Source organism: Oryctolagus cuniculus, chromosome Y, assembly GCF_051225735.1.
Source record: "Oryctolagus cuniculus isolate XC-2025 breed Fujian yellow rabbit chromosome Y, ASM5122573v1, whole genome shotgun sequence".
NCBI classification, from domain to species: domain Eukaryota; kingdom Metazoa; phylum Chordata; class Mammalia; order Lagomorpha; family Leporidae; genus Oryctolagus; species Oryctolagus cuniculus.
The window spans coordinates 25,189,463-25,261,551 of NC_142889.1; the positions used below are offsets into that span (position 1 = coordinate 25,189,463).

Genomic DNA, 72,089 nt, shown 5'->3' on the forward strand with positions numbered 1-72,089 from the left:
CATCTTCTGCTTTTCCCAGGCCATTGGTAAGGAATGGATCAGGAGTAATGCATCCAGGATATAAACCAGTACCTACATGGGATGCCCACATCACAGGCAACGACTTTATCCTTTGTGCCACAATGTCAGCTCCCCAGCAACATCTCTTGATACCATGTTGAGTACAGCAGAAAATATATTCAACCTATTGTTCCTTACAGGTAGGTCATTTCACATCCAAAAATTCTTTAAGGATTTATTTGTTTATGTGAAAGTCAGAGTTACACAGAGAGAAGGAGAGACAGAAAGAGATTTTTGATACATTGGTTCACTCTCTAGATGGCCACAATAGCCAGAGCTGGGCTAAGCTGAAGCCAGACATCTGGAGTTTCTTCTGGGTATCCCATAAGTGTGACACAGGCCCATACACTTGGGTCATCTTTTGCTGCTTTTCCCAAGCTATTATCACAGAGTTGGATCAAAAGTGGGGCATCTTGAACTTGAACTGACACCCATACATGATGCTGGTATCACAGGCAGTGACTTAACCTGGCAGCCCCAGAGACAGCAATTCTAAGTGATGTTATTATGTTTAGTGGTTCTATAAAGGTACTCCCATCACCTTATTTTTATGTAAATTGCCTTTACTGACATATCTCTTTTTTAAAAAAGATTTATTTATTGGAAAAGCAGAGTTACAGAGAGGCAGAGGCAGAGTGGGAGAGAATATCTCCCATCTGCTGGTTCACTTCCCAAATGGCCGAAATGGCTGGAGCTGGGCTGATCCATAGCCCAGAGCCAAGAGCTTCTTCCAGGCTTCCCATGTGGATGCAGGGGCTCAAGGAACTGCGCCATCTTTCACTGTTTTCCTAGGCACATTATCAGAGAGTTGGGTCAGAAGTGGAGCAGCCAGGACTCAAACCAGTGCTCATACTGGATGCTGGCACTGTAGGAAGTGGTTTTACCAACTGTGTGACAGTGGCAGGCCCTGAGCCATCACTTTTAAAATATATCTGTTGGAAGATGAATGTAAGCCTTTGCTTTTCTCTTCTACTCTAATATGCAACATTATTTCTTAGCTCCCATGCATGGTAAGGTTAAAATGTGGCAAACCTCTTTACATAGATTTGTCAAGCAAGTGTGGAAGGTAATTTAGGTAATAAGTAGAAATTATTACAACCAATTTTTATCAATAACTTTTTCTTTTTTACTGGCATCAAACTCAAAAGCTACTGTCTGGTTTCTGATCTGTGAACTTCTCTAAAGTAGTTTCATCCCAGTGTAAGGGAAATTATGATCAGCCCACACATCAAAAATGGTAGTATACCCATTAGCCTCTTCAGTACTAGCATATACAGCTTCATGGTAGCATGTAGTGAAATGTTCAGCAGTACCAACTGCCAAACCAGTGTCAGTGGATAGCACAGTCAGTCTTAAAAAGAGACAGCACCCCCATTAAAAGAAAGTTGCAAAAATTTTGCTCAGTTCTTGCCAAGTGAACCCCCTCTATCAAATTATAATTGAATTGTATTTAAACTTGTATCAGACAAATGAATTCCTAATATCAAAAAATAATATTTGATGTTTGCCTCCACTTGGAGGCTTAATTTTGGTGCTGAGTTATCATGCTAAAATTGAAAATTTTAGTCTACTTAACAATTTTTACATACCCAATTAGAGATGTAAGGTATACGCTGATATTCAATATAAACCAGTGGAACAATATGGTAATCATTCGACTTTTTAGTCCAAAACCAAGTAATTCCCAACTCCATCAACTTTTTTTTTTATTTTTTGACAGGCAGAGTGGACAGTGAGAGAGAGAGAGACAGAAAGGTCTTCCTTTGCCGTTGGTTCACCCTCCAATAGCTGCCGTGGCTGGCGCACCACGCTGATCTGATGGCAGGAGCCAGGTACTTATCCTGGTCTCCCATGGGGTGCAGGGCCCAAGCACTTGGGCCATCCTCCACTGCACTCCCTGGCCACAGCAGAGAGCTGGCCTGGAAAAGGGGCAACTGGGATAGAATCTGGCACCCCAACTGGGACTAGAACCCGGTGTGCTGGCACCGCAAGGTGGAGGATTAGCCTAATGAGCCATGGCACTGGCCCTCCATCAACTTTTGTCATCCCCTTGGGGCCATTCCTCAAAGGTTTTCCAAGTAGATTCAACTTCTTAGTGCAATGAAAGAAGGGACGTCTAAAGTCAACCACTCTGTCACTCACCTGGAAAAAGTATCCAAATTATAAAACCCTGAAATAATTTATTACCAAATTTAGAATTTAAATGAAAACAAAAGTTTGCTTGTAAAAGCCTGAAAGAAAAAGACAACATGCATTCAAAAGCTAAGATGAAGACACACATTTTTATCTACACAGGCACTGGCAGACACAACTTAATTAACTTTACTCGTAAGACATACCCCATTCTACACTTTCTCATTCACTAATCAATGAGGTACCAATATTCAAGACTGGGAAATTTAATATTGAAAAATAATAATAAAACCTAAAATTGAAGCTGTTCTCTCACCCCCTTCAGAAAATTATGGTAGGTATTGTGTGAAATGTTAATATATTTAGAGACTTTACCATCTATGGTGGTTATTTATTTATTTATTTGACAGGCAGAGTGGACAGTGAGAGAGACAGAAAGGTCTTCCTTTTCCATTGGTTCACCCCCCAATGGCTGCTGTGGCTGGCGCACTGCACTGATCCAAAGCCAGGAGCCAGGTGCTTCTCCTGGTTTCCCATGCGGGTGCAGGGCCCAAGCACTTGGGCCATCCTCCACTGCACTTCCAGGTCACAGCAGAGAGATGGACTGGAAGAGGAGCAACTGGGACAGAATCCAGTGCCCAACTGGGACTAGAACCCAGGGTGCCAGCACCACAGGCAGAGGTTTAGCCTATTGAGCCATGGCACCAGCCTATGGTGGCTTTTTTAAGAACAAAAACCGTGTTCCACTTACTGGTTCTGTGATAAAATTATCACTATGTAAATAGCATTGTCAGCAGACTTTGCAAATTAACAAACAAATCTTGGCTATCAACTGACACATCTTCTTCATACCAAAAGACTCCTGAAGTTTAAAACAATCTCTTTTATTTCAGAACAAATGCTCCAGGCCAAAGTACAAATATTGTGTGACACTCAACGCAACACCGACAGAGAAGAGCTCCATGGAAATTATGAAATCCACCAGCAAAGCAATTCTGTACAAAGTGCATTGCATGCAAAGGTCGACTCTGCATGATTAGCCCTTCCTCCTTGATGTCAGTTTCTCAATGCAGCCACAGTTTAAGTTGTAGTGCATTGACTCCATTTAAATAATATCTGAATAGCCTCTTATCTGGAACAAAACCAAGATTTTCATAAAGTTTCAAAGCAGACTTATTTGTTATTTCTGTTTCCAAAGCAACTTCATCACAGTCTCCTTCAACCATGGCATAAATAGCTTTCTTAAGCAAGTTAGTACCCATGCCATTACTCCTGGGTTTGGAATCCACAGCTAACATGGCTATATAACCTCTGCAGAACATCTTTTTGTGCATATCCAACTTGCAAACGATGACACCTACACACTCCTCCCCTACGATGGCCAAGAAGCACAGCTGTGGCCAGCTGTGGATAAAATCTCTATAAGTATAAATGGAGTAGGGTTCAGACAGATCTTTGGTGCTCAGTCTTATCACATCAAGCATCTGGAGCTCAGATTCCTATTGGAACTACCCTATCCTATCATCGGATCCTCCCCTGGCTCAACCTCCCTGCCTGAGGGGCTTCTTAAACTGCAGCCTGAGGTCAGGGACAAAGATAGCAGCCGCACCTCCTCCTGCTCCTCCTCGCCCTTGGCCAGTCCAGTCCCTTGTGGGCCACCATGGGATTGCTCGATGCCATTTCTGCTGGGCTGGGGGGTGCAGTTCTTGCATCCCTGGAGCGGGAGTGAGGGGGCCTCTTGCCTGAGGGTACCCAGCTCCTTTTGTTGCAGTCACTTTGGAGCTCCTGCCAGGGTGGCCGTGCACACCCTGGACCTTGCTGTTGAGGGTGGTGTCCGCCCTGAGGGGTTGCAGTTCGGGGCTGATCAATCCATGGAGCTGCGGCTGCTGTGGCAGTGGCTGAGGGCAGCGGAGGCACAGATGCCCCTTGGCAGCCCGCTGGGTTCCTGCAACCACTTTCAGGCTCACAGCAGGCAAGTGTAGTTGGGAAGGGGCAGCAAGGCTGGGCTGCAGCCAGGGCTGGAGGTGCTGGAGGTGGGAGGAGGCCGCTAGGCCCAGGCAGGACCTCTGCCCTCCCCTCACTGGTCCCTCCTGCCGCCACCTCCCTCACCACCAAAGCTCTCACTCATGAACCCATTTTCAATTGAAAATGCTGTTAGTCGGGGCAGCGCCTTGGCTCACTTGGTTAATCCTCTGCCTGCAGTGCTGGCATCCCATGTGGGTGCAGGTTCTTGTCCTGGCTGCCCTTCTTCCAGTCTAGCTCTCTGCTATGGCCTGGGAAAGCAGTAGAAGATGGCCCAGCTTCTTGGGCCCCTGCACTTGCATGGGAGACCAGGAAGAAGCTCCTGGCTCCTGGCTTCAGATTGGCAATGGGAGCTGATCTGATACACTGCCATCTATCAGGGAAGGTGTGTATGTGTGTTATACTGCCATGTATCAGTGAAGGAAGGGTGTGTGTGTGTGTGTGTGTTACATTGTCATCTCTCAGTGAAGGAAGGGTGTGTGTGTGTGTGTTACACTGCCATCTATCAGTGAAGAAAGGGTGTGTGTGTGTACACTGCCATGTGTCAGTGAAGTAAGGGTGTGTGTGTGTGTGTGTGTGTGTGTGTGTGTTACATTGTCATCTATCAGTGAAGGAAGGGTGTGTGTGTGTGTGTGTTACACTGTCATCTATCAGTGAAGGAAGGGTGTGTGTGTTACACTGTCATCTATCAGTGAAGGAAGAGTGTGTGTGTGTGTGTTACACTGCCATCTATCAGTGTAGGAAGGGTGTGTGTATATGTTACACTGTTATGTATCAGTGAAGGAAGGTTTGTGTGTGTGTGTGTGTGTGTGTGTGTGGTTGGGTGAGTGAGAGAGAGAGAGATACCAGTGAAGGAACAGAGAGGCTAGGTGGTTCCTGACTCAGCCTATAACCTCCTGGACATGAATATGCATGGGAAACCAACCTCAGCGCCCAGCTGGAATCAGAAGGCAGAGGAAGATGTGCCACTACAAGACAATACTTATGTGTCAGACACCATTAGCAGTTCTGAGAGTTTGGAAGAAGAGGAAACAGAAGCCCAAATCAACAAAGCCATTCCAGGATCAGGGTCTAACTTTGGGAGTGGATTTGCCATCAAGCAGTAAAGAACAGGCTGACAAAGACCAAGAACGCTGGCAAGGCTGTGAATGCTGTGCCATGCCATGTCTCTGAGAAGTGAACAGCTCCACTCCTCTCTGGGATATAAGCCAAGAAGTCAGAAGTTATCAACTTCCTATTCTACTAGTAATTCCTAACCACTTTATCTAACTTTACTCCTCTTTATGTTTTACCTTATTCAGGCAAATCAAAACCACCTTCCAGCCCAATATAAAAACCTAGGAGTCATATTTAAGTATGACTACTCTGTAACATAAAATCACTCACTAATCTTATGATTGAGGTTTTTTTTAATATATTGTGAATACAGTGAGGATCTCAGTTTCTCCACTGTTCCTCCCTGGTTCAAGATACCACCAGCTCTCCCTGGAAAAACTTCTACTATCTCTTAACTGGTATTACCATTTACACTTACCCTCTGCTGTCTAGTCTCAACAATCTATGTGATCTTTTAAAAATCTGACATAAAAATCTCCATGCTTAAAACCTACCAATAGCCCTAATTATATTTCTTAAATTTGTTTTATTTAATTGAAAAAATAAAGTTTAATTAAAATATAATCTGCATTTACACACTTTTATGTGTATCATGTATACATACACTTCTATTAAATTTTGTGGAGAATGAAATTCAAAGGTATATTTATTTTTAGAGTTACTATTTAAGAATAAATGATACATGGATTGGCAGAAAGTATGATCTTATTAACCTTGTATTTCAAGTGTAACCTTACATAATGATTAAAGAGATATGTAAATTAATAAATTTTATTCCCCACATCACTACTCTTTACTTCCTTTGCTCCCAAAAAGCAAATGAAAAGTCCTTCATTATTCAAAAGCAAGAAGACAGGGCTTAATAACAATTTAGCTAGAAAAGAAATGCCGGTGGGTAAGTGTCACAGTGGAGCTGAGAGTTTGTATGAAAGCACTTTTGAGAGCATCTACAACAGCTTCAAAAGTGTGGTTTTATTGTTTTACTAACATTATCTAAAACAATGTCTACCAGTGATGGGGAAAGGGAAAAGTTACCATTGGTTTGACTTACAGAGACCTTTCTTTGAAGACTTCCAAGGAGAAGTCACAAATATTTTATCCTCATGCTCCCCTCAGACAACATGGTGATTGGCCCAGCAAGAAGCAGCGGGGCAAGGAGCCAGCAAGTGCTAGAAGAGGGACTACAGAACAGCCTATGAGGACAGAAAAAGCAAGAGTAGAAAGTGGAGAAGCCGGAGAGGAACCTGGCCCAGCTACAACCATTTCCATAGAGATAAAAAATGTCAGCGCTGACAGGGGCGGGAAAAGGTGGCAACTGGTAGGCGGGATGTGGCCATTACCTCCAGCAGAGCTCGTCAGGGTGCGCCCTCCTGCTTGGCCAGGCCATGGGCAGGGAGGAGAGTGGCCTCTATGCACTGAGGGCGCTGCCACTGCCTCTTAGCAAAAGAAGGTGCCGGGTTCAGCCTTCGCAGCCGCTTCCCTGTCTGTGCTCCAGGCCCGCTACACCCTCTTACACATTACCTCCGAATTTGGCGCCAATGCGGCCTTCAAACAGGGTCCGTGTCTGCCATGGGCAGCATGCAGGAGTCTGGGCTCTTGCAGTGAGCGGGAGAAGGGATGGCCTGTGTTGGATGCGGAGTACACCTGGGGTCACGGGGAAGGAAGCTGGTTTTGTCCGCGAAAGGTCGATTCATGGCCCCAGTGCCAGGTGCAGTCAGGGCCTCTACACTGGGAGAAGCCTACATGGTGCTCTTCCCAGACCCTGGGGCTGGGCAGCTGAGCATGCGATTGGCTGAAGCGCATGCATTGGTTCATGTGGGAGTTTAGGGTGAACTACAAACGCTCAAACTAGACAGGGTCAACAAATGCAACAGTCAAATTTTCCTCTGGTAGCACTGTTTTCCCTATTTTATATGTGAGGTGCCTAAGGTAACACAATATCTGTATGACAAATCCTTATACTCTCCTTTCTGGTTGTGTACTCTGAAAAAATTGCTTTTAATATTAAATATTTCTTCCAGGTGTAGTGTTAAAATTATATATTAATGGGGATTTTTTTGAGACATTACACTTGTGCTAGCTTTTATAATAATAATGCCTTTGTGAGGCTTAGTTTTCTGATTTTTTTATGTAATAGTAGCTACAGCAATGCAGCACTATTACTTTCATTTTACTGAGGTTCTGCAACTGGCCCAGATGTGAAATCTGTCACATGTTATAGGTGCAATAAATGAAAACATGGCTATGAGCTAACCTTGGACAATCATCCATTCAGAGAACCAGCTGTGTCAGTTTACCACATTTGTAACCGTATTCAGTGGACTTTACTTTAGAGGTTAGTTTAATATTGAAAATATTGTTAGGGATTAATAACCTTGATTGGCTTGCCCCACTTTTGTTCCCCTGAAAAGGATGCACACATACAGATTATGTTCAGTATCAGCACCTAAAGGCCTCTGCCAGCTGAGGTCAGCAATGCTGTGGACCATTTGCTGTTGCTCTCCTGTTTTGACTGGAAGTCTTTTTAATGAGAACTTTAAATGGGTTTGTGACACATGATGAGTTTTGTGGTAAGAAATACAAGTTGAATGGACATATGTGTACTCCTATTAATAAGCATGTGCATTTCTGTTAGCAGCCTTTAAAATGAAAGAGCTCTTGACTAGGAAGATGCCTCAGAACTGCCAGGCTCCTAGAGGATTCTGAAGCACTAAACTTTGAGTGAGGCCTGGCTTGGGCACTTCTAAGCATTACAGGTAATTCTGATGCACAATGATCCCATTCTGAACATACATGACAAAACATAAGACTTGGTTTAGACAGTTTTTAAATCTTTGAACTTGCCAGGAAATTAAAGGGCTAGGGATAGTGAACTCACTGGAAGTGATGATTTGTCCAGCGATCCTCAGCCTTTTCACCCCCTAACCACATTGGAGCCCTGTGGGATGTGCTTTGTCTTTCTGAGCCCTTAACAGTGCCTTGTGCAGAGTGAGTGTGAATGGACATGAATTCTTCTCCCAAGAACAGTAAATGATGAACTATATATCATTGTCCCTGTGTATACAGATGAACTCAGTTGAAAAATGTTTGGTGACTTCTTTGAATTGGTTTATAACCAGGGAGTCCTCATACAATATTCTGTGGTGAGATCTCTTTGTTTTCTCTTCTGTCTCAGTAGTTCCCTGGGAAGATAGTTTTGACAACACTTACCAGGCTGATGTGTGGTCAGTCTGACTGATTTGTCTGTAAACTTGTGAGACAGAAGTGTATTGTAAGATTTTATTTTGTACCTAGCATAGAATAAACATTTACCTTCAGAAAGTTATTTTAAATGTGCATTTAAATAACAAGGTTGAGTCAATGATAATCAAATTTTGATTGAACAGTAGTTCTCAAATTACTGTTTTCAATCCTAGATTTTTACATGTAAAGGTTCTGTTTTGTGAGCATAAATTTTTTTTCTTTTTATAATGTAAGTTAATTACTGATAACTTTTGTAATATTACAGATGGGAAAATTATTACCTTCATATGTATCTGTCTACAACTTTATATCAATTGTTCTGTAACAGTTTATGTTTGATTACTATATATAATAATCTCATCAGACTTATGCAATTTGTGAAATTGCATCTGGCTGTAAAATAACTTTAAACCTCAAATATAGGTGATGGTAATTCCATGGTATGCTTTCTTAACTTAGGTAGATTTCATCCTGCTTGAAGTTGTAAGGTCAAGACTATTGAATATATGCACATAATGTGGCTTGCATTAGAATATGTTATTTTCAAATAAAAATTCTTATGATGTTAAAAACTTAAAAATATTTTTGTGAGTCTGATGTTGTGGTATAGTGGGTAAAGCTGCTGCTGCCTGTGACACCAACATCCCATATGAGAATGATTCATGCCCCATCTACTACACTTCCCATCCAGCTTTCAGCTACTGTCCTGAGAAAAGCAGTAGAAAATGTCCCAAGTGTTTGGGTCCAAGACACCTATATGGGAGACCTGGATGAAGCTCCTGGGTCCTGGTTTCATCCTGGGCTAGTGCTGGCCATTGTGGCCATTTGGGGAGTTAACCAGGGAATGGAAAATCTCCCTGTTTGTCTCCCCCTCACTCTCTGTAACTATGACTTTCAAAATAAATCATACACAATCCTCACCCCCAGAAACCTCTTAACATAATCCCAATTGTCTATTTTTATTTTGATTGCCTTTGCTTCTGGAGTGGTTCCTAAGAAGTCTTTGCTTATGCTTAAACGGTGGCTTGATCAGCATAGCCCTGACTGTTAATGAACAACTTAATACATTATCCCTCTTAGTAGTTTTTTTTTTATCTGTTCTACTTAATATGACTGGTTTAGATCTGTAATTGATGCACAGTTATTCTTAAGTGTTGAAAATTAACTGAAATGTGATCCCTGTTGAACATGGTGGTGGGAATGGGAGAGGGAAGAGATGTATAATTTGGGACATGCTCAGGCTGCCTTGCCCCAATTGGTGGAGTTGGAAGCATACCAGGGGATTCCAATTCAATCCCATCGAGGTGGCATGTACCAATGCCATCTCACTGTTCCAGGTGATCAGTTTCAGTTCACAGTTGGTCATGGTGGAGGGACTGGGAGTCAAAGGGAGCACATAGACAAGTCTAGTACCTGCTAACGCTAACTGATGGAGTAAATAAAGGGGAGAGTGATCCAACATGGGAAGTGAGATACTCAGCAGACTCATAGAATGGCAGATGTCCTAAATAGCACTCTGGCCTCAGAATCAGCCCTAAAGGCATTCGGAGCTGGCTGAAAAGCTCATGAGAGTATTTCAGGCATGGAAAGCCAAGACACTCTGGCAAAAGATCTCTGTGAGTGAGATCCCAGTGGAAAGAACAGGTCATCAAAGAAGGAGGTACCTTTCTCTGAAGGGAGGAGAGAACTTCCACTTTGACTATGACCTTGTCTAAACAAGATAAGAGTCGGAGAACTCAGAGGGCTTCCATAGCCTTGGAAACTCGTGACTGGAGCATGGGGAGATTACTGATGCCATAGACAGGAGTGTCAATTGGTAAAGTCAACAACAGGAGTCACTGTGCACTTACTCCTCATGTAGGATCTCTATCCTTAATGTGCTGTACATTGAGATTTAATGCTATAATGAGTACTCAAACAATATATTTCACTTTGTGTTTCTATGGGGGTGCAAACTGTTGAAATCCTTACTTAATGCATACTAAACTGATCCTCTGTAAAAAAAAAAAAAAAAAAAAAAAAAAGAAATTATCAACTCCCAACTTGACTCTCACTGGGATTAAACATGACAATAGGTCTGATCTGATTTCATCATCATTTAAAAAAAATCATCTATTATTTTTCACTTTATGTTTCTGTGTGGGAGCAAACTGTTGAAATCCATACTTAATGTATACTAAGCTGATCTTCTGTATATTAAGATAATCAAAAATGAATCTTGATGTGAATGGAAGGGGAGAGGGAGTGGGAAAGGGGAGGGTTGTGGGTGGGAGGGATGGTATGGGGGGGAAGCCATTGTAATCCATAAGTCGTACTTTGGAAATTTATATGCATTAAATAAAAGTTTAAAAAAAAAGAAATACTGTGAATAACACTAAAAAAAAAGAAAGAAGTCTTTGCTTATGCCAATGTCTTGTAGCATTTCCCCAGATATTGTCCTCCATTAATTTGATGGTATCCAACTTTTGCCCATTCAATACGATGCTGACTGTGGGCTTGTCATCTGATGGTGTTGAGGAATGTTCCTTCTATACCCAATTTGCTTAAGGTACAAAATTAATGGGGGGCTTTGACACCCCACTTTCATCAATGGATAGATCAACTAGACAAAAAAATCAACAAACAGAGCTTACTACGCTATGGACCAAATGTATCTGATATCTATACAGAACATTTCATCCTAGAGTTGAATAATATGCATTCTTTTCATCAGCACATGTAACTTTCTCTAGATAGACCATATGCTAGGCCATAAAGCAAGTTTCATCAAATTAAAAAAAATTGAAATCATACCATGTATGTTATCTAACCACAATGGAGCAAGACAGGAAATTAACAACTTAAGAATCTCTTGAAAATATTCAAATATATGGAGACTGAACAACATGCTCCTGAATGAAGAGTGGGTCATAATATAAATCAAAAGGAAGAATCAAGGGCCAGTGCCGCAGCTCACTAGGCTAATCCTCCACCTTGCGGCGCTGGCACACTGGGTTCTAGTCCCGGTAGGGGTGCTGGATTCTGTCCCGGTTGCCCCTCTTCCAGGACAGCTCTCTGCTGTGGCCCAGGAGTGCAGTGGAGGATGGCCCAAGTACTTGGGCCCTGCACCCCATGGGAGACCAGGATGAGTACCTGGCTCCTACCATCAGATCAGTGTGGTGTGCCGGCCACAGCGCGCTGGCCACGGCGGCCATTGGAGGGTGAACCAACGGCAAAGGAAGACCTTTCTCTCTGTCTCTCTCTCTCACTGTCCACTCTGCCTGTCAAAAAAAAGGAGGAATCAAAATATTCATAAGAAAAATGAATATGCAATATAAAACTTAAGAGATACATCAAAAGTAGTGTTACCAGGGAACTTAGTTACTTTATGAAGTGGGGTCCTGTGGATGGATACACTTGGAAGGTTGTTTCCATGTGACCTTTTCAGTCTTCATGAGAAGCTTGTTGTAAAAGCCTGATCTGTTCCAATTCTTTTTCCTCCTCACCCTGTGATCTTTCTTCCATATAGGCTTAGCTATTAGCATCAGACTCTTATCAGAGGGGTCTGTGTTATGTCATTTGGACATTGGGTATCCAAAATTGAGTTAAACCTTTTCTTTTCATAAGGTAGCTGCTTTATGTATTTCATTGTAATGAAAGTGCAGTGGGCCTGCACCAGAGCTCAATAGGCTAATACTCCACCTGCAGTGCCAGCACACTGGGTTTTAGTCCCGTTCGGGCACCGGATTCTGTCCCGGTTGCCCCTCTTCCAGGCCAGCTCTCTGCTCTGGCCAGGGAGTGTAGTGGAGGATGGCCCAAGTGCTTGGGCCCTGAACCCGCATGGGAGACCAGGAAAAGCACCTGGCTCCTGCTTTTGGATCAGTGCGGTGCACCAGCAGTAGCGCCATGGCCGCGGCGGCCATTGGAGGGTGAACCAATGGCAAAGGAAGACCTCTCTGTCTCTCTCTCTCACTGTCCACTCTGCCTGTCAAAAAAATTTAAAAAAAAAGTGCAGTGCATTTATACTTTTGAAAAATTGAGACATTCACTTATTTCTTTAGTATTTCCTTTCCTTTTTTTTTTAGATTTTTATTTTATTGGACAGAATTATAAATAGTGAGAGAGAGAGACAGGGAGAAAGGTCTTCCTTCCATTGGTTCACTCCCCAAATGGCTGTAATGGACAGAGCTGCACTGATCCAAAGCCAGGAACCAGATGCTTCCTCCTGGTCTCCCATGCAGGTACAGGGGCCCAAGCACCTGGGCCATCCTCCACTGCTTTCCCAGGCCACAGAAGAGAGCTGAACTGGAAGAGGAGCAACTAGGACTAGAACTAGCACCCATATGGGATGTTAGTGCCACAGACAGAGGAATAGATAGTCTAATGCAACACTCCAATGTTTTATTCTCAAGAAAAGTGTGATATAGCAAGTAGCTCTGAGATTCCAGCTTCCCAAATTTTCACCAAGACTGTCAGTGCAAATTTGCTATTTCATGGATGTATTAATTGATCCTTACAAATTAAACATAATATTTTCTTTCAAATAATTTCCTGCTTAATCCACAAAACGTATGTATACTCTTTTCTAACATTTTTTTTTGCCTAATTTTCTTTTTTTAAACTTTTATTTAATGAATATAAATTTCCAAAGTACAGCTTATGGATTACAATGGCTTTCACCCCTTACCTTCCCTCCCACCCACAACCCTCCCCTTTCCCTCTCCCTCTCCCCTTCCATTCACATCAAGATTCATTTTCAATTCTCTTTATATACAGAAGATCAGTTTAGTATATATTAAGAAAATATTTCAACAGTTTGCACCCACATAGAAACACAAAGTGAAAAATGCTATTTGACTACTAGTTATAACATTAAATCACAATGTACAGCACATTAAGGACAGAGATCCTACATGAGGAGTAAGTGCACAGTGACTCCTGTTGTTGACTTAACAAATTGACACTCTTGTTTATGCTCTAGTCATGAGTTGCCAAGGCTATGGAGGTCTTTTGAGTTCACCAACTGTGATCATATTTAGACAAGGTTATAGTCAAAGTGGCAGTTCTCTCCTCCCTTCAGAGAAAGGTACCTCCTTCTTTGATGACCTGTTCTTTCCACTGGGATCTCACTTGCAAAGATCTTTCATTTAGGTCATTTTTTTTTCCAGAGTGTCTTGGCTTTCCATGCCTAAAATACTCTCATGGGCTCTTCAGCCAGATCCAAATGCCTTAAGGGCTGATTCTGAGGCCAGAGTGCTGTTTAGGACATCTGCCATTCTATGAGTCTGCTGTGTATCCTGCTTCCCATGTTGGATCATTCTCTCCCTTTTTTATTCTATCGGTTAGTATTTTCAGACACTAGTCTTGTTTATGTGATCCCTTTGACTCTTAGTCCTATCATTATGATCAATTGTGAACAGAAATTGATCAAATGGACTAGTGAGATGGCATTGGTACATGCCACCTTGATGGGATTGAATTGGAGTCCCCTGGTATGTTTCTAAGTCTACCATTTGGGGCAAGTCAGCTTGAGCATGTCCCAAATTGTACATCTCTTCCCTCTCTTATTCCCACTCTTATATTTAACAGGGATCACTTTTCAGTTAAATTTCAACACTTAAGAATAACTGTGTATTAATTACAGAATTCAACCAATATTATTAAGTAGAACAAACAAAAAATTCTTAATGTGAATATACGGGATGACAACCATTCAAAGTTATCTTTGTCACTGATTTTGTAGATGAGATATCAAACACATATATCTTTTGGTGGCTTAAAGTGTTTCTGAAGTGAAGGTCCCACACAATGTAACAGGAAAGGAATTTGAAAAGGTGTGAGTAAAGAGAAACTAAGGGGTATCCTTATTCATTATCAAGTCAAAAATAAAATCTACTTTTTAAAGTTGTTCAAAGCATTTCTATGTCATACAGAGTTAGAAATTAGGCCTTGATCATATCATTTGCATATTTCATGTCAATGGTACCACTTCTCTGGGCCTTAGTTTCATCATGTAAAAATAAATTATACCTAAAGTTTCTATCTTTATAATTTAATTGTTTATTACTTGCTTGTTGTCCTCTGCTAAGCAAGATGTTGCCACTCTACCTTGGATACAAAAAAAGTTATCTTTAAAACTAATATTTGTTACTATGCACAATATTGTGAAAGGTTATTAAATAATATTTAAGGATGAATAGAGCCAAGTAAAGAGTACTCTGAGAAGTAGAAAACTAAATTGGAAATAGAAAAGTGGAAAAAAGATGTTGAAATCATCTCCTGGTAGAGAAATTTTTGAAAATGTATTAATTATGTGGCAAATATTTTTGTTCACAATAGTGAGTCTGCATATTTGATACATGTGGAACAACTCAACCCAGAAAGCCTTCAAATTCTGCCCTCAAGTATTCCATATAATTTACCACCTTGGTGTATCTTAAGGAAACAGTGAAAGATAATTCTACCAGGTCCATTGAATGTTATGTAATAAATCAAAAGCAGCCATCCTGTGTGTTAATGGAGAATTCATGGATAATTTACCCCATATGGCTTTGACCAGGTAACCATACCAAAATTTACCCTTATATAAAATGAAGTAATAGTAGTCCCTGATACTCTGAAAATTCCAGGAGACAACACACAATAAAAGAGAGCCAATACTAGTGTTCTATATTTTGTATATAATTTACAATATGTGCATTGCAAGCATTGATGAATCCACTAACCAAATTACAAATTTAAATGTTACTATACTTTGGAAACCTTTTCCTACCTCTCTGTTACAATTCTTCCCCAGTGGAAGTCACTCTCTTTGATTTTATGATAATCATTCTTTAAGTGGGTTGTTCTCTCCTGCACAGGGAGGCAGCCTGTCAGGTTTCCTCCACCCAACTATAAACATTCTTTAAGTGATATTGTTTAATATTTTCTGATTTTGCATTTTGTTTATGAAAAAAATCACATGGTGCCAAATCCAACTTGCTTCCATAATATACTTTTTAGGATTCATCAGAGTAGACATACGTCTTGTTGATTCATTTTCACTGTGCTGATTAGTTTGTTCACTCTAACAATGGTGACATTTTGGGCTATTTCCATGATTTTTTGATATCATAAAAAACACTGTTATGCATATCCTTATCCATGCCTTCTCTGTACCTAACCCAGATTATTGCTAGATTTCTAACTAGAAGTGGAATTGCTCTGATTCATGTAAAGCATTTGTTCACTAACTGATCTCCACCTCTTTGATTTTGACCTCAGTCATCCCATTGACTTTAATATCAACTCTGGATATCCCAGAGAACCATCACTAGACTGATCAGTCCTTGTTACCATTTCTCATCCCAAACACACACACACACACACACACACACACACACACACACACACACACATTGAAATAAAAGGCACAATAATATTAGAGAACATATTTTAAAGCTGATTGTGTGAGGGTGAGGAAATCTCACTGCAATGCCTAGTGCTTCAAAGTAACACACCTCTGTGAAAAATGGTGTCTTCTAACTCTACTTTTGTAGGACCCTAGTGTCCTCTTTACCTGACACATTTCATTTTAAGTTACTGAAGCAAAAATGTTCTCTACACTTTAGGAATTCTTTTTGTCATCTATATCTAGATTGTGGGCCTAAAGTAAAAGACAATAATTTTTTAAATGGCAAAATTTTGGATAAGCTCTTTTCTTTGAGCCTAACAGCATCCATATGCATAGTTCTTGATGATACACACCCTTTTTAGCTCATAAAACCCAACAAACTCTCAGTACCTAAGCCAGCATCAACATTTCCTTTACTAATTTATTGTAAATATTACATGGGTTGTGCCTGAATTCCTGGTTTTTTTTGAAAAATTATATTGATAAATGTTCTTGGACTTTTAAATAATTACAGAAATGCACTGGGAAAATTACAGCAATTTTACTCTATACAAAGGTAAACAAATCATGTCAAACACTGCTTTCAGCTTTAATTTCTGCACAAAAATATAAAATAGAAGTATTTCTATGGCTATATTGGATATTCTATTATAAAGGTATTTATTTTTGGATGGATAGGATGTTAGAAACGGAGAAACAGAAAGATACAGAGGGAGAGGTAGAGAGAGAAAGAGAGGGAAGAACAGAGAGAGGAGAGAGGAGAGAGGAGAGGGGAGAGGGGAGAGGGGAGAGGAGAGAGAGAGAGAGAGAGAGAGAGAGAGAGAGAGAGAGAGAAGCTTTTCAGTTTCATTCTCCAAATGCCCTGAAGAGCTGCAGCTGGAGCTGGGCCAGGCCAAAGCCAAGAAGAAGCAACTTCATCCAGGTCTCCTATGTAGATGGCAGCAACCCATGTACTTGGGCCAGTATCTGCTTCTCACAATAAATTATCAGGAACCTGGATTGATGTGTGCATTCTAAGTGTCAGCTTAACCTACTGTGCTATAACACTTACCTTAAGATAACAACTATTTTGCAGATAACAATACATAATAAGGAACAAAATGAGCCAGGTATTACTAGCTGGAATTGTGCATGCACAATTAACAGCCAAGTGTTATTATGCCCTCTCACAGTTATTTATTTAAATTATATTATCTTTCCTTATTTTCTCTAGTTTTCAGACTACTATCTCTTAAGCTAAAGGAAATTTGTTTTAGGAAACATCTTGAAAACTACTTTCTCTAGACATGTGTTTATTGCAAAAAAGAAGATTACAAAAGTGAATTCATGAACAAGTGAACATAACTGCTATTTTTATTTAGATTAATTTTAATTAAGTGCCTTTTAATACAACTGATAGAAGGAACAGCAAACATCATTTTAGAAACTTTAAAATAGTATTATTATAGTCTACAAGCTATCTATATTACTTGATAAATCTTTCTCATAGTTATATTCCTGAAGTAATATTAGGATTGTGTTGAAGCTAAAGGGGTACACACACTGGGAAGTCTTTTCCTTAATATCAGAGAGACTTCATGCCTCATTTGTGGGAGACTAAAGTACCATAAGGGACAACCTGGGTAGGAGATGAGGGGCTTGACTGATGACAATTGTGCTTACTAAACAAAATAAAAAGGATATATTGTTTCTCTTCAGTTAAGAATAAACCTACATATATGGAAAATTGATCCAATGGGCTTATCGAAATCATTGGTATTTTTCCTATGTAATAAAGCTCCCTAAATTGCTTGATCTGTGGCTAATATGGTAATCTTAGAGTATAAAAGTGACATGATCTTGATAATGTGACTTACATTCCCTGTATTCTTAGCTCATGGCTACACATTAGCTGCTGTATGACCAACACACTGTGTTTCAGGAAGGAATAAGGAAAATGATTTTGCAGCATAAGCTTCCTCCATTATAATGAACATTCCAAGGAAATTATCTCAATGACTTCCATTTTCACCTTAGTTTTTCAAGAGAATACATCACAACAGAGATTTTTGTTCAAATACTTTGAACTACAGTAATAGTTAAACAGGATGTGCTAACAGATACCATGCAAGTCATGTTGACACACAGAAACAAATATAACAAAATTATCATAATTAAATCTGTGTGCTGTATTTAAAAATAAAAAATACAAAAATGAGTTAAAAATAAAAGTCAAATATTAACACATTTGAAGGTATTACAATGGAAATTAACATAAAGTCATAGGGCTAAGATCTGATTATAAATGGAAAATAAATGTGTTTGAAAACATACAAACTGAAACAAAGCAAAAAATCAAAATAGATAATGAAAATAAAAATCATTATACTATAGTGTGCATAGTTTTAAGCAAAAATAATTTTCCCATATACAGAGGTGGTGAATTTGGGAGGTTGACAAAGGAATGTGGTGTGATGGGGTTAAGATGCATTAACTTTAATATTCTAATGATTGAAACATTTTTATTTATTTTTAAGCTGTTAATATAGTGAAAAATATCTTCCTTACTGTTCAATTATGTAAGTATTCACCCTTAAAGGCAGTGCATGATATAACTTCAGTCTCCACTTTCAGAGATATTCCACCCATTTAACCTATACTTTATTGCCTTTTTTCAGAACCAACAATAGAAGAATAAAGTTACTGGTCTGAATTTTGTTATGGTGTCCAACTGATAAATCTTGAATATAATACTATAAAAGTGCTTTTGTAACTTTGTAAAATCACATGCTGTTACATTTTATATACCATTCTTATTGTTTGAAACATACATTTCCTCTTTTGCCAATTTTATCTTTCTATTTTTCCTTACTACAAGGGAGAGGTCCCTGCCTGGCCCCTTCCCAGATTGGCAGGAAGAAAAATGGCATCATGGCAGTAGGGAGTGTAGTAACTGTGGGTATGGAAGGAAACACAGGTCTAACATTAGCTGTGAGGAAACAGCATGGAACACATTCCATGACAAATGTGTATGTTTCTGTGTCTACCCCATGTGGTCCACGGTGTCCTTCCCTGCTGGCCACCTGTTCCAGATCTTGTGGGATGGAAGAGGGAGATGCAGGGATTCTGAGACAGAGGGGCAGCATGAGGCAGGGGCTAATGGAGGCCTTCAGACAGCTGGGGTGGGCCATACACTCAAATGTGAGGAAACTAGGAGAGAGTTCCCTTAGGGCTTTGCCCCAATGTTCCCTGAATATTCAACAAGACTGCTCCTCACCACTGAGCCTCTGAGTCTGAGGAGAGAGAGGGTTGCTGGCTGGGTCTCTCAGAGAGTCTGGCATTTGACAGTGTTTCATGTCAAAAATAAATAATTTACTAAAAAGCAGCTTGCCACACCCATGGTGAGCAAAGCCTCGTGGTGGAAAGGGGATGTCCGGCCAGCTGGGATGGTTAATACCTGTTCTATCTCCTCCCAGCCCACCAGGTGCAGCTGTCAGACCCAACAGGCCTGTGACAACAGCTGTCAGATGAGCATCAGGTAGCAGAGAGCAGGGTGGAATGTTGATGATGAGGGAATCTCCTGATGTGATTTTATGTAAAGGATGACAGTGGCATGTGCTGAGTTTCAGAACATGGGCAGCAACAGCAATATGGTATAAATAGTTCCAAGTCCCCAAAGCAGAGACATGGCTGGATGTCTGGGCTCCTCCAGTTAAACGTGGACAGCTGCTGTGCAGCAGGCAGGTCAGGGCCTTCATCTGGTTTACAGGGCTGTCAGTCTGTTGAGGGCAGAGGCACTTAGCTCCATAGTGCATTGTGTCACGATGGACAGGAGTAGGCTCTGTAGATGGCAGGACTGCTCATAGTAAATTGGATAGTGATTGCCTAGTGGGTACTGGATCCACCACCACCACTGTTTGAGGAGACTAGGACAATCACTGTGCTCCTTATTCAGCCTGTTTAAGAGGCAGTGTCACTGACAATCCCTACATTGGCAAAAAGAATCAGGTCCTTGTGGCCTATGAATGGAGCTGCCACCAGTGGCACCAGTCAGGTAGTGGGTAGAGCACATCCCAGCCATGGCGATCCCATTACTGAGGTTGCAGGAGCTGTCCAAGTTCCATATGGTCTCACATGTGATTCATAACGGGAACCAGGTAGTGTTAAAGGCCTCTATGCCTGTGTATCAAAAAAATGGGTTTTTCAAATCCAGGAAGTTCAGGGATTTAGAGCCCATCTTGTCCTGACCATAATATTGATGTCTGTATTTGGGGTCCTGTTGGCAATAAACAGATATGTTGCTGAAAGCATATCTCCAGCCTTGGCAAATTGTGATAACTGTTGCAGGTACCAGAAATGGTAGCAGTGTGTTAAGGGACCTGTCACAGCCATGCAGAGCCACATGGTCGTAATGGAGCCAATAAAAGCAACATCAAACAAGAAGGTCAGATCTCTGAATGAAGCATGTGGAGTTGTATGAGTTCTCCCTGTGAGAATCTCTCTTTGGCTTCTTTTTTTTTTAAGATTACTTTACTTATTTGAAAGGCAGAGTTGAGGGAGAGAGAGGGAGAGAAAGAGAGAGAGAGAGAGAGAGAGAGAGAGATAGAGAGAGAGAGAATCTTCAACCCATTGCTTCACTCCCCAAATGAACTCAATGCCTGTAGCTGGGCCTATCTGAAGCCGGGAGCCAGGAGCTTTTTCCATGTCTCTCATGTAGGTGCAGGAGTCCAAGCATCTAGACCAATGTCTTATGCTTTCCTAGGCCATTTGCAGGGAGCTGGATCAGAAGTGGAGCAACCAGGACTCCAGCCAGCACCCATATGGGATGCAGGCACTGCAGATGGTGGCTTTACCCACTATGCAAAGGCACTAGCCCATCTCTTTGGATTTTGAGAGATGCCTCTGCCAGCATCTAACTTCCTGCCACAGCCCCTGAAACACACACCAGCCACTGACTGACATCCCACTGCACATGCCACCACCCCAACTGCCATCTTAAATCCCAGCATAGGCCTCGTGGCCACATGAGTAATGCAGCAGCTTGGATGTTCTGTATTTATTGAATGGTGCCCTAATAAAATTAGGACATTGCAGGTAATCACTTTGATATGGATCTCAGAAACTGCAGTACACTTGGGTTAGACAGATACAAACTACATTTCTTGGGGAGACAGTTGTGTCAGAGAGGGCCTTCATGGTGGACCTCAATAATTTATATTCTCCTCCACAATATCTAAGAGTTTCTGATTCCTGTATCATTTCTAATCTGTCATGCTGTGGTATTTGGTATCCCAGTTCACTTTTTTCTCCTTTTTTCATCCTTCTATTGTTTCTATCATCCAAATATTCTATAGTAAGAAGGTACTGCTTTTATTTTCATGAAACATATATCAATATGTTTATAATGTGAATATAAATTCTGTTTGTTTTAAGTTTTATTAATATAATGGGAGCAGATCTTACGCATTCCATAGGTACAGTTCCACGAAGACAACCACACTTCCCCTTACTCCTCTGCTCCCCCAACCCTCTCTCATCCTCCCCCAAACTCCTCCCACCCTGCTCCCTTCATCAATTCTTGCAGACATAATTTTAATCCAGTGTATATTCAAAGACATAATTTGCCACTAATTAATTATAACATTCAACAAGTAAATTATTATTATTAATTATAATATCCCGCCGGCGCCGCGGCTCACTAGGCTAATCCTCCGCCTTGCGGCGCTGGCACACCGGGTTCTAGTCCCGGTCGGGGCGCCGGATTCTGTCCCGGTTGCCCCTCTTCCAGGCCAGCCCTCTGCTGTGGCCAGGGAGTGCAGTGGAGGATGGCCCAGGTGCTTGGGCCCTGCACCCCATGGGAGACCAGGAAAAGCACCTGGCTCCTGGCTCCTGCCATCGGATCAGCGCGGTGCGCCGGCCGCAGCGCGCCGGCCGCGGCGGCCATTGGAGGGTGAACCAACGGCAAAGGAAGACCTTTCTCTCTGTCTCTCTCTCTCACTGTCCACTCTGCCTGTCAAAAAAAAAAAATTATAATATCCAACAAGAAATATAAACACTAGCTAAAATGACAATCTCAGTTTTCTTTCATGTGTGTTTATTTTCTTGTGGGTAAAATTAGACCTGCTCCCATTAAGATACATTTATATTTATTTACTTTGATTTGTTGTCTATATTCTTCCTTGACTTTTCTATCTGATCATTCAGTAGTAACTTTCTGTTTAAATGTCTGTGTCTTCAAATTATTGTCTAAATCTAGAAAGAACTGTCACCTTTCATTGTGTTTTATTTTTAGAAATTCTTCATGCTTATTTTACCCATGAACTTTAAAATCACCTTATAGAAAATACACATCACATATGACAATCACCCTCTTCTCATTAGTGATTGAGCATGCAAAAAGCAGAAAAGATTAATTCATTAAATGTCCCTCAGTGTCCTAATCATCTCCATTTTTCTTTAAAATCATCAGAAGCAATTCCAGCGTTACTAGCCAACTCCTTCAGACCAGCTCTGTACCCTTTGCTTTCAATGATTTCCCACCTGGCAGAAGCTGTGGCAGATTTTCACCTTGCAGCCTTACAGTCACACAAACCAGTTCCTTACTGTCAGCATCCTTCTATGCACCACACACACACACATACACACACACACACAGTGGTTCTGTTCCTCTGTTCCTCTCTCCCTTCAAACTTTTCCATTTCCCTTTTTTATTTTGCCTGGCATTAATATTTTACCTTTGCTCCCATAGATTTTCTGCTGCTGCTTTGTTTTATTCTAAGCATTTATATCTTTCTTTCCATCATAGTTTCTCATTATTGTTTCTACTTATGAAGAGTAGTGTTTGAAAAATATTTATATTCAACCAGCAAAATTATCTTTTTGTGCTATTTGTTTATATATAGTTCTTTTAGAATTTCAAGTTTATCAGCATACTATCTAAAATTAATGTAATTTTGTCTCATTTTCACTGTTACATAACTTTCTACTTGTCATATTACCTACTACCTTCATCACAATATAACCATGTGTTCTCTTGATATTAAATGGATACTTTCCAGGGGCCACTTCCTACAGTGCCAGCATCCAACATGGGTGCCAGTTAGTGAGTCAGCTGTTCCATCTCTGATCCACCTCCCTGCTAGTGGCCTGGGAAAATCAGCAGGATATGGCCTAAGTGACTTGGTCCCTGCTACCCACATGAGAATGGAAAGAAGCTCCTGACTCCTGGTTTTGGCCTTGCACAGCACTGGCTGCTGTGGCCACCTGGGTAGTGACCAGCACATGGAAGATCCTTCTCTCTGTGTCTTCCTCTCTCTCCTTCTCTCTCTATAACTGACTTCTAAATAAATAACTCTTTTTAAAATGGCAGTTTCCGTAGAGATTTTATTCACATATTCATTTTTCATTTGAGAAGCGGAATCTTGCATTCACTGGCTCACTGCCAATGATGGGCCAGGACAGAGCCAAGAGTCAGGGAATTGATCTGGGTCTCTGAGTTGTCAGGGACATGAGTGCCAGAGTCATCTGCTGCTTCCCATGTTGTGCATTAGCAGAAAACTGGAGTGAGATGCAGAATCGTGACTCAAAGCCACGCACTCTGATGTGGGATGCAGAGTTCCCAAAGCAGTTCCCCACTGCACTCTGAAAGGAATAGTTTCCAATTTTTCATATAACATAAAGTAACAATTTTCATCATGTTTTGCATCATTTTTCTATATTTCCCAAATCATCATTGTCCCGGAAAATTTCATTGATCTATAAGGGGTTTCAAAATATGTCTCAAGAGTGGTTGTTTTGAAGTAGCTGTTTAAGCCTCCACATCAGAGACCAAAATCCCATATCAGAGGACCTGGTGTAAGTCCCAGTGATTGTGGCCTTCTGACCCAGCTTCCCTCTAATGTCCCTAGGAAGCAGAAGGTGTAGCATGTATGTTTAGGTTCCTACCACCTCCCTGGGAAACTGGGATGCAGTTCTTGGCTCCTGGCTTTGTTCTGGCTTAATCCTAACTGTTGTGGGAATTTGGAGTGAGAAATTCATTCTCTCTCTCTCAAATAATTAAAACATTTGGAAATACAATGGATGTAAAATACTTACAGAAATTTGACATAGAAACAAAAGCCATAGGATTTTGACATAGAAAAAATACAAAATAATACATTTATCTGATTTTGTCCCTATACCATATTCTCTCCTTCAGGTGAGTAACTATGTTAATTCAAAAAAAAGGCCTTAAAAGTTGTAAAATGTAAGTGCATTGGAGTAAGAGGGTGGGTAGAAAGTAGAGACCTGCAAGAACATGGGGCCTTGTATAGCGGGGCCTTGTATAGACAGAGAGCAGTGCATACCTGGTCACATGAAATACCTGTCCCAGATCTTTTCACCTGTGCCTTAGGGAGGCCTCAAGACCCCCACCTCTTGAGATTTTTACTATTCAGTGGGTTGAGGAGGCTGGCCCTCCTGTACATAAAGTGCACCATTGTGACAGAGCTGGTTCTATGATGTCACTGTTGTCCAACACCCCTCCACATTCCACTGCAATTAGAGACCACTAATTTTTAGATAAGTCACTATTGACTTGGAGTTGGGACCTTCTCTCTTCATTTCCTTCTGAGTTGGGGACATTCACTTTGAGGTGGGTGGCCCCGATTTCTCCTGGCTGCTGCAGAAAGTGATGTTGGCTGTGCCCTTAGTGGTGCCCAATAGATGCTGAGTATGTATATAGTTGTTTCTCTCCCTGTAGGGTGGGATCAAATTTCCCCTTGATATGGGTCTGTGGAGGGATATAATGACTATGGTGCAATTATTCAGGTTTCCAAAGCCTGCTCTGTTTCCTTGGTGTAGTGTGAAGGAATCATTACAATATAAGATGGAGGTGTCTTCTAACTTGATGCAAGCTTCCAAAACATCTTTATGTTGGTTTAAAAGGTGGATGTGCAGGTGTCTGACTGTGTTATGTTCCTGTTTGTCTTGAAATCTTAAGGAAGTTCTTGGTAATTTTAAAACCTGCTGCAAGGTGTTTTGTGGGAAGTCAGAAGATGAACTACAATTATTTAGGTGACTGGGAGAGCATTGGAACTTCCTATCTCAGACAAGCTGTGGTTACCCTGAAAATGATCTAGGAAAGTTTGAGGGATGACCATATACCCATGGGAGAAACTGAGCACTAATGTAGCAGTGTCAGGATTTTGTGTCCCAAGTCAGTGTTGTAAAGGGGAAAAGACAGGAATCAGAAGGTCTCCTGGGAAACTTATATACATCAACAGTGGTTAAATACCAGTAATTACGTTGGATGATATTGACAAGTAGTGGTTCAAAAATAGTTAAAAAAAGAAGAAAATCAATAGCTTAACAGCTATTAAGCCATATACACATAATTCATGTGTACATAGCCAAAAATGTTAAGTTTCCCACTAGCCCAACTCAACCTCAGGCTTGTCACATGAGGCAATGAGCTGGTAGACCAAGGGACATCAGGATAAACAGGTAATTCCTTCCCTAACCATCACTATTCAAAACAAGAAGGCATTTGTTCTGCCTAGCTACTTCTTTAGAGGAACATTTCATTTTATGAGCTTGTGCTCTGCATGCTGCCCTTGTAAGTGAGATAGTAAGTATGTTGCATTCAGAAAAGATCCAATAAAGAGGGAGGATTGTTCTAAGTGTCTTGCAGACTGAACCATTTGTTAAAGTGAGACCCCTATTAACAGAAAAAAAGCCTCATATACCACAATAAGATTCTATGGCAGAATCTGGAAATGCAATGTGAAGGTTGTCCTAATCCGACTTGACTTCCATTAATGGAATTATTAAGTAAACTTTTGTTAAAAATGATAAATTCAGAAAATTTTAAGTAGTGCTTGACACCAGATTGGTGTAAAATGGGACTGAACAAAGGCAGCTGAGACATGTGGTCTCACTGACATAGTTGACAGTGAAACCTACAGGGAACCCACATATTTGAACTGAAGAGAAGGAAAGAAGGACAACAAGCTAAATGATCTTTTATTTAATTGAGAAATTGAACTCAAAACCACATATTCATAATTGTTAAATCCATTTATCCAATAAACTGGAAAATCTAGAAGAAATGGATGTATTTCAAGACACACACAGTCTACCATATTGTAGTCATGAAGACAAAAACCTAAACAGACCAATAATCAAGATAGCAATGGAATCAGTAATAAAGATCCTCACAGCAAAGAAAAGCCCAGGACTGGATGGCTTCACTGCTGAACTCTACCAGTCATTTTTTTTTATTTTTATTTATTTATTTTTTTGACAGGCAGAGTTAGACAGTGAGAGATAGAGACAGAGAGAAAGGTCTTCCTTTTTCCATTGGTTCACCCCCCAAGTGGCCCCTATGGCTGGCACATTGTGGCTGGTGCACTGTGCTGATCCAAAGCCAGGATCCAGGTGCTTCCTCCTGGTCTCTCACATGGGTTCAGTGCCCAAGGACATGAGCCATCCTCCACTGCACTCCCGGGCCAAAGCAGAGAGCTGGACTGGAAGAGGAGCAACTGGGACAGGACCAGTGCTTCAAGCAGGACTAGAGCCCGGAGTGCTGGTGCCACAGACAGAGGATTAGCCTAGTGAGCTGTGGCACTGGCCCACCAGTCCTTTAAAAAAGGACAAATTCTAATTATTCTCCAATTATTTAAAATAATTGAAAGGAGTGAATTCTTCCCAAACTCCTTCTATGAGGCCAGCATCACTTTAATTCAATAACCTGAAAAAATATAGAAAGAGAACTACAGACCAATGTCCCTTATGAACATAGACACAAAAACTCTCAACAAAATGCTAGCTAATTGAATCCTACAACACGTCAGAAAGATGATTCACCAGGACCATATAGGAGTTATCCCTGGTATGTAAGGATGGTGCAACATAGGCAAATCAGTAAATGTGACACATCATATCAACAAATTGAAGCATAAAAGCCATATTATTATCTCAAAAGATGCAGAGAAAGCATTGATAAATACAACATCCTTTCATGATATAAATATTAAGCAAATTGGGTATGTAAGGAGCATTACTCAGCACAATCAAGGCAATATATAACAAACACACAACCAGTATCATATTCAATGGATGAAAGTTGGAAGCATGGGGCAACTAGATAAAGATGCCTGCCCACTTTCACCATTGCTATTCAATATAGTCCTGGAAGTTTTTGGCAGAACCATTAGGCAAGAAAAATAAACCCACAGCTTCAATATATCAAAGGAAGAGAAACCCAGTGCTCCAGAATGCCTGGGGGAAGGGGAGAGGGATAACATGAGGTGGAAGGAGCTGGCCAGTGCCCCAGGAGAAGCCCTGGGAAACAGCTCTAATTAAGAAGGCACACTGAGGTGTAATCTCATCCAGAGCTTAAACATGGCCCTGACTGATCTTAAGTGTGTGGGGACCTGCAAGGAAGGGCCAGATGGACTACCTAGCCCAGATCAATCTTCAGGGGCTGGACTTGTGAGGAAAATGAGTGGAGGAGGAGAGCAGGTTCCCAGTTTGCAGGCTATGGCCAAAGTCCCCAGTAACACCGAGTCAGTGGCAGGAATGTGGAGGGGGCCCCTCTTGAAATATTGGTGGCTACAGTCTCTTATGATCTCTGACACTGGGGGGCTCAGTCTTTTCCTTGGAAGCCTTCTTCTTCCTTCTCTTCCTCCTGAGGCATCTCAAGCTGGAGCCTGGAGCCTGAGGCATACCGGGGGCCTGTGTTGGAGCAGGTGCTGTTCTCTACTTCTGTGGGGACAGGCCACTCCCCTGTATGGTGGCTGTGGCCTTTTCCACTTTGAGGTCTTCTACCTCTTTGGAACTTTAGGGAGTCCTCCAGCAGGTCCCCTGCTCTCCTCTTCAGTGTCCCTTTCTCTTTTTCTAGGCATGGTGGGTGTGTGTTTGCATAACTGCTTGTGTGTGAAATGCAACCCCTCCCTACTCTGTAGGAGCCTCTTCCTCCACCCAGGCCTGCTCCCACTCCTCCTCTCCTGGAGATGATTGATATGAATAGTCTGCCTAATTTTGTTCTCTGGAACAAAAACCACTTTTTAATTTTTGAGACCATTTTTACTATGGGCAAAGCATAATCCTGTAATTTACTGTGGTAATCTCACACAGAGATGAGATAAGGAGAAAATTCTAAGGTTTCTGTCTAGTTATCACTTTTACTGATTATTCATGACATCAGGACAATGCTTTTAGATTCTCAGGCTTGCTCAGTTACACTCAGCATTTTTACCTCATTTTAACATCTCTTGTTCCTTACCTTTTCTTTATTATAAGGGATAGAAACTATAGAATACAAAAAATATGGAATACACACAATGATAATAGAAGAGTTTCAAGTCAAAATTCATTAATTTCTTCACCATTGTTCTTCTGAGACTATTTTTTCCAGTCAGAATGTTTGCTTCAATATTTGCTTGAGTCAATTTTTATTTGAAATTGCATATATATAAATACACTTTCACATATGATGTCTATAGGTGTTAATGAATACTGATTATACACATATACTGACAGCAGTACAAAATTCAGATTCCTCAACTAATACAGTGAAGCCAGACACAGATAAGTCAGCTATTCTCTCACTTTAGATCCTTTGGAGATTATATATTTTGTTGTCTTCTGCTTGTCTTTAGTTTCAAAAAGTGAAACTACGGCTAAGTATGGTTTACCTTGAAAATGGTTTGCAGCTTTTAATGGATCTATGAGTTGATGATTGTTGAGTTTTGAAAGTTTTGGAAAATTTTCAATGATTTTCTGCTTCAACATTGTTTCTGTTTCTTGTTTCTCCTTTTAAATCCTTTCCACTTGGGCCTACAATTTAAAAATGTCAGCAGTTTCTCTGTGACTTATTTAATTCATACATCATTGTCATTTTTCATCTTTTATTTTCTCCCCATTTTAAGACTGAATATTTTATTCTCTCTTGGATTTGGCTTTCTATAAACAGTTTATGCGTTCATGTGTTCAGCAAAAAAAATCGACAGAAAATACATTTTTAAATTTACATGTAGAGCTTCCTCCTCTGCCTTCTCCTCCTGTGGCTGCAGCCTCCGCTGGGCTGAGGAGCCAGACGTCCACAAAGGTGGCGGCAGTGGCCACAGCACAACCAGCCCCCACCCCCAGTCCTGTCCTGCTGGGGAGCGCCGGGCATGGCCATCCCACCCCAAGGCCAGAGCTGGGCAAGTGGATGTCACTGGAAGATGGCGCCCTCAGGCCCACGCAGCGTCAGGCGATGGTACCGGCATGTGTTGTGGTGGGTGCTGTCCTGGATCCCAGCAGTGTTCATCAGCCTCCTCCAGGGCTGGTCCTACTATGCCTCCACCATCCAGCTCTGCCTAGTTTCCATGGAAAACACTGGCGAACAAGTTGTGTGCTTGTTGGCTTATCATCTACTTTTTGCGATGTTTGTCAGGTCGTACTGCAAAACTATATATTACCAATGTATCCTTCCAAAGAATTCCATCTCTCTTATGCAGAGAAAGAATTGTTGGAGAGGGAGCCAAGAGGACAACCCCATCAGGAGGCTCTTAGGCGAGCAGCCAGGGTCTTCCCATTTATACCAGGACCATGACTGGAGCCATCCGCTACTGTGACAGATGCCAACTTATAAAACCAGGTCACTGCCATCACTGTTCCGTCTGTGATAAATGTATTTTGAAGATGGATCATCATTGCCCATGGGTGAACAATTGTGTGGGAATTTCAGATTATAAATTCTTCCTCCTTTTCGTGGCTTATTATCTGCTGTACTGCCTTTTTATCACTGCTACAGACTTACAGTATGTTGTCAAATTTTGGACAAGTGGTCTACCAGATACTCCAGCCAAGTTCCATATGATGTTTCTATTCTTTGCTGCAGCTAGTTTTCTGTCAGCTTATCTTCTCTATTTGGCTATCATTGTTGGCTAGTCAGCAAAAATAAATCTACATTAGAGGCATTCAGGAGTCCAGTATCTCGACGTGGAACCAATAAGAATGGATTCAGCTTAGGTCTCAGTAAAAATAATGAGACAAGTTTTTGGTGATGAGAAGAAGTACTGGTTGTTACCCATTTTTTCACATCTTTCTGATGGCTGCTCCTTCCCAACTTGCCTTGTTAACCAGGATCCTGAACAACCATCTACTCCTGCAGGGCTGAATTCAACAGCTAAAAATCCTGAAAACCATCAGTTCCTGCAAATCCATAGAGAGAATTCCAGAGCCACCATCTCACTGACTCTCAGTCTTGGACAGAAAGCAACATAAGCCCTGGAAGAGGCAAAGCTCCTATGAGCAATCCTGCATTAACCATGGAGAATGAGACTTAATCCTCAAGCAAAGTAAATTCATGCTTTATTAAAGTATCGATGCTGTACGTGGATGAAAGGCTCCCATATGAAGGCACCGTTTGGATATCCAGAATATGAGTTAATTGTCTGCAAGTTGTTACTTAAAACATAACACACTTTGGATCCAATATACAGAAACAGATTCTTATTAAATATTAAAATGTTTTATTGTATATGAATCAAAGAAGAAATATCTTCTATTGAAAACTCAGCCTAAATTCATGAGCCAGTTTTCACCTAAATAATGTGGGTAGCACAGTTTATTACTTAAAAACTTCATTGATTATTTGATTTTTATTTCAAAAATTGAGACTGTTAAGATATTGTTTCAGATTTAAAGGATTTCATGTCACATTATAAGGTGCTTGATTTGTAAAATCTATTAGTTACTGTTAAGAAGGTAGGGGAAATAAACCAGACTTCTTTTACTTTTCCTTCTGATAGGAAATGAACCTCAGACATAGTGACCTGTCATAACTATGACTTCACTACAAAGTCCAAATGGCCTGTACTTGAAGATCACCATCCATTTTTATCAGACTTTAATTACTTCTAGACTTTGCTCCCCATTAGAAAATAAGTATGAACATTGAAGCTGGAGCTTTCTGAGCAAGCAAATGGCTAGAACACATTTCTGAGAATGAATCCAATGCTCTTAGAAAATAATTCTAAATCAGAAACACCTTTAATCTTTCCTGATTTTTGTAATTGAAGGAAAATCTGAAATATTACTAAGATTGAATTCTGATACACTTTTGTGGGCTTAGGTTTTTACAAACATCTTTTTTGGTCATTTCTCCTATTGAACTTAGTAAAAGTATTAAACTTCTGTTAAGAATTCCTTTTGGTTCTGTGGGGAGCAACGGGGAGCAACTCGGACTAGACTAAGTTACTCGAATTAAGACTTATTCTATGCATCTGCTCTCCCACATTATGGCGCTGGGAGAGGAGCAAACAGCTTCTACACAGCTGCCTCCAGTTCAACCAATAAACAGCAGGACCTGCTCCTGATTGGAGGAGAGCAGCGTACTCAGCGTGTGGGCAGCCGAGTTGGGATTGGTGGAAGAAGACTATAAAGGAGGAGAGAGACAACATGCACTAGGAACATCTAAGAAGAACATCTATCTGAAGGAACATCTGAGCAGTCCCTGAGAGAGCCAGCCAGCGATGTGAGTCAGGTTGAATTCGCCAGGTTAGCCCGGGGAACTTAGACTGAATACCGGTGGCGGAAACGTGAGCTAGGCTGTGTGACTCGCGGAAGCCGCCACTTGCAGAGAGAGCAGGCGGGGCTCTAATAGAGAGAACGCAGGGCTGGTGCGAAGGCCATGGTGTGGGCGCAAAGGGCGTGGAGACCGCGGAGTGCGCAGAGCTGGGAAGCAGCCACGGGGCGGGCACCGGGATGCGAGAAATAGAAGTATAGAAGTAAAATGAGAGAAATAGGAATGCTGGCAGATAGAAGTAAAATAGGATAAATAGGAATGCCCGGAGATAGAGAAATAGAGAAAGGCCTCCCCATAACACGGCAATGAGAGAGCTTGGATTCGGTCTGCCTGATTAGTAAGACGATAAGTACCTGTGGGTAGCTGCAGGTCACCGAAGACAGGCACGTTATCAACACCAATAGGTCTCCCCACAACACAGCAATGAGAAGGCTTAGATTCGGTTTGCCTGATTGGTAGGGCTTGTAAGCGCCTGCAGGCAGTTCTAGCAGAGCAGAGCATGTGCTGCAGGGCACCGAACACAGGCACGCTTCAGCGCCTAAAAACCTCCTCACAACATGGCGAAGAGAGGACCCGGATTCAGTTTGCCTGATTGGTATGGCTTGTAAGCACCTGTGGGCAAGTCTAGCAAGCAGAGCAGAGTGTGTGCCGCGGGTCACCGAAGACAGGTGCGTATCAACGCCAAAAATAAAAAGAAAGGGGGATCTGTGGGGAGCAACTGGGAGCAACTCAGACTAGACTAAGTTACTGGAATTAAGACTTATTCTATGCATCTGCTCTCCCACAATATGGCGCTGGGAGAGGAGCAAACAGCTTCTACACAGCTGCCTCCAGTTCAACCAATAAACAGCAGGACCTGCTCCTGATTGGAGGAGAGCAGCGTACTCGGCGTGTGGGCAGCTGAGTTGGGATTGGTGGAAGAGGACTATAAAGGAGGAGAGAGACAACATGCACCAGGAACATCTAAGAAGAACATCTATCTGAAGGAACACCTGTGCAGTCCCCGAGAGAGCCAGCCGGCGGTGTGCCGCTCCCCCGCAGAAGTGGGGAAAGTGGCAGGGGGAACCACCCTTCCACGGAGGTGGGAGGGACGGTAGCCAACCCAGGAAGAACCAGCAGCAAACCCGGGGAGGGCCGAGCAGACCAAAGAACAGCGCAGGGTCCTGTGTCGTTCCTCCACGAAGATGGGGAGCGACAGGTTCAGTGGATTTGCCCTTCTGTATCATCTCTATTATTTGTCCTGTTAATCCTCCAGTGGTATCTATATTATTTTTATTATGTCTTCTCATCAAAACTATGACAGTAAAACTATATGTTTCCTGAAGTACCCATCAAGATTAAATTATGCAAATCATTAAACAAAAATCATATTATTTTGGAAATTTAGTTCAGTATGAACTAAATGGCATGCTGTTTGAAAATTTAGTTTAAGATAAAAAGATGTTTTTGTTGATGTCAAAATGTTTGGCTTCACTAAATATACTAAGAAGCTCTTGTGCTTTGTATGCATTATTTACAAAAAAAAGTATTATTTTTTATTTGAATGAACTATACTTTTTGTAAATGTTAACAATTGGGATAAGCTCTATACTTTTTTTAGTATTGACTTTGAGAATTTAAAGCAGATTACCTTTTAAAACCATGTAGTTGGGGCTGGCGCCATGGCTCACTTGGTTAATCCTCCACCTGCTGTGCTGGTATCCCATATGGGCACTGGTTCTAGTCCCAGTTGCTCTTCTTCCAGTCCAGCTCTTTCAGTCACAGCACCAGCTGTAGCGGCCATTTGGGGAGTGAACCAACAGAAGGAAGACCTTTCTCTCTTTCTCTTTCTCTCACTGTCTATAACTTTTCCTGTCAAATAAATTTAAAAAAGAAAACAGGAGACAGTGGTGTATCATTAAATTATATTATTTAATTGCTAGATCTCCAGTTAGGACTCTAAATATCTCCAGGATCTACTTTCAAAAACAAAAGCAGAAAGGCTAACTCTAAGCTATTGTATTTGTGATGTTGAAAAGAAAAGTTGAGGGGCCTGCACTGTGGTGCAGTGGGTTAAAGCCCTGGCTTGAAGCACTGACATCCCATATGGGCACCTGTTCTAGTCCCAGCTCTCCTCTTCTGATTCATCTCTCTGCTATGGCTTGGGATAGCAGAAGATGATGGCCCAAGTCCTTGGGCACCTGCACCCATGTGGGAGACCTGAAAGAAGCTCCTGGTTCCTAGCTTCAGATCGGCGCAGCTCTGCCCATTGCGGGGGGTGAACCAGATCTCTCTCTCTCTCTCTGTGTCTCTACTTCTCTGTAACTCTGTCTTTAAAACAAGACAAAACAAAACAAAAAACACATAGTTAAGTAACTGGTAGGTAATCAAAGAGAAAATGATAATAAACTGTTCAAAATGTTTGTTAGAAAAATATTCAATAAAGATAAACTAAAATACCAGAGGACAATGGAATAAAAACTCCATTACTTATCTTTAAAATTACTTACCCTTGTTAAAAATATGAAGAGTTTTATATTAAATGTGTTTATGGAATGAGCTACATAGGCCAAGTCTATTTTATAGGAAAGTAATTCTTTGAACAATATAGCAGCAGTCTTTTTCAGACTTTTTTTTAAGAATTTGACAATCTGCTTCAAAAATTCTGGGAAGACATGATATATTCTTGCTTTTACCTTAAAGTTTTTTATCCCTTGGTCATTATTCATTATCCTGAAGTGCCACACTAGAAATGATAACTACTGCTAGAAGTCTTAAGGGAAATAGCAGCATTTGATGTATCAGACTCAGATGTCACCAGATATTTTTTCAAAGCACAGAACTAGTATAGCGATATACTGAACTGAATTTTGTTAGGTGTTCCCTCTTGCAAAGCTGGAAGCTAGGGGAAAAAGAGGGATTTGTATACTTCACCTTGTTAGAGTACTGGTAAGATCCCCTCTGGGTCTTTTATGTATTCATTTAAGCACCTAAGTGATTATACCTAAAAATTGCATTTGGAAAAGTAAAAAAATTAAAATAAAAATTTTTCAAAAAAATGAAATCTACATGTTAGATTTAATTGTACATTCAAAGATTTCTTGCTGGACAGTGCGGTGGCTCACTAGGCTAATCCTCCACCTGCGGTGCCAGCACCCCGGGTTCTAGTCCCAGCTGCTCCTCTTCCAGTCCAGCTCTCTGCTGTGGCCTGGGAAGGCAGTCGAGGATGGCCCAAGTGCTTGGGCCCTGCACCCGCATGGGAGACCAGAAGAAGCACCAGGTTCCTGGCTTCAGATCGGTGCAGTGCGCCGGCCACAACGCGCCAGCCATAGCATCCATTTTGGGGGGGGGGAACCAATGGAAAAGAAAGACCTTTATCTCTGTCTCTCTCTCACTGTCCACTCTGCCTGTCAAAAAATATTTCTTGACATTAGTCTTTCAATAATACAATAATTATTTTCATAGCATTTACATTTTAGTAGGTACTTAAGTAAATCCAGATGATTTAAGGTGTACCAGAAGATGTGACTATGTTATGTATAAATACTATGCCATTTTATATAAGAGATTTAGGAATCCATGAATTTGGAAATCTGTGAGTGGCATTGGAGCCAATCCTCCATGAATTCTGAAGGCCAGCAAGTATTCCACTTCTCTTTCACTTTAGCTTTTTCTAAACTGTTATTAATCTCATTCACTGACTTATTTTAGTCTTTCTGTTTTTGTGTTAAAGTATTTCTATGTGATTTTTTATACTAATTTTTTATTTCTCTGTGAAAACTGTCTTATCATGAATCTTGAATATTTGTCAGTTATCTATATTCTAGTCTTGATAACTCCAATATATAGATCTCCAGTCATTCTGTTTCATATATCTTTCTTCCCAGCATGTCTATTAAATCTAAGTTGTATTTTAGATACTTTGCATGAAAAAATGCAGACATAATTTGAGGTTCTGAATGATCCTATTTTTATTAAGAAAAATTTTTCTTTTACTTTTTGCAAGCAACCAATCAGTGTAGTGACAGTTTAATTTAAAACAATCAATTGTTTACCTGATATTGAAAATATAGTGAAGATGATTTTAAAGATATCAAAAGGGGCAGCATTGTGGCTTAGCAGGTAAAACTGCTGCTTTATAGTGGCACTAGCTTTGACTGCTTCTCTTTTGATTCAGCTCCCTGATAATGCACCTAGGATAGTAGCAGAAGATGGCCAAAGTCCTTGGGCCCTTGCATCCACATGGAAGCCTCAGATGAATTTCTCGGCTTCAGAGTGACCCAGGCCCAGTCATTGTAATCATTTGAGTAGTGAACCAGTGGGTGAAAGATCTCTCTTTCTCTCCTTTTCTCTGTAACTCTACCTTTCAAATAAATAAAATAAATCTTTTAAAAAGGAAATGTAATATCATTCTTAGTGACTGTATCTCATTTGAAACAACAATGTCTTTTTTACTCTCCTCCAATTTTTGGCATAGGGTAATACAAATTGTATAATTTAATAAAATTAATAAATGAATTAATGAATCAATGAATGTTGAAAAAGAGGTGCATTTTAATATTTTATCTCTATTTGCATGAATTTATATATTTCCATTTTGTCTGCACAAAGTTGGTAACAATATTTTCTTGTTCATCATTTGTTTTTAATATTAATATTTGGCTTTGCTTGCCTTCTTTAATTTCTTCCACCCTGCCCTCCTCCATCACTTTCCTTTCCCCTCCTGATTCTACCTTATCCCTTCTCCCCTCTTCCCATGTGCTTCTCCCTCCCTCTCCTTCCTTCGTCCTCTGTAATAATTTGAAAAAAAATTTTGTTAATGAGCACAAAAATTTATACATATTTATGGAATATCATGTTATGACTTGATATTTGTATATATTTATAATTTAATGTATAATCAGGGCTAACATATCTACCTCCTCAAACATCATTTCTTTATGGAGAAAATATTGAAAAGCCCTTCACCCAGTTTGTTTTAGAATAATGTATAATACATTGTCATTATCTATAGTCAATCAACCTTCACCCAGTTTATTTTAGAATAATGTATAATACATTGTCATTATCTATAGTCAATCGACTATACAATAGAACACCAGAAATTCTTTCTCCTATCTAGCTATGGCTTAGTATCGGTTTATCATTTTTTCTCCATTCTTCACTTCCCCCCTACACTCCCCAGACTCTCGTAACCACCGTTATATACCTAATTTACATTAGATCAATCATTTAGATTCCACATGAGTGAAATTGTGCAATGCTTGTCTTTCTATCCTTGGCTTATTTCACTTAAAATAATTAGCTGTACCTCCAATCTTCTTACATATGAAAACATTTAAATCATTTAATGGCATAATAGTATTCCACTGGTTATATGTATCATATTTTCCTTATTCATCAGTGAATGGACACTTAGGTTGTCTCCATTTCTTAATTGCTGAAAATTGTTCTGTAATAAACATGGGAAAGCAAATATATCTTCAAAAGACTTATTTTGTCCTCTGTTGATGGGAATGTAAACTGGTGTAACCACTCTGGAAGACAGTATGGAGATATCCCAGAAATCTGAATATAGACCTACCATATGATGTGGCTTCCCACTTTTGCAACTAGATGGGCACAACTGGAAACTATTTTTAAGTGAAATAATTCAGAAACAAAATGACAGATAGCATATATTTTCCCTGATCAGTGTTAATAGTGTATCTAAAATATAATGTATTATATGAAATGGACATTTTGAGATTTGAGGATTATTTACAGCCTTGTCTCTTCTGTTGAGGGACAGCATCATTTTCTTCATACAATTTGCTGAACTCTTTCACTTAATGTAGGGTTAACTTTATGATCATTCAGTAAATGGAAAATAGATCTTTATAAAAATTAAGAGTGGGAATGGGAGAATGAAGAGAAAAAATTGTTGAAGCATGGGCAGGAAGGAGGTTAGGGTGGGTGTATTACTATGTTACTAAATTTTTATGTATCAAATACATGAAACTTGTATAACTTATATAACATTTTAAGAAGTGAAGCAACAATTTCTAAAAATAAAAAGATAAATTTTAAAAAATGGGAGAAAATATTTATAATCAATATATCTGAAAAGGTGCTAATGATTAATACATATGAGAAACTCAGTTTGATAGCAAAAAAATACAATTTATAAATGAAGAACACATTTAAACACAGATCTCTCAAAGGAAGATGTAGAAATGAAAAACAGGGTAATGAATAAAGGCTCACTATAACTAATCGAAAGCTACAATAAGCTATTATTTTATTCTAAGTATATTGCCTTTTACCCAAAAGACAAAGACAATGAGTGATGGAGAGGATGAGGAGAAAGGGGCATCTTTGTGTACTTTGGTGGCAATGTAATGAAGTACATCCCAAAAAAAGGGATTAATATTCCTAAAAAATCTGAAAGAACTACTACATGTTCCAGCAATGCCACTATTGGAGATATATAGATATATATAGATATATATATGGGATATATATATCCATTATTTCCATTGGGCATGTATATAAATATATATATATTCCCTATATATATACACACATATATACACACTTGTATATATATACACACATATACACATATATACACTTATTTCCATTGGGCATATATATAATATATATATATATATATATATATATATATATATATATATATATACACACACACATGCCCAATGGAAATAAGTCTCTATTTTTTAAATTTTGTTTGTTATACAAATATCATGTATTTCCTATATACAGATTTAGAAACATAGTGATACTCATCCCCACCCTATTTCCTGCCCAAACTCCAAACCTTCTTCCTCTTTCTTCTTACATTCCCACTCCTAATTTTTACCAAGATCTATGTTCAATTTACTTAAAGATCATATAGTTAACCCTACACAAAACAAAAGAATTCAACAAATAGTATGAAGAGGGAAAACAAAAAAACACTGTTCCTTAATGGGAGAGACAGGAGCTGTAAAATAATCAAATCTCAAAATGTCTATTTCACTACATTGCATTTCAGGTATTCTATTAGTTACCTCAGATCAAAGAAAACATATGATATCGGTCCTTTATGGACTGGCTTATTTCACTTAGTAAAACGGTTTTGATAGTGCCCATCTTGTTGCAAAATACAGGATACTGCATAGTTTATATGTTGCATAGTTTCTTTTTCTAGTCAAAACCTGATGGAGGCTGGTGCCGTGGCTCACTAGGCTAAACCTCCACCTTGCGGCACTGGCACACTGGGTTCTAGTCCTTGTCGGGGCACCAGATTCTGTCCTGGTTGCCCCTCTTCCAGGCCAGCTCTCTGCTATGGCCCGGGAGTGCAGTGGAGGATGGCCCAAGTGCTTGGGCCCTGCACCCCATGGGAGACCAGGATAAGTATCTGGCTCCTGCCACCGGATCAGCGTGGTGCACTGGCCGCAGTGCACTGGCCGCAGTGGCCATTGGAGGGTGAACCAACTGCAAAGGAAGACCTTTCTCTCTGTCTCTCTCTCACTGTCCACTCTGCCTGTCAAAAAAAAAAAAAAAAAACTGATGGACATCTGAGTTGATTGCCAGTCTTAGCTATTGTGAATTATGCTGCAATGAACATAGGGGTACAGATAACTCCTTCATATGCTGATTTCTGGAAGTTTGGGTAAATTCCCCTGAATAGGATGGCTGGATCATATGGTAGGTCTATATTTGGATTTCTGAGGTATCTCCATACTGTCTTTCACAGTGGCTAGAGCAGTTCACATCCCATAAGAGTGGATTAGGGTACCTTTTCCCCATATCCTCACTAGTATTTGTTGTTGATATCCACATGAGAGCCATTTTAACTGGAGTGAGAGGAAACCTCATTATTACTTTGCTTTGAAAAATATTTTAAATTTGGGTAATATAAATATATCCTGTTGTATTCTTTTTATTCAACATATTTTGGCTATTTGGGGCTCTTTCATGTGTTTAAATTAATTTTAATATTTTTTCTAGTTCTATGAAAATGCCATTGGCATTTTGATAAGAATTACATAAATCATTATGCAGCCTTGGTTAATATGATCATTTACTGATATCTATTCTTCCAATCTATGGCCATAAATGTCTTCATTTCTTTTGTGCCTTTTCAATTTCTTTCATCAGTGTTTTCTAGGTCTCATTGTCTAGATTTTGTACTTTATTGGTTGAACTGAGTCCTAGGTTAGTATTTTTATAGTAATTGGAAATAAGAATAGTTTTAAAATTTTTCAGATAACTTGCAATTAGTAAAAATCACTGCTACTGATTTTTATATTTTGACATTTTATCTTGCAAATTTGTTTTATTAATTCTAAAGGATCTTTGTTAGAGTATGTGATGTTTTCTATGTATGTGCTCATGTCATCTCCCACCAGTGACACTTTGACTTCCTTTGTTCCAATTTGAATGTCTATTTCTTTCTCTTACCTAATTGCTACATGATTTTTCATACTATGTTAAATAGAAATGCTTGGCAGGTGCCGCGGCTCACTAGGCTAATCCTCCACCTTGCAGCACTGGCACACCGGGTTCTAGTCCTTGTCGGGGCACCAGATTCTGTCCTGGTTGCCCCTCTTCCAGGCCAGCTCTCTGCTGTGGCCCAGGAGTGCAGTGGAGGATGGCCCAATTACTTGGGCCCTGCACCCCATGGGAGACCAGGATAAGTACCTGGCTCCTGCCATCGGATCAGTGCGGTATGCCGGCTGCAGCATGCTGGCCACGGTGGCCATTGGAGGGTGAACCAATGGCAAAAGGAAGACCTTCCTCTCTGTCTCTCTCTCTCACTGTCCACTCTGCCTGTCAAAAAAAAAAATAGAAATGCTTAAAGTGATCATTTTGTGTTATTCCAGATCTTGGAGAAGAATTCTTCAGCCTCTCCACATTCAATATGGTGTCAGCTGTTGGCTTGTTGTATATGTCCTTTGTTACGTTATTGTGTACCTGATTTGTTCAGAGTTCCTATTATGAAAGACTCTTAATTTTTATCAACTGCCTTTTCTACATCTATTGAGAATGACATACGATTTTTGCACTTTGGTTGTTATAGCATGTCATGTGTAGTGATTTGTGTATGTAAAAACACACTAGTATCCTTGGGGTAAATCTCTTCTGACTGTAGTATGTAATCCTTTTAATGTACTAGTATTTTTGTAAATTTTCCCATCTGTACTTACCGAGGATATTAGTTTATAATTTGAGTTTTTGTTGTATCTTTGGTTTTGGTTTAAAGGTAATGCTGACCTTATAGAATGCATTTTGAAGAATTATTTCTCTCCTATTTTTGAATAGTTTAAGAAGTATTGATGTTAATTGTTTTTACATGTTTCATAGAATTTATAAAAGGGCAGGCACTATGGCCTAGAGGGTAAAGCCACTGTCTTCAGTGCTGGCATCTCATATTGGCCTTCACTTCAAGTTCTGGCTGATCCACTTCCAATACTGCTCCCAGATCATATGTCTGGGCCACTGTACCTATGTGGGAGTTCCAGATGAAGTTTCTGATTCCTGGCTTCATCCTGGCACAGTTACAGATATTGTAGCCATTTTAAAAGCAGGAAAATTGCAAGTTTACAACATAGTACTGCATGTAAAAAACTAGAAAAGCAAGAGTACACCAAACCTAAATTAGGGATGACTTATAATAAAACCCAGAGCATAAATAGATAAAACAAAAACTAAAGATGTGAAATAAAGTCCTGGCTCTTTGAAAACATAAACACATTGACAAACCCTCAGCTAAATTAACTAAGACAAAAAGAGAAGTCTCAGGTAACTGAAAATAAATATAAAATGGAAACACTACAACTGATAACACAGTTATCAGAGATACAAAGGGTCACTAATGATTATTAGATTCAATCATATGCCAATATGTTTGATAACTCAGAAGTGGTCAAATTCCTGGACACACACACTTTAACAGAAGTGAACCATGAAACAATAGAATCCCTAAATGGATGAGAAACAACCAGCAAGATTAAATTAGTAATAGAGTCCAGCATCAAAGAAAAGTCCAGAACCAGATAGTTTCCTTTATTAATTCATTTTGTTTTATTGGATTTTAAAGATTTATTTATTTACTTGAAAGGTAGAGTTAGAGAATGAGAGAAAGAAAGAAAGAGAGAGGTGGAGAGTGATGAAGATCTTCCACCCACTGATCCAATCTCCAAATGGCCTCACTGGCCAAGGATGGGCAGGCCAAAGCCAGGAGCCAGGAGTTTCTTCTGGGTCTCCTAAATGGGTGTCAATGGGCCAAGGACTTGGACAATCTGTCATTACTTTCCTAGGCTGGGATCTGCATCAGAAGAGAAGCAGCCAGGATATGAACCAGTGCCCATAAAGTATGCTGGTATCTTGCGTGGTGGTTAAACACAGTACATCACAATGCTGACCCCTGAAGCTGATTATTTTAAAATATTTATTTGAAAGTCAGAGTCACAGTAGAGAGGGGGGTATAGAAAGAAAGGAGAGATTTTCTATGCACTGGCCCATTCCCCAACTGGCTGCAAAGTCCAAGACTGTGCCAGGCTGAAGCCAGGAGCCAGCAGCCTCATCTGGGTCTCCCATGTGGGTGCAGAGCCTGAAGCACTTGGGTTATCATCTGTTGCCTTCCCAGGAACATTATCAGGGAGAATGATTGGAAATGGAGCAGAAGGGTCTTGAACAGGACCCAATTGGGGTGCTGGCACTGCAGATGGCAGCTTAGTGCACTACACCACAGCCAAAACCCCCTTAAAGCTGATTTTTTTAAAAGGTGAAATAATGTACTGCAAATCTTCTGATTATGAAAAATAATCTAATGACAAGTTGTCATATTTTGGTGCCTTTATATTTTAATTGTCCCTACAAAAGCATGACTAAAATTTTTAATTCAACATAGTGTGCACAGTCTAGCGCATCTTAAATCTGAGGATATAAATGAAGAGTAGAAAAATGAAATAGAGCCACGTTGATTTATCTGCTTCAAGTTCTGTAGCCAGGGTAGTAAGGATGGTTTTACTTCAGTAACCATTCAAGTGGGGGATTGGATCTTGGAAGGCTCTAAAAATCTAAATGGATATTTTAAAGTTCAAAGATTTCATTTAGAACTTTGGATCTTAAAAAAATAAAATAAAAAGACCAATTCATGTTGTCAGAAGTTTAAAATATCAAGATACTATATCACTGAAAAAAATTCATTTATTCAGGGTTTCAACTAGAATTATTGACTAAGTTTTGTCGATTGTAAGGTGAGCAAATGTGTGAAAAAAGTAAATAACCTTGACTAGTTTACAGCTCAGTTCTACCTAAGCAATCACATCTCAATCTACAAAAGAAAATGCATATATTTCCTTCCCAATGACACATAAAATTATTACAAAACTAAGTTTCTTAAATCAGTACAAAAACTTAGAAAAATGAATAAAATAATTAACACATTAAAATTTAACAAAATTACCACATGGCATTAACCCATTACTTCAGACAACTTAAATACATAAAGACAAAGTGAGACGTAGACAATCAGACAGGAGCTGAGTAAAAGTGGAAGGGAATAGCCACACATTAAATACAAGACAAAAAACACTATAGCCTAGAAGATGGGTTGACATTAGATTTTGAAATTAAAAAGATGAAAATTTTGTGAGCAATGTTTAATACAAAACCTTTTTGCTTTAATTTATAAGATTAAATTCTAGTCTTATAACAATGTGCCTTTAATGTTACTGCATCACTGATGTTTAGAAATACATATAAAGAGGCCAGCACTGTGCTCCACCTGCAGCACCGGCACCCCAGGTTCTAGTCCCAGTTGGCGCACTGGATTCTGTCCTGGTTGCTCCGTTTCCAATGCTGTGGCCTGGGAAGGCATTGGAGGATGACCCAAGTGCTTGAGCCCTGTATCCACATGGGAGACCAGGAAGAAGCACCTGGCTCCCGGTTTTGGATTGCTGCAGCATGCCAACTGCAGCGCACCAGCTGTAGTGGCCATTTGGGGAGTGAACCAACAGAAGGAAGACCCTTCTCTCTGTCTCTCTCTGTCTAACTGCCTGTCAAAAAATACATATAAAGAATTTTTCTAGTGTCAGCCAACCAAATCCTACACAAGATTCATCTTCCACCAAACTTCTAAAACATTCTTGCATTACCTTACTCATTTCTTCTTAAAGACCACCAGCATTTTCAATTTAGGATGAGTATTACTTCAATTTCCCCTGAATTGGCTTCTTTCATACCCCATAGCTTTATTTACCAAGACATTCCCATGACTAAAGCTTCATGTTTCTTTTTCCCCTACCTACAAGATTCTTGAATTTACATAAAAAATTAAGAACACATAGAATTTTAACCTAGAGTTACTTTAATTTTTTGAACATTAGAGGAATTAAGCATGAAACAAAAATATTCTTGTCTTTGTTACATAATTATACTTTGCAAAGTGCTGCTATAAACTCTAGAAATATCAGGAAAACTCTAAAGTCTGGAAGATAAAACATTTAAGCACTGAAAAAATGTTTTTAGTAAAGGACAGAAAAGCCCACCAATCGGACAATGGTTAGGCAAGAACATCAAATGAGAACAAGAAAGAAAGAAAGAGAGAGAGAATATAGGGATATCCTATAGGTACCTTAAGTAAGTCCAAGTCATTCTATAGAGGTGGATGGAGCCAGAAACTGGGTTGGTAACTTCTGGACACCTGGTTCCATCCTGCTGGTTCCAGAGGCTGGGTATATAGCATCTGGGCACCTGGGTCCACCCATACAGTTCCTCCCCAACCCACATGTCCCACTTTGTCCCCTTCCTACAAGGTAAAGACAACCAAACAGTAGGGTGCTGTCCAAGGGGGGCTTAGATTTTGAGAAAAGAGGGAATCTACTCATCACCAAATTAGATCTAATAGGTACTCTGGGGTGGGATGCAAGGAGTATCTGGGTAGGCTGCTGCCCAAGCATCCCTTCAGAGGGTCAGCCCAGGGCTCACATAAAGATGAGTGCTTGGGGTGGGGGACACTATGTAGTGATGCACCAACTTCAGCATAAGTTTAAATGCAGCATGGTCTACATGACCCTGGGATTGCATTGCAGATCAAAATTGCTGCCCTTACATTCAATGCTCAGATTCTTGGTGCCTGACAGGGTCTTGATCCCAAACATGACATGTTAGTCATGCCATCACATAGGAAGAGGAAAATAGGCTTCACACTGAACAGGCTTGCTTCACTATTGGTGCTCCAGTAGAAACTGCTTTGCAGCTTGTGCATTGTGCTCACAGTCAGCTGGTACTCACTCATAGACCTCAATGTCTTGAGGCACAATCTTGTTTCCAGGGACAATTCATCCCAATGGAGGGAAAACTTGGGTGACTATCAGGCATAAAGGGAATGTGGAGCTGTCTCACAGCCTCTACATTAGCAAATACTATATCCCAGGACTTTCATACCAAACTGAAGTCTCCTGCCTTAGGGCTGTCTCTGTCTTCAGGATAAGGCAGTGGACAGTTGTAGCTCATGGTTTGCAAAGATGTTGGAAGCCAGGAGTTCCCAAAGGGGACTTCATGTGCTTATTGCTTAGTCTTTGTTACCCCAGGCAACCTGGGTAGGAATGAGGCAGAGGCTTTCAGAGCCAACATGGTGGCAGAAATACTTGATGCAAGCTAAGGCAAATCTGGGGATCTCAATGGGAAGTAGAGTTCTCTGCCTGTGCACCCAGGAGCAGCATGCCTCATAGTGCCTTTCAGAGATGGGGGCCCAGAAGCCAGCATGTCTTTCAATGCCTGCTTTCTCAAGCAAGAGGCAAGATGCCAAAGTGCCTTAGAGTTTGTGCATGTTGAGGAGGAATTGGGATGCAAGGAGTTCAAGTGACAATGTTCAGCATTATGCCAACAAATTAGAAGATTCAAGGCACCTGCTAATGCACCTCCAGGGATGCAAAGTACATGTGCTCCCTGATGTGCAAGCATGATTTAGGATCAAGATGTCTGGCACTGCAGGTGGGGCAGGACATGCAGGCATATAGCAGGAGTCAGGCCTCATATCCATTTTTCCCTGACAAATTCCTCATTCCTTCATCTGGCACACACATGCCCTATCATTATCTACATCATTATTTCACTATTTGGTCACAGTTGCTGGCAGTTTGTCATTTGCCTTACCTCTACAGGTATTTAGCAGTCAACATTGTATTGTTGTAGAACCAAAAAATCTGATAATATAAACAAGGCAGCTGGTAATGATGTGGCTTCTGCTGAACACTCAGAAAAAATTTCAAAGGAGTGTAGGTAATGCAGTCAGTCAGAAAAAAAAAAAAACTGAGGTAGAAATTAGAATTAAAAACAACAAGGTTGGAACAGCTCTGTGTTGCAGTGGGATAACCAAAGGCCTACAGTGCTGACATCCCATATGGGCTCCAGTTCAAGCCTTAGCTGCTCGTCTTAATATCCAGTTCCCTGTGAGGTACCTGGGAAATCAGTAGAAGATGGACCAAGCCTCTGGACCCCTAAACTTACCTCTTAGACCTAGAAGAGGCTCATGGCCCCAGCCTGATCAATTGTGATAATCTGGGGAGTGAACCAGCAGATGGAGGATCTGTTTCTCCTTCTCTCTCTTTCAAATTACCAAATCTTAAAAACAATAAGTTGCAAGAGTTAAAAAAATGATGCTGAAATTCATATGGAAACACAAGAGACCCCAAATAGCTAAAGCAACTGTATACAAAAACAAAACAAAAAAAAACACACAAGCCATCAGGCATCACAAAAATTTGAACACAGACCTACCATATGACCCAGGCCTCCCACTCCTGGGAATTTACAAATGGGAAATGAAATTAGCACATAAGAGTATCTCTACCCCCATGTTTATTGCAGCTCTTTTCACAATAGCTAAGACATGGAACCAACCTAAAAGCCCATCAACCGAAGACTGGATAAAGAAATTATAGGGTATGTACACTATGGAATTCTACAGCAGTAAAAAAAAAAATGAAATCCCTGAACTGCGATAACTAATAGAGCACCTAATAGGAGGTCTGTAGAAGTGAAATTGACACTTTGAGAAGCAATGAGAACAGCCTTTATCTTGACTATGAAGGAACTTTTTTCATTCTATTTGTTGAACTCTTTACTTAACAGAGCTAATCATATGTGTATAAAATCAATTAAAAATAGAACTCGGCCAGCGCCATGGCTCAATAGGCTAATCCTCTGCCTGCAGCGCCAGCACACCAGGTTCTTGTCCCGGTTGGGGTTCTGGATTCTGTCTCGGTTTCTCCTTTTCCAGTCTAGCTCTCTGCTGTGGCCTGGGAGTGCAGTGGAGGATGGCCCAAGTGCTTGGGCTCTGCACCCCCATGGGAGACCAGGAGAAGCACCTGGCTCCTGGCTTTGGATCAGCACGGTGTGCTGGCTGCAGTGGCTATGGGGGGGGTGAAACAATGGAAAAAAGGAAGACCTTTCTCTCTGCCTCTCTCTCTCACTGTCCATTTTGCCTGTCCAAAAAAAAAAAAAAATAGAACTCAGTAAAAAAATAAGAGTGGGAATAAGGGAGGAGGAAATTTATAACTGTAAAGCTGTATAGTTTTGCATATATTCCTATGGACTTTTTGCTAACAGTACAGTTTATAAACTTGCATTGGACCCCAATATGGGGTCCAACATGGGAAACAGTCCACACAGCAAACTCATAGAATGATAATCACTTCAAATAGCACTCTTGACCTCAGAATCAGCCCTTCAGTCATTCTGGTCTGGCTGAAATGCCCATGAGAGTATTTCAGACATGGAACACTATAACATCATGGCCAAAAATGTCCTATATGAAGGATATCTGTGGGTGAAACCCCTGTGGAAAGAAGTCACCAAAGAAGGATGTACTTTTCTCTGAAGCAAGAACTTCCGCTTTGTGTGTGGCCTTTTCTAAATACTGATGGTGTTTGAGGGTTCAAAAGGCTTCCATAGCCCAGGCAGTTTATGTCAAGAGCCCCAGGCAATGTTAATTGTTAAATTAACAACAGGAATCACTGTGCACTAACTTCCTATGCAGAACTTCTATCCTCAATGAGTTGTATTATGAGAGTTAAACTTGTTCTCAATTTTGTGTGTGTGCAAGTTGTTGAAATCTTTACTTAGAGTTGGTCTTCTGTTTATTAAGTAATTGAAAATGAATCTTGGAAAATGGGACTGTGCATGGGAGACAGCGGATGAGGAGGGACTGGAGTATGGGTGCAAGAGTGTTGTACTTAACAAATGCATGAAGTCTGTTATAGTTGAATGAAAGGTTTCTTTGGGGGGAAAAGCAGGACAGGTTTATAGTGCATTGGTAACTGGAATACATATGCTTTATTCTAAGAAATATGAATCCAGAACATCATGAATTAAGGCTCAGGTTCTTGATGGGGAGTGTGTGTGATGAGCCTGGAGCCATGTAAAATAATTCTAGCTGAAAACCCTGTATGCTGTATGGAAGGTCTGGGTTTTGGACAGTGTGTGACTGCAATACACATGCTGCTGGCAGTCTTCTATTCCTAGAGCTCACTGGCTAGCTGCCTATATCATCAGATAGTAAAATGAAATAAAACAGAAGTCAGAACATTGGTAAATGACTCCAAACAGGCATAACCACAATAGAGAGGCAAGAGAGCTGCAGAACAAACAAGGACAAAAATAAAAAGAACTATGGCCAGCACTGTGGAACAACAGGTTAAGCTGCTGTGAGCAATGCTGACATTTTATATTTAAGTGTTAGCTGGGAGTCCTGGCTACTTTGTTTCTGTCACTACATTGCTAATACTCCTATGGAGTTAGTACTTAATGATCCATATGTTTGGGGCCCTACCACCCATGTGGGAGGCTAAAATAGAATTTAGGCCTCCTGGCTTTGGTCTCACCTAGACATGGCTGTTTCAGCCATCTGTGGTAGTGAAGTAGTGAATATAAGAACTCTGTGTACATGTTTTGCTCTGTCATTGTCTTTTAATGGAAAAAAAATTAAACATTGGCCCAGAAACAATCCCAGGAAGATAGTTTGGACATTTGGCCACCAAAGCAATACTTATGAATCCTCTTCAATCTATAAATAGATTGGTAATATGGACAAATGAGACAGTCTACACACAAATCTGGGATTCACATGACTAAAAAAGCCACAAGACAAATCCTACCTAGGACAAAAAAAAAAACCAACATCCAACTCTAATAGTACAGCATTATGGCTGGCATGTGAGGTAACACAACTGTGGTCACATTACTGATCTGTACTAGAATAAATGGAGGAAGACTCATGTGCAGGCAGTGAAAGAGTTGTACCAAATACTTTGCAAATGTTAGGATTGTATTTCAAACTGAGTAGTATAGAATGAGTATTTACTTACAAAAAATTACATGTGGATATCGTCCCCTACTCATAATAAGTGCAGGCAAAACAGCAGATTATTTGGCACAGAGACTAATGTAGATTTCAAAGACTGCATAGCCAGCCTCTGCAGTACAGTGTTACACCCTCATGTGAATTCCCTAATACCTGCAGAGATGTGATGTTAAACAGGTATTTTTCCACCTTCATTACTGTTTTGCAGAATAATATTGAGTAATTTTGCTAGCACTTATTTTATGTACTAATAATTTTGTGGATAATTTTGCTGATGCTTGTTGAAATCTGCCTCAGAGTAAAAGCTTTGTCCACTTCCACTGCCTTTGTAGAGTTCTTCCTCTAAGATCCCTGATAGTGAGATCTGGCTTATGGTAGAAAGTTTTCCTATATTCACATGCTTTCTCACCTGTGAGTTCTTTGATGTGTGCCTAACACTGACTTCTGGCATCAGGAATTTACATAATCACTTCATTAAAAGGTATTTTTTTCCTTTTTGTGAGTTCTGCCTTCTGTTGAGATGTATCTTCTGGCAAAAAGTCTTTTCTTATCCATAGCATTGACAAGTTATCTCTTACATGTGAGTTCTTTGATGCCTTCTGAAGTTTGAATTCTGAGAAAATGTTTTTCCACATTCATCACATTGATAAGGTTTCTCCCCTGTGTGAACTCTCTGATGTGTAATGAGTTGTGAGTTATTACAAAAGACTTTTCCACATGTATTGCATTCATAAATTTTCTCTGATCTATGCATTCTCTGATGGGTAAAGAGTTGTGATTTCCAACAAACGGGTTTTCCACACATTTTGCATTTATAAATCTTCTCCGTCTTATGTAGAGTGAGTTGTGACTTCTGGAAAAAGGATTTTCCACAGGTACTACATTCATAAGTTTTCTTCCTTTTTGTGGATCATCTGGTGTGCAATGAGTTGTGATTTTTGGCAAAAGGCTTTTCCACATGTATTACATTCAAAAGGTTTATCCACTGTGTGAATTTTCTCTGATGTGTAGTAAGGTTTGACTTCCAGCGAAAGGTTTTTTCACACATTTCACATCCATAAGGTTTCTCATTTATGTGAATCTTCTGATGTGAAGTTAGATTTGACTTTTGGATAAAGGCTTTTCCACCTTTATTACATTTATAAGGTTTCTGCCCTATGTGAATTCTCTGATGTACAGTGAGATTTGACTTCCAGAAAAAGGCTTTTCTGCATATATCACATTTGTAAGATTTCTCCTTTGTGTGAATTCTTTGATGTGAAATAAGGATTGTTTTCCAATGAAAGCCTTTTCCGCATGTATTACATTGATAAGGTTTCTCCCCTGTGTGAAATCTCTGATGTAGAATGAGTTGTGACTTCCAATAAAATGCTTTGCCACATGTTTTACATGTGAAAGATTTGTATCTTGTGTGAGTCATGTGATTTGTAGTATCTGACCTCAGGTAAATGGTTTTCCCACATTCATTGCACCCAGAGGGCCTTTCCCCTTTCTGAGTTCTATGATGGATCGAAAGGCAGGATTTACAATTGAAAGATTTTCCACAGGGGTTACAAGAATAGGTTTTTCTTCCTGTATGTGTTCTTTGACTTGTGATAAAATCTGATTTGTAAATGAGAGTTTCCTCATACTCAAAAGATTCATAAAGTTTCTTTCCTGTGTGTGTTTGTTGAGGTTTACTGAGGTAGGACTTTTTCTGGAAAGTTCTTTACATGTTCAGTTGTCTTTCCTACAATGCCAACTGACTTATTACAGGTGTCTCCCATATGAGCCCTTTCATTTGTAAAGAACACCCTTTTCCCGTTGAACCCTTTGCCTTTTACACTGTGTTCAAACACCTGCTGAAAAGGCTGAATCTTGTGAGGCTGCCTGATGGGCTCCCAGTGTTCACTTGAGTTGCCAGGTACATTAGTGCCATCAGATTTCTCTGCAGCTCGCATCTCATCAGGCCTCCTAGGGAGAAGCAAATTGTGAAATAAATTATATGTCTCAGCTTTCAGTAAAAATATGGCCTGAGATTAAATTAAGTGTTGCTTTTTTTTTTAACAGGCAGAGTGGACAGTTAGAGAGAGAGAGACAGAGAGATCTTCCTTTGCCATCGGTTCACCCTCCAATGGCCGCCACGGCTGGTGTGCCATGCTGATCTGAAGGCAGGAGCCAGGTGCTTCTCCTGGTCTCCCATGGGGTGCAGGGCCCAAGCACTTGGGCCATCCTCCACTGCATTCCCCGGCCATAGCAGAGCTGGCCTGGAAGAGGGGCAACTGGGACAGAATCTGGTGCCCTGACTGGGACTAGAACCTGGTGTGCCAGTGCTGCTAGGTGGAGGATTAGCCTGTTGAGCCGCGGCACCAGCTAAGTGTTGCTTTTTAATTTAACTCTCTTGTGTGTTAAGTTGTTGTTTGTGATTACAACTTGCCTCAAATTTATTTGTTGACTTTTCCAGTTGGTTCCCAATAGGTCATCCCTTCTGTGGGCTGAAATGAGAAAAAAAAAATACTATATCCATGAACCATATCTAAATGTTACTTGTAGAATGTTCAAGTAAAAGCAATGCAATTTCTTAGTGGAATAGCATTTGAATAGGTCAGTAAAAGGTATTCAGTGTTGCCCTATATATCTTTTTCTTCATAATACACTAAGGTAATAAAACAAAGGAAGCTTTCCCAAATTCATACATTTAACTATGTTAAATGTTTTAAGTGGAGAGAGGGGGCAAGTGATGTCAGGCAGTGGGTCAAACCATTTCTGAGGATACATGCATCCCACATTAGTACCAGATGAGTCCTGGCTACTGTGCTTCCAATACAGATTCCTGCTAATGTGTCCTGGCAGGCAACCAATGATGATTCTAAGTGTGTTGGAGCCTGCCACACACTTAAAAGACCCAAACAGATTTACTGGCTTTTGGTTTCAGGTTGGCCTCATTCTTACTGTAGCAGGCATTTGGGCAATGAACATGTAGATGGAGGACTTTTCTCTCATTCTCTATTTCTCTGTTACTTTCATTCTGCCTTGCAAGGAGAACCTAATAAACATTTTCATAACTAAGTAAATATTTATAAAAGTTGAGAAACACTTAGTAAAAATACTTACCAACTATCTTATTTGAGTAATAAGCTGCAAACTTCCCAGCAACCATCATCATTTCTTATAAAAGTGAGGTTTCTTGCTTCCTTAATCATTCAGCTTTGAAGATGGGAAAACTTCATTGGATCACTTACTTATAGGTACCAGAAGAGGACATGTGTGTATCCCCTAGGCAGGACCATAACTTAGAAACGGCATCCATTTTTTGGTTGCTGCATGTTCAGTTTTTCCAGGGGAATGGCTATAGAGATCTGTGGGGTTTCTTAAGCAAAAACACCTCCTTTAAATGTTTTCAAGATTTGTTTATTTTAGAGGCTGGTGCTGTAGTGCAGTGGGTTAAAGCCTTGCCCTGTGGCACCAGCATCCCATATGGGTGCCAAGTCTCAGCTGCTCCACTTCAGATTCAGCTACCTGCTAATGTGCCTGAGAAAGCAGCAGAGGATGGCCCAAGTCACTTGGTCCCTGTACCTGCATAGGAGACTCAGAAGAAACTCTGGACTCTTGGCTTCATATTGATTCAGCTGCACGCATTTCAGTCAGTTAGGAGTGAACTGGCAGATGAAAGACCTCTCTCTCTCTGTCTCTACCTCTCTCTCTCTCTTTCAAATAAATAAAAAAAACTTTTATAAAAGATTTATTTTTTTTAAAGACAGAGTTACAAAGAGAGATGGAGAGAGTATTCTTCCACTTATTCACTCCCCAAATGGCTGCAATGGTCAGGGCTGTACCAGGGTAAAGACAGGAGCACAGAACTCCAAATGAGTCTCCCAGATATGTGCAAAGAAACATCTGCTGCTTTCCCAGGCACAGTACCAGGGAGCTGCATCACAAGTGGGGCAGCCAGGACTCAAGTTGGTGCCCATATGAAATGCTGTCATTACAGGAAGTGGTTCAACATACTGTCATAATCTCAGCCCTTCCCAAATCTTTTATATGTACATTATGATGACAGGTTTCCACAGATTCCTAAGAAAACCTAGTATCTTCAGATTCTCAGTACCACAGAAGGCCCATAAATGTCCCATACATCATTTTTTGTATGCTTTCCAATCAATTTAAGGAAATATGTTCTGCCATTAGGATTATGTTCACCTTCTTTGAGAAGTACTTCAACCTCATTATGAAACCAGCATACTTGGTATTCTTTGAGTTCTTGGTATACACTCTTGCTCTAAAATTTGAAGTTATGGCTTTTAATGCTTGTGCTAGATGCTCAAAATTATCCCATTTTTACAGAAAACTGACTCTCTTATGCATTTCTAAACTTTTATATTATAATTATATTATAAAAGGAGCAGGAAAAGTATTATAGCATGTTAACCTGCTTGCTGCAACACTGGAATCCCATTTTCTTCATGATTTATTTATTTGAACTACAGGGATAGGGACAGACAAACAAAGCCCATTCACTCATTCACTTTTCAATTGCTTGCAATGGCCATTTATTTTGTTACTCATTTATTTGAGAATCAGAGACAGAAAAAAGGGAGAGAGGGGATGCCACTATGGCATAGCGAGTAAAGCCACTGCCTGCAGTGTTGGCATCCCATGTGGGTACCAGTTCAAGTCCCAGCTGCTCCACTTCTGACTGGGAAAGCAGTAGAAGATGTACAGTAGAAGTACTTGGGCCCTGCACCCATGTGGGAGTCCCAGAGGAATCTACTGGCTCCTGGCTTCAGATTGGCGGCAGATGCAGCCAACTGGGGAATAAACCAGCACTTGAAAGACCTCTCTCTCTCTGCCTTTCCTTCTTTCTCCATGTAACTGACTTTCAAATCAATAAATCTTAAAAAAAAAAGACAGAAAAAGGGAGAGGAAAGAGACAATGAGAAAGCTCACATTCACTAATTCAGTACTCAAATTTGTGCAACAGTAAGGCCTGTGCCTGGTCAAAACCATGAGTGGGAACTAAATTTCTGCAACTCATAAGAAATCAGTTCCTCTGTGCGATCCAATTTTTATAAGCATTGATAGAATAAATACATGAATAGGACAGTGCCATGGCTCATTTGGCTAATCCTCTGCCTGTGGCACTGGCACCCCAGGTTCTAGTCCTGCCTGGGGTGCCAGATTCTGTCCTGGTTGCTCCTCTTCCAGTCCAGCTCTCTGCTGTGGCCCAGGAAGGCAGTGGAGGATGGCCCAGGTGCTTGGGCCCTGCACCCACATCGGAGACTGGGAGGAAGCACCTGGCTCCTGGCTTCAGATTAGTGCAGCACACCAGCCACAGCATACTGGCTGGAGCAGCCATTTGGGGAGTTAAACAATGGAAGGAAGACCTTTATCTCTGTTCCCCTCTCTAACTCTGCCTGTCAAAAAAAAAAAAAAAAGAATAAACATCTGAAGAAAAACAGGATGTGACAGTAGGAAGAAGGACAAGTTTGAATACAGGGGATGTATTTAACCTAAAAATTAGTCTCATTACAGGCAGAAATTGATTGCAATGGAGCTAGCACTATGGCACAGTAAGCTAAAATTCTGCCTGCAGCATTGACAACCCATATGGGTACTAGTTCATGTTCCAGGTGCTCCTCTTCAAATCAGCTCTCTGCTAATGGCCTGGGAAAGTGGTGGAAGACAGCCCAAGTGCTCTCCATCTTGGAGACCCAGAGGAAATTTCTGGCTCCTGGTTTCATATCAGCTCAGCTCTGGCCATTGCAGCCATCTGAGGAGTGAACCAGTGAATGGAAGACCTTTCTATCTCTCCCTCTGTCTGTCTGTAACTCTACCTCTCAAATAAATAAATAAATAAAATTTTAAAAATAAATTGATTGCATTGTTGGTAGTTCTGACAAAATATTCACCCAGAGCAAAACAACAAGCAGATGATGCGTCATATCAGCTGTTCTCAGGACTGGGACTTGGGATAAATAATGAGAAATGCTCTACCCAGTCAACATTCCTTGAGATCTTTTCCATCCCAGTCTCCCTGTCCCATGTGTGCTGACTGACCTGACAGGCTCCAATTTAGGGGTTTTGTCACTGTCCATGGCTCTGCCCCCTGTTCCAACTTGAAGATCACCTCAGGTTTGCTTTTGCAGTACCCTGTTAAAGGGAAATAATGCTGGGTGTCATCATATCATTATGTTAGAGTTTTGAAAGACAACAGCTTGTTCACAGGGGCTGTGAAACAAAATTGTTGATGTCAATCCTTTCCTTATGTTTCTTGGCCTCAAATTCTATGCTTATCCACCATGTAATCTTTTAAACAATTAATTTGCTTGCCACATGGGAAGTAACTGTTTCACTTCGGCATGAGAGGGGAATAGCACTCACCCAAAAACAACAGGCTATTGTAGGTCTCCATCATCATATCTTTGTACAGAGTCCTCTGAGAACTGTCCAGGTACTGCCACTCCTCCTGAGTGATGTCCACAGCCAGGTCTTCAAATGACACCAACATCTGCAACAGCACATTTTTTTTTGTTCATCATGCCAGTTCTGTCACAAAAAGACTATGAGTGCATTTCTCTGTGTGTGTCTTCTATGCCTTTTATATAAGATGCGGATGATTTTGGAATCTATATGGCAACAGCATGCAAAATTACAATGAAAATGTCTTGCTTCTATATTAATTTCATAATTCAAAAATCAGTACAATGGAATGCTCGTTATTATGGAACTGCTCTTTCTCCTAATGATTTTGAAAAGAGCCCACACTGTAATCTGTAGACATACATGTAAGCATATGACTGAATTAACATTAGATGAGTTACAGGAGAAAATGTTGAACATCAATTGGGAGAACGAGGAATTTCTTAAAAAATAAATTTTTCTGTATTATCAGATCATTTATTTTATTGCAAACTTTTTAAAATTTATGCATAGTTTTTTTAATGTATTTTTCCATTAATTATTTGATAAATTTTTGTGTGTACTTAATGACTACCACAATTATGTAACCAGGCCATAGGTCAAATAATATTTACATCATGGACATAGAGTTTGAAGCAGGAAAAAGAATATCAGTAACATGTATCAGGTATAGTTCACTCTACTTCATATGTCTACAGGAAAATGCTGAGCTCATAAAAGTATCCAAATCATACAAGAAAGAGATAAAGGGAAGAAGAAGAAACCAGAAACTTGAGGATGCATAGGAATGGAAAACTCTCAAAGCATTTTCATTTGGGCTTTTATTATAAGGTTTTCAAGTCTGCCTTTTTTAATCTTACAAGTAAAATATACAGTAAGAAACAATTTGGAAAGCCAAAACATTCATACTGAAATCCATGTTAACTTGAAAATTAAGGTTATGACCATGACAGCTATTGCTAAATCATGTAAATGAAGTAGTTGTTCTCAATAGAATTTTCAATTGTTCAAAATCACAGGAAGGAGATCACAAGGTACATCTAAAAAACATGCTAAAACACTAGTAACATAACCAGACAAAATGTCATGTTTCAGAAGGCTGACACCTTGCTGGAATAACAAATACACTCACACACACAAATGCACACAAACACACACATTCTAAAGGGTTATACTGTCAGAAACAACCAAATTTACTTCAAAAGTGCCAGAAGATAAAGAAGTTATATTATAAACAAGAAGGAAGCCAACAAGGCAGCCCAGCCCATAGTAAGCATGCTCTATTCAGTCCTGGTCAATGATGTAATGTGGAGCCAGTGCCGTGGCTCTCTAGGCTAATCCTCCTCCTTGTGGTGCTGGCACACTGGGTTCTAGTCCCAGTCAGGGCACCAGATCCTGTCCCGGTTGCCCCTCTTCCAGGCCAGCTCTCTACTGTGGCCAGGGAGTGCAGTGGAGGATGGCCCAAGTGCTTGGGCCCTGCACCCACAAGGGAGACCAGGATAAGCACCTGGCTCCTGCAATCAATCAGCGTGGTGTGCTGGCCTCAGCGCGCTGGCTGCACCGGCCGCGGCAGCCACTGGAGGGTGAACCAATGGCAAAAGGAAGACCTTTCTCTCTGTCTCTCTCTCTCACTGTCCACTCTGCCTGTAAGAAAAATGATGTAATGTAAATAATATTGATAATGGTTAAAGAAAGCTATTTATTAGAAGAAACAATGATTCCTTGGAAAACAAAAGGATTGAAGAGCTACCAAGGTATGGAATGGAGTCAACAAAGTCTGTGTCTCAAGTACACAGCACAGGCCACTCTCCACATGTATCCCCAGCATGGTCATATTGCCATGAGACAGTGCTGCTATCCTCCAGAATTCCTAAATTATTTTTAAAATGAAATTATAAAAAAGGAATGGCTGTCGTGATTATCCTCCTCCTTTTTAAATCGTGTACACTGATTAAAAACGAAGCAGTCACTTGTCTGCTCATGACACACAGGTCTAACAATCAAGAGAAGCCACATCTGGACATGATACATTTCTGGTATCATTCACAGAACTTGGATTTGATTTCAAAGTTGAGAATAGATGATATTTTTTAAGTTTGTCTCTCTGGGTATGGAATGAAGTTAAGATACTTGTGAGATAAGATTAACTGATGTGTGGTGACCACTGCTCACTCAACTTCAGTATTGTTTCTTGTGAGAAAATCACATATCCACTCCCAGTCTAGAACTCACACAAATTCACATGATTCTCACTCAGCAAATATCAGTAGATATGAATTGTGTCACTTCTAGGAGAGCTTTACTTGGTCCAATGGCCTCTATATTCTCCAATCACAAAGATGAGCATTTCTAGTAAAGGTCACTGTAGCAGGATGAAGAAAAATAGGAGATCTGAAACACACTTTAAATGTGGAAGCCCTGCAGTGTCTGGGAGTCACTTGTCACCTAATTATACCCTAACTTTTCAACCCAATTGTTGTGAGACACTAACAAATAGAGCATTTGTTACAGCAGTTCACTTTAATAGATGGATCTCTCTAAGTCCATGGAAGGGGGCAAGAAATGCACAGAGGCTGGGGGTTATAGACTTTTTAGCAAATTTTGTGGAAAACATACACAAAATAAAATTAAAAGTGAACCCACAGTTCACACTGAGTATTTAACAACTTTAGAATTACATGCAGTGTGTGATTAATAATCTTAGATTAGGAAAATCTATTCTAACTGAAACTCAATATCCAGAAACTATGCAAGCTCAAAATCAAGAATAGAAAACTCAGCAGAATTTTTAGAGGTAGAATGACAAAATTAGTAACTTAAACATCAGCAGATATGCCTTTTTTGTGTATTGTCAATTGCCAAATTCTGAAGATATGTAGCATGGGAGGTTAAATCCAATGCCAAAAATGACTACAGAGGAAAGAGATTTTTTCATTCTCATTTTGCTGAGGATACAAATATCTCCCATTGGAATGGGTCTCATTAATATGGGATCTCAGATGAAAGTACTGGAGACTCAGTGATGTGTTGGATGGTAGCAAGTGGTATGGGCAAGTGGTATGGCACATATGTAACTTCAGACCTCACTGGGAGTAGGATCAGAGAAATATATCCTAAGCTAGTGAAAATTGTAATCCTATTGATCAACAGATCAGGCTACAAATCACAAGCTATACAGAAAAATGTTAACATTTCCTGAAGAAACATTGTCCTTTACCAAAATTCTAGAGGTTTTTCTCTCCTTTTAAGTATTTATGTATTTGCATGACTGAATGACAGGGAGAGAAAGATAGGGAAAAAATCTTCCATTAGCTGTTTCACTTCCCAAGTCTCAGCAAATTCAAAAAAGTCAAAATCATACCATGCATCTTCTCAGAACACAAAGGAATGAATCTGGAAATCAGCAACTCAAGAATCTCTAGAGTATATGTAAACACATGGAAACTGAACAACATGCTCCTGAATGAACACTGGGTCACTGAAGAAATCAAAAGAGAAATCAAAAACTTTCTAGAAGCAAATGAAGATAATAACACAACATATCAAAACTTATGGGATACCACAAAAACATTGTTAAGAGGAAAGTTTATAGCAATAGGTGCCTACATCAATAAATTGGAAAGGCACCAAATAAATGAGCTACCAAACCATAACAGGGATCTAGAAACTCTACAGCAAACCAAACCCAAACCTAGTAGGAGAAAAGAAACAATTAAAATCAGAGAAGAAATCAACAAAATTTAATCCAAAAAATTACAAAGATCAGCAAAACAAAGAGCTGGGTTTTTGAAAAATAAACAAAATTGACACACCATTGGACCAACTAACCAAAAAAAAAAAAAGAAGGAGAGGGAAGACCCAAACCATTAAAATCAGAGATGAGAAAGGGAATGTAACAACAGAAACAACAGACACCAAAGAAATAGTCATCAGAAATTACTACAAAGAGCTGTATGCCAACAAACTGGGAAGTCTAGCAGAAATAGAGAGATTCCTGGACACATACAACCTACCTAAATTGAACCATGAAGACATAGAAAACCTAAATAGATCCATATCTGAGACAGAAACTGAAACAGTAATAAAGGCCCTCCCAACAAAGAAAAGCCTAGGACCGGATGGATTCACTGCTGAATTCTACCAGGCATTTAAAGAATTAACTCCAAGTACTCTCAAGCTATTCAAAACAACTGAAAGAGAGGGAATCCTCCCAAATGATTTCTACAGAGCCAGCATCACCTTCATCCTTAAACCTAAAAAAGAGGCACCAGAGAAAGAGAATTACAAATCAATTTACCTGAAGAACATAGATGAAAAAAATCATCAATAAAATTCTAGCCAGTAGAATGCAACAACACATCAGAAAGATCATCTACCCAGACCAAGTGGGAGTTATCCCTGGTATGAAAGGATGGTTCAACATTTGCAAATCAATAAATCATTTACAAACTGCAGAAGAAAAAGCATGCAATTGTCTCAAAAGATGCAGAGAAAGCATTCAATAAAATATAACACCCTTTCACGATGAAAACTCTAAGCAAATTAGGTATAGAAGGAACATCCTTCATTACAATCAAGATGATTCATGACAAACCCATGGTCAGCATCATACTGAATGGGGAAAAGTTGAAACCATTCCCACTGAGATCTGGTACTAGACAGGGATGTCCACTCTCACCACTGCTATTCAATATAATACTGAAAGTTTTAGCCAGAGCTATTAGGCAATAAAAAGAAATCAAAGGGATTTAAATTGGGAAGGAAGAAGTCAAACTATCCCTCTTTGCAGATGATATGATCTGCAACTCTACCAAGAGACTATTGGAATCATAGAAGAGTTTGGTAAAGTAGCAGGTTACAAAACCAATACACAAAAATCAGCCACCCTTATATATACAGACAATGCCATGGCTGAGAAAGGATTTCTAATATCAATCCCATTCACGATAACTACAAAAAACACATTGGAATAAACTTAACCAAGGGATTCAAAGATCTCTATGATGAGAATTACAAAATTTTAAGAAATTGAAGAAGATATCAAAAATGGAAAAATCATGTTCATGGATTGGAAGAATCAATATAATCAAAATTTCCATTCTCCCAAAAGCAATTTACAGATTCAATTTGATACCAATCAAAATACCAAAGATATCCTTCTCACATCTTGAAAAAATGATGCTGAAATTCATATGGAGGCACAAGAGAACTTGAATAGCTAAAGCAATCCTAGAAAACAAAAACAGAGCCAAACACATCACAAAACCAGATTTCAAGACATACTACAGGGCAGTCATAATCAAAACACCTGGTACTGTTACAGAAACAGATGGATGGACCAACAGAATAGCATAGAAACACCAGAAATCAATCCAAACAGCTATAACAAACTTATATTTGATCAAGAATCTAAAACCAATTCCCAGAGCAAGAGCAGTCTATTCAACAAATGGTGCTGGGGAAAACTGGATCTCCACATGCAGAATTAGGAAGCAAAACCCCTACTTTACACCTTACAAAAAATCCACTCAACATGGATTAAAGACCTAAATGTATGACCCAACATGATCCAATTACTAGAGAACATCAGAGAAACCCTGCAAGATACTGGCACTGGCAGATTTCTTGGGAAAGAACCCAGAGGCACAGGAAGCCTACGCAAAAATTAACAACTGGGAATACATCAAATTGAGAAGTTTCTGTACTTCACAATAAAGAGTCAGGAAAGTGAACAGGCAACTGGCAGAGTGGGAGAAAATATTTGCAAATTATGCAACTGATAAAGGATTAATATCCAGAATCTACGAAGAGATAAAGAAATTCCATCACAACAAAACAAACAACCTACTTAAGAGATGGGCCAAGGACCTCAATAGACATTTTTCAAAAGAGGAAATCCAAATGGCCAACAGACACATGAAAAAATTTTCAGGATCACTAGCCATCAGGGAAATGCAAATCAAAAGCACAGTAAGATTTCACTTCACCCTGACTGGAATGGCTTTCATACATAGATCCACTAACAACAGATGCTGGCAAGGATGTGGGGAGATAAGCACACTAATTCACTGTTGGTGGGAATGCAAATTGGTAAAGCCACTATGGATGTCAGTTTTGAGATTCCTCAGAAACCTGAATATAGCACTACCACACAACCCAGCCATCCCACTCCTTGGAATTTACCCAAGAGAAATTAAATTGGCAAATAAAAGAGCTGTGTGCACCTCAATGTTTATTGCAGCTCAATTCACAATAGCTAAGACATGGAATCAACCTAAATGCCCATCGACAGATGATTGGATAAATAAATTATGGGACATGTACTCTATAGAATACTACACAGAAATAAAAAATGAAATTCAGTCATTTGCAACAAAATGGAGGAATCTGGAAAACATCATGCTGAGTGAAATAAGCCAGCCCAAAAGGGACAAATAGCATATGTTCTCCCTAATCTGTGACAACTAACTGAGCACCTAAAAGGAAACCTGTAGAAGTGAAACTGACACTATGAGAAGCAAGGACTTATTGATCACTGCAAAGAATATGGAGTTCAGAATTTTAATACAGCAAATTAATGTAAACCAAATCATTCTAAAGAATATTACAGTATTCACAATTTCTGCAACATATGCCTTACAATACTCAAGATAAAATTCAAAATCACTATACTTGGGGGAAAAATGAAAATCTGACTTATACTCAAGGACAGAAAAACTAGGAAAAAATTTAAGCTAGGTGTTGAAAGTAGTAGACAAGATACCTAAAGAATCTGCAAGTATCTTCCAGTATTTACAAATCATATAAAGTTAGATAAAGACTGATAAGCTATTTAAATTCTATAGATGTAACAGTATTACAGTGAAAACCTATTTGTAGGAAAAGGAAAAAATAGCACAATGCAAGTTTAGTCCACAAAGTAAAAGTTGCTATCATAAAGAACAGCTTAACACCAATTTTAAAAGACCTCTACTTTTTTCTCTTACTGTGTGATGTTATCTGCCACACTGTGATGCAGGAAGATGGCCCTTTCTAGATTGGCCTCTTGACTTTAGACTGTCTAGCTCCCAGACTAGAAGAAATGACTGTATGACTGTTTTCTTGAGGCTGGTCTTGTGGCGCAGCATGTTATGTCACCACTGGTGAAGCTCTCATCTCATAGAGTCTGATTTGAGTCCTGGCTACTCAACTTCCAATTCAGCTTCCTTCTAAAGCTTGTAGGAAGGCAATGTATAATTGCCCAAGTACTTGGGTTCCTGACACACATGCAGTGACTCAGATGGAGGTTCTGACTCCTGGCATTGGCCTTGCCCAGTTCTGGCTGTTGTAACTCCTATTGTGAGTGAAACAGGTGATAGAATCTCCCTTGTTCTCTCCCTCTCTCTTTTATTAACAGAAAGAGAAAGTGCATACATTTTGAAAAAGTATTTTAAAGTATATACATTTTGGCAAAAAATGTTTTCTTTCTAAATAACCTGTTTGACAGTCTTATCACAAAGAGACTAAGATGGACATAGATCAAACGACTTTTTTTATTTAAAGACTGTATGTATTAATTTGAGAGGCAGAGTTACAGACAGAATGAAAGACAGAAAGTTCCTCCATCCACTGGTTCACTTTCCAGATGGCTCAGCCAGAGCTAAGCCAATCAGAAGCCAGGAGATTCCTCTGGGTCTCCCACATGGGTACTGAGAACCAAGCACTTGGGCCACCTTCTGCTGCCTTTCCCGGCCATAAGCTGGATTGGAAAAGGAGCATCTGAGATACAAACTGGTACCAATATGGGATGCCAGCACCACAGCCAGAGGCTTAGCCCACCATGCCACAGTGTCACCCCCCAAAAGCCTTTTTTAATTAATGAAAGATACTACATAAATATGCAAAGCTCCAGAAGTCCAGGAACAATATAGAAAGTAATCTAACATTTAAAATGCAGAATTAAAAAGAAAAGTTCACTTTGGTTAAAAAAATTTAATCTACAAATACACACTTTCCATAACCTTTATGAATCATGTTTTATAGTATGCATTTTCAATGAACTTCTAGACCAGTTTTATGCATGGGTTACTAACATTTTTGCACTAAAATAAACTTCTTTTTTCTTTCAACTTTCCAGAATCTTTGTGAAGTCCCTCATAACTGCAATAAATTTCAGTAGGAAGAGAATAAATGAAAAACAAAATATGTATTTTGAAATGGTGAAAAGCTTCTCAAATTTTATTAAAAAAACATCAATTTATATAGATTTGAAATGTTCAGTGACCCCTTAATCAACAGATAGAAAGCTACTACAGGCAAATAACAAAATGAAGGATTCCAAATACAAAAAACAGACCTTGAATGTTGTGAAAGAAACAACAGCCTACTGGGTCAGCTATGTATGAATGATAGCTGACTTCTCCTCAGAAATTAGTGAAAGAAATCTTCACTACACTGAAAACAATATCCTTCCATCTTTGATTCTATATGTAGTGTAATTGCTGTAAAATATGAGGTGAACAAGGGCAGGTATTTTCGCTCATTGGGTTAAGCTGCTTCTTTGGATGCTCACATCTCATATCAAAGTTCCTACCCTTGCTTGTGATTTAACTTCATAATAATGCACACCAGGTAAGTGCCAGATGATGGCTCTAGTAGCTGGGTCACAGATATCCACATGAGTGATCTGGATTGAGTTCCAGCCTCCTGGCTTTAGCCTCGACCCTGTTCCAGCCATTGCAGGTATTTGAGGGAGTGAAACAGCAGATAGAGCTCTTAATTTTTTATCAAGTAAATAAAAATAAATAAAGCATTAATCCATGAAGTATACAAAAGACATTTTCTGAACAGGAAAATGAGAATATAATATAAAAGAAGCAGTCTATTTTCAAATAAAATGATACAAAATGAATACTTGGATTAGTAGGAGTTAGGAACATAGGAGCATTTTTTACTGCCAAAGGCCATTTGGATATTACAACATTATGTGCTGTCCATACAAAATTATCAACTTAAAATTAGCTTGTTATTAGCTCCTTGAATTAATAATACCACCTGTGGTTGTCTTGGCAGGGTCAAACCAAATGATTTTTTGGGTCTTATATGGCTAAAGAAATACTCAGGGACTTTTCATCATAATAAACAGATAATACATCAGGCTGATCATATCATTATAAATGCTAATGTGCCTAAAAACAAAACCTCAAATGATATGAAACAAAGTCCACAAAACTAAAAAAGAAACTTAAGAAAAAGCCTCAAAAGTAATGTTAGAAAATTGATTTACATTTTATAGTAATTGATGAAACTAATAAAACATCAACCATAAACATGAATGACAGTATTGACCAAAATAATATTTATAAATCACTGTCCAACATTCACAACAACAGAATAAATGATGAGCTACAAATCAAAAATATATCATGGTGAGATCCAAGATGGCTGAATCGGGTATAGCCATAATGACTTAAGCTGCTCTGAGATATGAACAGAACAAAGGAAATACTATTTTCCAGAGAAGTGACTGACCGAAATGTTAGACAAAGAAGTAAAACAAAAAAAAAGTCAGTCACCCACTGACTTCCTACCTCAACCTGAGAGCTGATGGGGCCTGAGCAACTGATGAGCTTGGAGCAGGGAAGCCTCCTTGCTTCCTTCTCCTCCCTGATTCCTGCAGAGCATGACACTGAGCAGAGAAGATACACAGTGAACCTCTGCTCTGCTCCTACCAGCACTGTAGAGTCAGGGCAATGTGTAAGGCAAAAGACAGATCCCTGCATCCTGCATCTGTGGGAGTTTGGGGGCAGAGCTACACTCACATACTCTACCTGAGCCAGGGAAAATCACCTTAGCTTCTGGGGGCTACCACCAGAAGCAGGCCATAAAAATGTTTGTTCCCACCCCAGGAGATCTGGGTAATGATCCACTATACCTGAAAGACCAGGACTGTAACAATTTATTGTAAATTTCTGAGTGCCACTGAAAGCTACCCAGTGGACATAGGGAAGAACCTGCTTGCATTCCTCCTCTCTGGACCCATACTCTGCAGAGTAAAACCTGTACACCTAGTCCTAGGACTAGGGTTGTTGTTATTACACAACAAAGTGCCAGTTGGACTCTCTTACCAAGAACTGAGGAAGGGACAATCCATATCACACAGTCCTAAAGCCACAGAAATCAGTGCCACAAATCCCAGTATCACTCAGGCTTGCCGGTAAGTCAAGGACCAGCCATCCTCATCTTCCTCAGCACCAAGAACAAGCCCTTGGCTATCGCAATCATCAGGGAGACTTAACACAGAATCTGTGGACCAAAGATGCACACCCAAAGAAACCCTTATTCATCTAAAAGGCACATTTCCATCCCTAGGAACTGCAGCTGACTAGACCATTGTGTTACTAACAGACACAGCTGACAGCCACTAAAATAAAAGGACTCACTCAGACACTACAATCCTGGGTTCACCTAGAACCAAAGCCAAGGCAACAAGATTTGCACAAGAGAAATGAAAATAAAAACCATAATGAGGTTTCACTTCACCCCAGTAAGAATGGCTTTCACCCAAAAGTGCCCCTCCAAATAAATATTAGCAAGAATGTAGGCAAAATGTACCCTAATACACTTAGGTGGGAATGTGAACTAACACAATCATTATGGAAGACATTTTGGAGATTCTTCAGAAATCCAAAAATGGATATAACACATGACATAGTCATCCCACTCCTGGGAATTTACCCAAAGGAAATAAAATCAGCATATGAAAGAATTACCTGTGCCCCCAACTTTATATAGCAGCTCAATTCATAATAGCTAAGATAGGGAATCAACCCAGATGTCCATAAACTGATGACTAGATAAAGCAAATGTGGTATGTGTGTGTGTGTGTGTGTCTGTGTGTGTGTATGTGTGTACACACACATATATAAAATGGAATACTACTCAGCCATAAAAAAAGAATGAAATCCTTCTTCTGCAACAAAATGGATGCAATTGAAGACAATTATGCCTACTGAAACAGGTCAACCCTAAAAATACAAAAATATTTTCTCTGATTTTTGGTAGCCTATACAGCAGAAAAAAATGTATGAGTGAAACTGACATCTTGAGATCTGATTATCATCTGTATCCCTTTTCTATATTCCTCAGGAACAGTGACGTTTCTACTATCTACTTGTTGAATTCTTTATTTAGTGGAGGGCTGAGCTTGTGATTATAAAGTAACTTGAAAATGGGCTATCACACAAATTAAAAGAAAAATAAGAAAGGGAAAAGGAGGAAGGGAAGGGAGAGAGAGTGAAAAGTATCATCATGCTCTTAAAACCATATATAGGAAATGCATGAAATCTGTTCTACTTATATAAATAAATAAAATTTTAAAAAGATATTCTAATTCTAGTTAACAGTGCTTGTTTTTATTCCCAGCTCTTGCTTTTGAGTCCAATTTTATGCTACCGCATGTGCTGGGAGGCAGTGGTGATAATCCAAGTAATTAGGCTTCTACCACTCATGTCAGGGAAAAGGAGTACATTCCTGGCTCTTGGATTCATTCTTGGTTACTATGGATATTTAGGAGAGTAAGTTAGTGGATAAGAGGCTCTTTGATTTCTCCTAATCTACCTGTCTCTCTTTCTAATTCTCAAATATGTAAATATATTTTAAATGTAAAAGATTCAAGCAAGGAAAAAGCCAGACAATATACTTAATGACATTGATAAATATTTGACTAATTGAATTGAGGGTACTTTGAGTAGCTTAAAGTATGAATGAAGAATGGAATGATTTGCTGGAAGACAGAGCTTTGGGAAGTTTGCAGCACAACCAGCATGTATAGTCTGGCAGGAAGAAATGTATGTAGAGCTGTTTAAGAACCTGAAGAGATTCTGCTCTCCACACAACCCCAGTCCAATCCATAAATCTGGTACAGTCTCCCAAGGGTATTTTCACAATTCCTAAAACACTTTATTAACTGATTTATTACCAGTTAGCAACTCTTACCAGTGCAGAATGTTGTATGTTTATTTCTAGATTGGAACTAAACCACTTCCACTTTAGCATCATATGACCAATAAATACTATTCCAGACTTCATTTTCCACTAGAATTTAGCAAATTCTAATTTCTGACTTGGACCATGTAACAGATATGTCTTTGAGGCACCAGAAAGACTGTAGACAAATTTACAATCAGCTCTGATGGCTCTAATACCTTATAACTATGACAATACTACCTTGTTTATCACTTTTATGTTTCCATTTTAATTTAAAAATGCTCATAAAGCTCCTATAATACAATGTAAAACAAGTTGAGAAATAAGTAAACAACTTACTGGTGTTGTGTTCATTTTCTTTGGCCCCTGAAACATGTAGTGGTATCTACAATTACACCTGGAAAAGAAAGTGAACACAGGGAGTTGTGAGAGAACTGGTCTCGCTTGCACTTAGACTCTACAATGTAGGGAAGATCATGATAGAAATGAATGCAGAATTATAGATATATTAGCTGGAGAAACAGAAACAATCTCTGTGGTGATTTAGCAATTTACACTTGATAAGGGGAAGGGAAGATCCTAAAAGAGCACCCAAAATTTTACTAACTGGCAGTGATTAAATCTAGTTATCCTTAGGTTAATGGAATCATTTTGTTGCTACTTATTTTTAAAAAGCAAGTGATAGGGCCGGTACTGTAGCACAGTGGGTTAATGCCCTGGCCTGAAGCACCGGCTTCCCATATGGGCAATGATTCTAGTACCAGCTGCTCCTCTTCTGATCCTGCTGTCTGCTATGGCTTGGGATAGCAGTAGAAGATGGCCCAAGTCCTTGGGCCTCTGCACCCACATGGAAGATCCAGAAGAAGCTCCTAGCTCCTGGCTTTGGATCAGTGCAGCTCCAGCCATTGCAGCCATCTGGAGAGTGAACCAGCAGATAGAAGACCTCTCTCTCTGTCTCTACCTCTCTCTGTAACTCTGTCTTTTTAATAAATAAAATATATCTTTAAATAAAAAAGCTAATGTTATGACTGAGAAGCAATTTATTATTTTCAGGATGACTGTTTAAACAAATTTCAGTATATCATAGAAATAAACATCATTTTGTCACTAAAACCATACTACAGAAAAAAAATACTTGAGTGGTATTAACTACTTTGGTATTACTACAGATGTACTGAACAGGAGTCCGTCCATATACTGAAAATCCTATAGAATTTAGTCATTTAGCAATCTGTGTATTTTTACCCACAACTGTACAGTAAAAATGGATATAATACATACTTATTGTACTATACTTTCCTAGTAATTATCCCAAATAACACACCTCCCAACACACAAGCCTTCAAATAATCTTCATCACAATGATCCTTGGCATTACCATTTTTCTTGCTTTACACATCTGGACATCAGTAAATATGACACCTACACACTTTGAAAAGTACTTGCTTATTGGAGTTTACCTTATTAAACATTTATATTATGAAGAAGTCTGGGACTTGCCTATTGGAGACACAGAGTTTGGGCAAGAGCCAGAGCAAACCACCAAACTTGAGAGGGTTGTATATGGTGATGCAGGTTAGAATATTGCTTGGGACACACATCCCATAAGCAAATTTGTGGTTTTCATCCTGGTTATTCCATACTTAAAATAAAACACCCTGTTGTTGTACCTGGGAGGTAGTGGATGATGGATAAGTACTTGGGTTCCTGTTACCCTCAAAAGAGATGCAGGTAAGATTATTTCCTTCTGGCTTCAGCCTGGCATAGCCCTGGCTGTTAGGATAATTAGAGAGTGAATCAAGCAGTAGATGGAACAGTCTCTCTTTCTCCCTCATCCTTTGTCCCTCCCTCCTCCACCCCTTCTCTGATGCTCAGCCTTTTAAAAAATAATTACAAAGAAAATTATAACATAAATTTTTGTTGATTTGTTATATATCAAATGCTGATATACTCTTGGTAAGGAAGAATTTAATTGCATGCCATATACAATCAAGAGACCTTCACATAGACCTGTTCGTGAGCATGAGTCATGCCAACTCTGTCAGCTAGGCTGCTGCCACACAAAATGCCTGGATATCATAAGAATGTATTGAGGGGCTGGTGCTGTGACACAGTGGTTTAACATCCTGGCCTGAAGTGCCGGCATCCCATGTGAGTGCCAGTTTGAAATCTGTCTGCTCCATTTCCAGTCCAGCTCTTTGCTGTGCCTTGGGAAAGAAGTGGAGGGTGATCCAAGTGCTTGAGCCCCTAGGCCTGGGAGACCCAGAAGAAGGCGGATCAGCACAGCTCCAGCTATTGCGGCCAATGGGGGAGTGAACCATAGGATGGAAGACCTCTCTCTCTGTCTGTCTTTGCCTCTCCTCTGACTTTCAAATGAATAACTAAATCTTTTTGAACAAAGAATATATTGAAATATTTTATACTCTAGTTGGGCACTGTATTGCATTTTATTTATATTTTACAAAGTGATTATCAGCAGTAGTCTGATTTGCTCACATTTTAAATAATTGGAAATGGGCCGGTGCTGTGGCTCAATAGGCTAATCCTCCACCTGTGGTGCCAGCACACCGGGCTCTAGTCCCAGTTGGGGTGCTGTATTCTGTCCCAGTTGCTCCTCTTCCAGTACAGCTCTCTGCTGTGGCCCAGGAGGAAAATGGAGGATGGCCCAAGTGCTTGGGCCCTGCACCCACATGGGAGACCAGGAGAAGCACTTGGATCCTGGCTTCAGATCAGTGTGGTGCACCAGCCGTAGCACACCAGCTGTAGTGGCCATTGTGGGGTGAACCAATGGGAAAAGGAAGACTTTTCTCTCTGTCTCTCTCACTGTCTACTCTGCCTATCAAAAAAAAATGTAAAAAAAATAGTAATTGGAAATGGACCAACACTGAATCTCTGCAACATTTATGATTGTCAAAAAATGGGTAACTGATATTAAAAGAGAAAAACTTGCATTATAAACATATTTGATTCACACAATCCATAGACAGTATGGGGAGGGGAAGTATGGTCATATAAAGATACTTAGTCTTTTCTACTAAAATAATTAGTGTTCCATCCTTGGGTCATATTCCAGAGTTGAGAAAACTATTCTAGTGCATATTTTGAAACAAAAAGTGTCCACAAATACAAAGGTTTCAATCTCCATTAGTTACATAACTAAGAGCTTCTGAAATCCATCTGTCCATCTAAATATCTAACAAATCACTTACTGTTCTAAGAAATAGATCTGAACTTTTCCCTCTACTCGTTGGTTTATGTTACAAACTAGGCAAAGAGGCCAACAGAGGGTTTCATGGAGCTCTCATATGAAGATGGCTAGAATTGAGATGGGCTTGAGTGGAGTAGGACAGGGTATTGACTCTTGACCCACAGCCTATCCCTGGCTTTCTTTGTGCCTCACCTATGGTTTGCCCTGTTGAAATTCCCAAGCCTTCTCTGATCCTGCCATTGCCCTTTAGTGACTATTGTGCAAAATTGAATTTATAGCCTAGGAACTCTCATCTCAGGACACAGAAGAAATTACATGCTTAAAAAAATGGGTCTCTATGACACATTCCTTGAAATAAAAAAATGAACTTTCAGGGATCAAAGAACTAGTTTAGCAACACAACATACTGGTTTCTCATACCATTCCCAGGAATTGTTCCCTTGGTCATCACACACCTCTTTCAATGGGAGCTGTTCCTACTGGGGTCAGATATTTGGATTCAGTGAGGAGTCCTGATATGAATAAAAGCGGGAAGAACATACTCACAAATAGATGGCTAACCTTAAGCAACTTCTTTATCTGTTTCTAAGTATAGATATCATATGATGATTGCAGTTCATGTTTTTGAGCACCAAGTCATGACAGCAATTCTAGTAAGTAATTTGTACTGGATGAATGGGAATAAATAGTCCCTGTAGTATAAAGGGAGAGATGAATAGAAAGGAGATTGGGTAATTAAGATTCCATCTCAAGGATTATGAAATGAGGTTAATCTTTTTCTTTTTTAAAGATTTATTTGAAAGGGAAATAAGGAGAGAGGCAGGAGAGACTGACAAAGAGATAGATGGATCTTCGTTCTTGTGGCTCACTCCCCAAGTGTCTGCAATAGCCAGGATGGGGCCAGGAGTCAGGACCAGGCCATTCTATCTGGGTCTCCTATATGGCTGGTAGGGATCCAAGTTCTTGGGCCATGTTCCACTGCTTTCCCAAACACACTCACAGGAATGTGGATGAGAAGCAGAGTAGCCAGGACTCCAAATGGCATGCCAATATAGGATGCCAGCATTGCAAGCAGTGTCCTAACCTACTGCACCACAATGTCAGTCCCAAATGTTAGTCTTCTCAGATTCATCTCTGGTAAATTATGTATTCACATGCCTCTGATGTCTGACCATGGTTTGTTTCATGTTAATTCATTTCTTAATTTTATTCTCAGAAAAGATATACAGAAAAGATTAATGTCATCTTTTAACCAATATCCCTTGGTCCTGAATCAATCACTGTTCCTTATCTAGTTAATATGCTGTCATCCCTTGGTCTTACATTTATATTCATATTTATATGTAAATATGCAATGTAACCTACAGAGGAAAGTCGACATTTTATGTGCATTGGAATTTGAGACACTAAAATATACATTACATGAAAAGTTTGAAATAATACAATATATTCTAAGTTATATAATTTTCTTAAATAGCATAATTGGATATAAATGCAAATTCCCATGAGATTCATCTGTTAATAGTACCTATACAATTCACTGTTTTCATTCAGTTGTAACCATCACCATTGACAATTTTATAATTTTTTTTATCTCCTTAAAGTGTTGAGGTTGAGTTTAGTGGTTAATAAACTGCTTGGGTCAGCACATCCCAGACAGCCTGGGTTTGAGTCCCAGCTCCATCCTGATTCAGCT

The 72,089-nt window shown here is 39.8% G+C and overlaps 1 long non-coding RNA gene and 2 pseudogenes across 1 annotated transcript; 1 reads left to right on the top strand and 2 right to left on the bottom strand.

Moving 5' to 3' along the window:
* Nucleotides 1–3,096: 3,096 nt before the first annotated feature.
* Nucleotides 3,097–19,740, bottom strand: LOC149119405 (N-alpha-acetyltransferase 30 pseudogene; annotated as a pseudogene).
* A 9,393-nt stretch (nt 19,741–29,133) lies between these two features.
* Nucleotides 29,134–30,293, top strand: LOC149119406 (palmitoyltransferase ZDHHC2 pseudogene; annotated as a pseudogene).
* A 20,941-nt stretch (nt 30,294–51,234) lies between these two features.
* LOC149119407 (uncharacterized) lies at nt 51,235–55,306 on the bottom strand. Its single transcript, XR_016228679.1, has 3 exons — nt 55,180–55,306; nt 54,856–54,948; nt 51,235–51,293 (listed from the first exon to the last, which is right to left on the bottom strand). It is a non-coding gene; the product is annotated as an uncharacterized LOC149119407 (long non-coding RNA).
* Between the last annotated feature and the right edge of the window lie 16,783 nt (nt 55,307–72,089).